The sequence below is a fragment of the Hemitrygon akajei genome, unplaced genomic scaffold (genome assembly GCF_048418815.1).
Source record: "Hemitrygon akajei unplaced genomic scaffold, sHemAka1.3 Scf000069, whole genome shotgun sequence".
Lineage (NCBI taxonomy): Eukaryota > Metazoa > Chordata > Chondrichthyes > Myliobatiformes > Dasyatidae > Hemitrygon > Hemitrygon akajei.
Window position 1 is genome coordinate 4,272,948 of NW_027331955.1, and position 66,506 is coordinate 4,339,453.

At 44.6% G+C, this 66,506-nt stretch overlaps 1 protein-coding gene across 1 annotated transcript; it reads left to right on the forward strand.

Annotated features, from left to right (window-relative positions):
• The first annotated feature begins 37,180 nt into the window (after positions 1 to 37,180).
• LOC140722113 (NACHT, LRR and PYD domains-containing protein 3-like) lies at positions 37,181 to 59,163 on the forward strand. Its single transcript, XM_073036908.1, has 10 exons — positions 37,181 to 37,333; positions 41,542 to 41,631; positions 44,732 to 44,898; positions 49,879 to 50,050; positions 50,149 to 50,214; positions 50,950 to 52,717; positions 53,448 to 53,534; positions 53,690 to 53,860; positions 57,352 to 57,519; positions 57,672 to 59,163. Exons 2-10 carry the CDS (start codon positions 41,622 to 41,624, stop codon positions 57,757 to 57,759), a joined length of 2,697 nt encoding a protein of 898 aa, XP_072893009.1. The 5' UTR covers positions 37,181 to 37,333; positions 41,542 to 41,621; the 3' UTR covers positions 57,760 to 59,163.
• Positions 59,164 to 66,506: the final 7,343 nt, after the last annotated feature.

The following is a 66,506-nucleotide window of genomic DNA, read 5'->3' on the forward strand; positions in this document are numbered from 1 at the left end:
GGAAGATTTAGAATTTTAGAGATTTCCATATGTCGCCATTTAAAATGAGTGGCCCTTTTTGATCCCTGTCCGTTTCTCTCTCACTGATCAACAGAGATATCAAAGAGCCCGTCACTTTCCCTCGTATATCTCCCCCGTCTCGATCCCTGGTTTCTATCCCAGTTTAACTCCCCATCTCTCTTCCCTCCCCATTCGATCCAATCTTTCTCCTCCGTCATTCTCTCCCACGCCTCTTTCTGCCCCCTCACTCGTTCCCCGTTTATTTCTCACCCACGTCCATCCCACTTTCCGCCATCCCTCACTGGTTGTCGCCCCCGTCTCTCCCCTCTTTCTTGCCTCCGCCACTTCCCTCCTATCCCTCGTCAGTCTGCCTCGCTAACACGCCAGCAGCCTCTTGTTGCTCTCTCTAACTCAGTTTGTCTCTCTCAATATCACTACAAAGCCTGTTCTCTCTCTGTCTCTCTCCCACCCCCTCTGTCTCCCACTTCCCTTCTCTCCTTCTCCCTTTTCCTCTATGTTTCTGTCTCTTTCCCTCCTCTGCTTCCTCCAACTCCAAATGCCAGCAAGTTCCGACGTCCAAACTAAACACCAAGGCTACTTATCTTGTCCATGTCACCGTCGCACATTGAAAGGGACGGGATGCTATCCTGGAGTGAACACCGGCTGAGATTCAGTGTCGGGGTGGGGGTGTGGTTTGTAGACAGAAAGGGGAGAAGAGAGGTGAGAGTGAGAGAAAGTTGGGTTGCGCAGAGTAAGAGAGGGAGGCGAGGAAGTGGGAGAGGGTGTATTAGGATAAGAGGGGAGAGGAGGAGAGGAGGAAAGGGAGAGTGAGAAGATGGAGGAAAGAGAAGCAGTGTTTTGAGGAGTGAAGGGTGGGGAGAAAGGGAGTGACAGATCTTGTGAGCGCACTGTGGAGAGAGGAGGGAGCAAGATTTTGAGGGAGCTGCACACACTCAGTGTTGAGGGACTTCCATTCCCTGTGTCCCACTCACAGAAACTCTTCTAAGGATTTAATTTATACTCTATTTTACTTTTTTTAAAATTAAAAACCAGATTCAACACGCTGCGGGCATGTGCTATTTTGAACTGAAATGAAAGCTCAACCCAGAAAGATGAAGAAAATATCGCAATAGAACAGTGATGCCCTCTGGGGGCAGTGACGTGTCCTCAGATGGCTTTAGGAACAACAACACTTGCCGGGGGGTGGGGGGGGGGGTGTGCGTTCAGTATTCTTGGTGGGGCGGTAAGCCTCCTCTAACTTGAGGCACCAGACCTGACCGACCGTTAGTAGAGCAGGCACTTCCAAAGAAGGACGTGGCACTTGGACGCTGGAAGAAGCCAAGGACTGCAGGCCTTGAACATTCGTCATCACAACGCGTCTGACACTCAGCAATCTCACTAACCTAACAGACGTTGTTGGGGATGTATAAATTAGCAACCAGGGTGTTTGACATTTTCACTTGTTTCGCGGCACGAAAAGGGCTAGAATAGGTTGGGAAACACTGCTGTAGAAGGAAGAGTTAACCACTGGATGAGCATAATTGTCCATGGATGAGATCCCCACCACCTGAGCAGACAAGGTGTCAACTAGAAGCGTCTGACGCCAGGCTAAATGTTGGAGATCTATTCCCAGAAACTGAGTTGTTCCTTGTGGCAATATAGGACCAGGTGGCTGAAAAAAAAAGGTAACAGAAATGCTCATTAAAAAAAAACTAACAAATTCAAGACAAAGTGTATTTTCCTGTGTTGTGCCTCTCTCGGGCTGTAAAGCAGAATACAATATGCTGTTTCAAACTATCCATCGCATTGCATGATGCAAGAACGATTTGCTTCAATCTGTTTCCTTACACAGTGGGAAGCATCATTCACCAGAATCTCGCTTGAAGATGCAGATTTTGGAAAGATTCTATAGATTACTATAAATATGCGCGTAATGCCGTTTTAAGGCGGAGTCTGACGATTATATTATGATCGATCCATTATTGGGCAACACAGTACATGATACCCCGTCCGGATGTAATATCACAGGATAAACATGCAAAGACAATTTACTTGATTGGTATAGTGATTCCGACACATACAACACACAAACATCAGTAAGTGAATAACACCTGAAATATCCCGACTTGAAAAGGAAAATGAATGTCTGCGATATTATCCCAATTGTAATATATACGACTGGTATAATCCCAAAGTCAGTACACAAACATTAGACGATTAGAGCTGCAGGACAATAATAAACACCGCTGGAATAGGCCGAAAATCAGTCGCAATTGAGAAATGAGTTTTTTGTCTATGTCCAGACATCACGTTTTACCAGTTTTAACTGAGGAGAAAAAATAAAAATATCGTTAAACATGCGATTGTACTGCGGTGAATACAGAGGAGATTCCACACGTAGGATTGGCGTATTGCTCATGTGGTTCCATTGTTTAAAAAGGGTTCTAGAAGTAAGCCTGGCAATTATAGACCTGTCAGTTTGACATCAGTGGTGGGTAAATTAATGGAAAGTATTCTTAGAGATAGTATTTATAATTATCTGGATAGACAGGATCTGATTAGGAGTAGCCAGCATGGATTTGTGCGTGGAAGGTCATGTTTGACAAACCTTATTGAATTTTTTGAAGTAGTTACGAGGAATGTTGACGAGGGTAAGGCAGTGGATGTAGTCTATATGGACTTCAGCAAGGCCTTTGACAAAGTTCCACATGGAAGGTTAGTTAAGAAGGTTCAGTCGTTAGGTATTAGTGCTGGAGTAATAAAATGGATTCAACAGTGGCTAGATGGGAGATGCCAGAGAGTAGTGGTGGATAATTGTTTATCGGGATGGAGGCCGGTGACTAGCGGGGTGCCTCAGGGATCTGTTTTGGGCCCAATGTTGTTTGTAATATACATAAATGATCTGGATGATGGGGTGGTAAATTGGATTAGTAAGTATGCTGATGATACTAAGGTAGGAGGTGTTGTGGATAATGAGGTGGGTTTTCAAAGCTTGCAGGGAGATTTATGCCGGTTAGAAGAATGGGCTGAACGTTGGCAGATGGAGTTTAATGCTGAGAAGTGTGAGGTTCTACATTTTGGCAGGAATAATCCAAATAGAACATACAGGGTAAATGGTAGGGCATTGAGGAATGCAGTGGAACAGAGAGATCTAGGAATAACAGTGCATAGTTCCCTGAAGGTGGAGTCTCATGTAGATAGGGTGGTGAAGAAGGCTTTTGGAACGCTGGCCTTTATAAATCAGAGCATTGAGTACAGAAGTTGGGATGTAATGTTAAAATTGTACAAGGCATTGGTAAGGCCAAATTTGGAATATTGTGTACAGTTCTGGTCACCGAATTATAGGAAAGATATCAATAAATTAGAGAGAGTGCAGAGACGATTTACTAGGATGTTACCAGGGTTTCAGCACTTAAGTTACAGAGAAAGGTTGAACAAGTTAGGTCTCTATTCATTGGAGCGTAGAAGGTTGAGGGGGGATTTGATCGAGGTATTTAAAATGTTGAGAGGGATAGATAGAGTTGACGTGAATAGGCTGTTTCCATTGAGAGTAGGGGAGATTCAAACGAGAGGACATGATTTGAGAGTTAGGGGGCAAAAGTTTAAGGGAAACACGAGGGGGTATTTCTTTACTCAGAGAGTGATAGCTGTGTGGAATGAGCTTCCTGTAGAAGTAGTAGAGGCCAGATCAGTTGTGTCATTTAAGGTAAAATTGGATAGGTATATGGATAGGAAAGGAGTGGAGGGTTATGGGCTGAGTGCGGGTAGGTGGGACTAGGTGAGATTAAGAGTTCGGCACGGACTAGGAGGGCCGGAATGGCCTGTTTCCGTGCTGTGATTGTTATATGGTTATATGGTTATATGGTTATAGTTCGTACAGATGGAAATTTATGAAAAAGTCAGGAAGCGAGGTGACATTTTTCCTTGAGGCAAAGTAGGCGTTTGGTTACTCCATGGAAATTCGCACAATTATGGGCCAAATCCAGGAGCTCTGTAGTGTTAATCACTTCTCCCTGACAGGTTTATCTTCATATTAGAGGTTTACTGTGAGTTCGTGCAGACTGTTGACTCGATTTCTCATCTCATTCTGATGCAAAAGACTAACGTAACAAATGAGATGCAATTTTGCCGACTAGGACTTCAATGTCCCCGGATCCTCTCCCGCTCTATCATTACCGGAAGGGTTGTGGCCGTGCCAGGAGCCGGAATATGGTGGGGAATAAACATAAAAGGTCGGGTGAGTTCAGACATTGACAGGAGGTGGATGTCGCGTGCTGAAGGTGTGCATGTGTATTTTCCCGTGTTGTGCCTCTCTCGGGCTCTAAATCGGTTTTATTCTCCCCGCTGCCATGTTCTCCGATGTTAGTTCTGCAGTGTTAAAATCACCACAACCCCCTCTGAGAAGAGCTTAGATATTTTGTTTATTAATTAGTTGAATAATTGACGAGAGCGGGTATTTCGCTGCGCTGATGAACTGCTCTCTGAACTTGGACTGAGTCACCCCATAAATAAACGTGTTTGTGCAGCAACTTAATATCACCAGCATGTATCCGGTGTGTTGAAAAATGTATTCCGACTCATTGTAATTATTTTTATCCAATCTGGAAAGGGACTCAGAAATTTTTACTAACCACAGGATGATGAAGCTTCCGGAGATGGTGAGGAGTAAGATCACAGACCTCCTCCTGCTCTCCATCTCCGGGTCACTGCGGTTCTCCGCCTTGTTCTGACCCCTCAGCCCCTTACGGACGCGACTAGTCACCAAAATGTGTCTGACTGTCAGAGCGTTCAGCAGGAGTATTAACACGAACGGGAGTAATGGCGATAGAGCAGTAGTAAAACAGTCATATCCCAACCACCCGGCGTCCGTATAGTAGCTCGGCTTTGGAATGCAGTCCCAGGGTATATTGTCAATCACTTTCACAGGTTGCAATATGAAGAAGTAGGGCACATTATTCAAACACAAAACAACACCGGTTGTTGTCAGAACCGCAGCCGCAGTTTTCCCGGCGCAATATTTTGCTCTCCATTTCTGACAACAGATGGCGACAAACCGATCAAACGTAAACATGACGGTGAACCAGACAGAACAGTCAGTGGCTGACTCTCCCAGGACAGCGATCACACTGCATACGGGGGTGATGTCCAGGAAAGTCCCGGGGAAGTAATAATAACTGACCCGCCACAATATCACTGCAAACACAATGGTCAGTAGATCCGCCGTTGCCATGGCCACCAGGTAGCGAGTGGTGCAGGTGGAGAGACCGCACTTTCCCCAAGACAGAATCACCAACGCCACTAAATTCACTGGGGGGAAGGGGGGTGGGGAGAAGGAAAGCAGAAAGATTGAATGAATTACTCTCGCTGCGTCTTTGTGCCGAGATAAGCTGTAAAGAGAGAACAATCAAACTTTGCGGGCGCTCATTACTGGGGTTTAAAAAGGTGTAAATCGGATTTTGCAGACGCCGCAAGCAGGGTGAAAGGTCACGGCACTCGGTACCGAAAGAGAAGCAGGATTTGGGAAGGAGGCATTGTCAACTAATCGCAAAGGGCACTTTTGGGCCGATATGTAAAGTTTGAATACCTTGGCAACTTTCACGGCCATCGTGATTCCCGCGATCCCATCATCTACCTTTTTGCTGTCTTGGCATATCACCCAGCCCCGCTGCGTCTGACTTTGTCCATTTACAATGTTCAAAGTTCGAAGCAGATTTACTTCCTCTGTTCGCAGGCATTCATCTCCTCCTCCACTTCCCGTTTGTCACCCTTCCGCACGGGCCGAGCCTGGCTCGCTGCTGTTAAATTCCGCAACTACCATTGGCCGCAGTTCCTTCACACTATCTGATAGGATCGGATCTGGAAGTTCCCATTTTCTTTTTTTGTTTTCCTTATTCTTCCTGACCTACTCCAAATTACAGAAGCATTATTCCAAATGGATCGATGTCCATTGTTCCAGAGCGGAGTATCCCATGTACTTTACACCGTCAGGCATCTAACGGACACCTCTGGGTTGGATAACCCCCACTTAACTGATAATAAGGCGTGGAAACAAACCCTTGTAAACTGAAACGCCTCTGACACTTATTTGAATTTTCGAAGCTCACGATGTTCCGAGATCGAAAACACAAGTGAATCTCACCTGGGTTTCGCTTACCGCGTTCCCTTCAAACTCGCAGTATTTTTTTTTCAACCAAATCCCTTACATTTTAAATTAAACCATCTTGAACTATTAATGCTGGAAAAAAAAACAAGTAGTCCTTAAAGGTGCCGAGCGCGCTGGATTATCGGAGTTTACTTCGACAGCGTGTTTCTATTGATAAATCAAAACAGCTTGCCATGGACCCACGATATATATCCATCGCCCCTATCTTCCACTCTACATCTGTTTCAGTCTTTTTTTTGTTGTTTTTTTTTTTTCCGCGCGCATTGAACAGCAAATGTTCGTTTGCGTCTGTTCTTACCAGGGACACCAATAACGGCAACAATCAGGTAATATATCTTCCTCACGCGGTAAATAATTTCAAGCATGTTGTATGAGACTCAGCCTGTCTTCCAGCTGCCCGCGATCTCGCTGAAGAAACTCTGAGCTGATGAATCTCCACGGTCCTTCATTTATACTCGCTCCAGCACACTGAATATTCAATACTACACAAGGATGACGTGTTTTCCAACAGGTGGCGTAAAAATAAGCATGATGTCATTCAAATAAAATCCCAAATGTGATGAGGTATGGAGAGCTTCACAGGAAATTGCCATATCTCACAGATGAAGAAATGGCGATTGGAGAAGTGAGTGAATGTTTTTGTGAGACACTCTCAGGCTCGCCTCTCGGTTTCATGATTGTTATTGTTGATCTTGTCCATTCCCAGAATCCATAGACTTTGTCATCATAGACCAATTCGATACTGACACTGGGTTGCTCTGTTCCACTCTGGAAATTGTCTCCGTTATAGATCTTGCAATAGAAATATACAAAAGAATATGTTGTTTGTGCGTTCCTGTAATATAGTGAACAGCCATAAGTTGATATCGCATCCAGGCTTCCGAGGTGGGGAACGCACGCAAACTGTTAATCACAATAATCACAACACATACAAAAAGCTGGAAGAACTCAACAGATAAGGCAGCATCTATGGAGATGAATAAAGAGTAGCCGTTTTCTTGCCGAGACGCCTTCTTCAAATTAATTAACTCTTCGTCAAGGACCTCAGCTCCAACAACAAAAAGCCGAATTTCCCAGTGGCCAGCCATTTCAATTCTAATGCTCATTCCCAGTCCGAAATGTCGGCCCATGCCACACGAGTCCAGCTCTTTGCTTTTTCCCATCATCAGCCCAAGCCACATTTCGCTCCCTGCCCAACGCATCTGGCTTCACCTATTAGCTTCTAGCGTGTTTTCTTTCCAGCTACTCCCAACGTTCTTATTTTGGCATCTTCCCACTTTTTACTCCATCCCGAAACTGGGTCGCAGCCCGAAAAGTCAACTGTTTATTCATTTTGATGCATGCTGCCTGACCTGGTGAATTCCTCCAATATTTTGTGTCAGCATAACATTGATTGCAGACCATCACGTGGTAAACCAGGTACACGCAATGTTTGTACCGATATGAAGCAAATAATTCAATCGCCCTCAAGTTGGTGTGACTGCTTAAACTGACAGAGTATCTGCATTCATTACATTTGTATCAACAATGACAATTGTTTTGCAGATGCACTGAATTGGTAGCGCTGTTAACAGTGAGGTAGAAAGTCGTAAGACCACAAGATTATAAGAGCAGTAGTAGGCCATTAAACTTCGAGTCTGCTCCACCTTTCAATCATCGGCTGATCCAATTTTTCCTGTCATCGTCACTCCCCTGCCTTCTCCCCATACCCACTGATGCTCTGCCTAATCGAAAACCTATCATCTCTGCCCTAAATACATCCAATGACTGGGACTCCACAGCCACTCGTGGCAACAAATTCCACAGCTTTATCACCCGATGACTAAAGTGATTTTTCCGCATCTCTGTTCTAAATGGGCGCCCTTCCATCCTGAAGTTGTTCCCACTTCTCCTAGACTCCCCTACCATGGGAAATAACTTCTGTTCAGACCTTATTAAGATTTGGAATGTTTCTATGAGATCCCCCTCATTCTCCTGAAATCCAGGGAATAAAGCGGGAGAGACTTCATATGCCAGACTTCCCTCATATATTGCATTCGCCTTCTTCACAACCGACTCAACCTGGAGGTTATCCTTTAGTGTATCTTGCACAAGTACTTCCAAGTCCCTTTGCATCTCTACATTTTGAATTATTTCTCAATCTAAATAATAGTCTGCCCGTGTATATCTTCCACCAAAGTGCTTTACCACGCATTTTCCAACATTGTATTTCATTTGTCACTTCTTTGCCCATTCCCCTAAACTATTTAAGTCTCTATGCAGTCTCTCTGTTTCCTCAACTCTGCACGCACCTCCACCTATCTTTGTATCATCCACAAATTTAGCCACAAATCCATTAATCCCATGGTCCAAATCATTGACATACATAGTAAAAAGTAACGGTCCCAACACCGACCCCTGTGGAACTCCACTGGTAACCGGCAGCCAGCCAGAATAGAACCCCTTTATTTTCACTCTCTGTTTTCTGCCAACCAGCCAATGCTCCACCCATGCTAGTAACTTCCCTGCAGTTCCATGAGCTCTTAACTTGCTAAGCAGCCTCATGTGTGGCACCTTGTCAAAGGTATTCTGAAAATCCAAGTACACCATATCTACTGCATGCCCTTTGTCTACCCTGCTTGTAATTTCCTCAAAAAATTGCAGTAGGTTAGTCCGGTAGGATTTTCCATTCAGGAAACCATGCTTCTTTGGCCTGTCTTGACACGTGCCCACAGGTATTCTGTAATCTGATCCCTAACAATCGATTCTAACAACTTCCCAAACACGGACGTCAGGCTAACAGGTCTATAGTTTCCTTTCTGCTGCCTCCCACCCTTCGTAAATAGCGGAGTAACATTTGCAATTTTCCAGAAATCCGATTGTTGAAAGATGATTGTTAATGCGTCCACAATCTCTCCAGTTATTTCCTTCAGAACCCGACGGTGAATTCCATCAGGTCCAGGTGATTTGTCCAGCGTCAGGCCATTATGCTCCCTGAGCACCTTCTCTGTCGTAATTTCCACTGCACATACTTCACTTCCCTGATACTGTTCAATGTCCGGTGTACTGCATACGTCTTCCATTGTGAAGACTGATACAAAATTCGCATTCAGTTCCTTTGCCATCTCTCCGTCTCTCGTCACAATACCTCCAGCGTCATGTTCTATTAGTCCTCTATCTACCCTCAATTCACTTTTCCTCTTTATATATTTAAAAAGGTTTTCGTCTCTTCTTTGATATTAGTCACCAGCTTCCTTTCATAATTCAGCTTCTCCTTCCTAATGACATTTTTGGTTTCCTTCTACAAGTTTTAAAGTTTCCCAATTGACTATCTTCCATTGGATTTGGCTTCCTTGTATGCCTCTCTTTTGCTTTTGTTTTATCTCTGAATTTACTTGTCAGCCACGGTAGTGTCCTTCTTCCATTCGAAAATTTCTTCTTTTTTCGAATATATCTGACTTACACTTTCCTCATTTTTCGCAGAATCTCCAGCCATTGCTACACTGCTGTCCTTCCTGCTAGTGTCCCTTTCCAGTCAATCTAGGCCAGTTTCCCTCTCATGCCACTGAAATGTTATTTATTCCTCTGAAGTACCGACACATTGGCATTTAGTTTCTGCTTCCCAAATTTCAAAGTGAACTCGATCATACTGTGATCACTGTTCCCTAATGGTTCCTTAACCTTAAGCTCTTTTATCACCTCCCCATCATCGCACAACACCCAATCCAGTACAGCCGGCCCCGTTTTGGGTCCAACAACAAGCTGTTCTAAAGAGCCATCTCTTAGACATTCTTTAGTTTCTCTCTCCGGAGGTCCAGAGATGGCCTGGTTTTTCCAAATCACTTTCATGTTAAAATCCCCAACGTTTATCATGACATTGCCCTTCTGACTCGCCCTTTCTATCTCCTGCTGTAAGTTGTATTCCACATCCCGGCTGCTGTTTGGAGGCCTGTATGGAACTGCCAATAGGGTACTTTAACCATTGTCATTTCTGAACTCAACCCATAGAGATTCTAAACCTTCTTACCATGTGTCATTCCTTTCGTATACACAGAGCCACACCACCCATTCTGCCCACTAACCTATCTTTTCGATACCGTATATCCTGGGACTTTCATCTCCCAATGGCAGCCACCTTTTTTCCAAGTTTCAGAGATGGCCACAACGACGTACTTGTCAATATGTAGTTGAATTTAAATATCAACCGTTTTATTTCTTATGCTGCGTGTATTCAACTGCAACACTTTCAGTCTATTATTTGTTGCTTTCTGTTTCAACTGCACCACGACTCCATTGCCCTGTAACTCAACCCACTGGCTGTGATTATGCCTCATGTGCTGTCTTTCCTTTCTATCATTTCTGTTGCACGCTATCTGTAATTTATTTCTGTTTTCCCCTTCCTAATGCATATCACTCCTGTTACCATCTACCTGCCAATTAGTTTAAACCCTCCCTTACGTCTCTATTAAGTGTGCCCTCTAGGCTATTGGACCCGTTTGGGTTCAGGTGTAATTCGTTCTTTTCGTACAGGGTGTACCTCCCCTGGAAGATGTCCTAATGATCCAGGAACTCGAAGACCTGCCTCCTACACCAGTCTCAGCTACTCATTAATATGCCCGATCGTGCTATTTTTGCGCTCGTTAGCACGAGGAACCGGCAGCAGTCTCGAGGTTACTACCCTGCAGGTCCCGCTTTTCAACTTCCTACCCAATTCTTTGAATTCTTTCGTCAGGACCTCCTCCCTATTTCTACCTAGAGTATGTCATTAGTACCAGCGTGTACCAAGAATTCTGGCTGTTCACTCTCTCCCTTCAGAATACTGTGCACCCGATCCGAGACATCCCGTACCCTGGCACTTGGGAGGCAACACACCATGCGGGTCTCTCTAATCAGGCTGACAGAACCTCCTATCTGTTCCTCTCACTACAGATCCGCTATGAATGCCGCATTCCTCATTTTCCTCTTTCCCTTCTGCTCCACGGAACCAGACTCAGTGCCAGAGACCGGATCGCCGTCCTTTGTCAGGTCATCCCCCTCAACTGCATCCAAAACGAGATAACGATTACTGAGGGGGATGGCCACAAGGGAGCTCTCGACCATGTGAGCTCTTTCCCTCGGTCCTCTAACCAACACCCACTTATCTAACTCCTGCAGCCTCGGGGTGACTAATTCCCTGTAGCTATTCTCTATCTCCTGTTCACTCTTTTAAGTAAACTGTAGTCATCATCCCCAACACGGTCTCTCAGGAGCTGCATCTCGGTGCACCTGGCGCAGATGTGGCCATCGGGGCCACTGGAAGATTCCCAGGATTCCCACATCCGACACCTGGAGCAAAAGTACTACCCTACCAGCATGCTCGCTATCCCTCAAAACGATCATGTCTGGGTATGTCTGTACCCTCTTCACGCTCCAACTCTGATACTCCTTCTATGACGTCTGTTCCACGCACATCACGCGGTTCTCCACACTCAGCATTCCCAGAGTCCTCTGCTCTCGCCAGTTTCACTGGATCAGTATTACGGACACGTCTACCACCCTCCCATCGGATTCCGAGATGGATATTAAACCCATGAAACTATCTCATTTTAAAAATATATATTCCTGTTTTTGCACTTTTTTATCTATTCAATACCCATATACTGTAAGTGATTTACTTATTTATTGAATTTTATTTCACTTTTTATTCTATATTATCTATTGCATTGAACTGCTGCTGCTAAGTTAACAAATTTCACGACACATGCCGGTGATAATAAACCTAATTCTGATATTTAATGGAATTTATGTTCGGCGGTGTTTGTATTTGACGTACCACAGACCACTTTTCCGGTACCACTTACGAAATTGCCTAATCATCAGTGATTTTAATCAGAGTTATTCCCTGCTAACTAATTCGCAGATGAAAGCCGGACACAAGCTGTTGTCCCGGGTATCGCTGTGACTATATTAAGGATTCCAGAAGCAGCTTGCAATCTCAGTACGAACGGGTTGCAAATTCGATGTTCGTGTTGTGGATCTGAGAATGCCAATCCAGAATATAGGTTGCAGTTCCTTTAGGAATTTTTTTCTCTCAACTTGTCCTGAAGGGAACTCCAAGGGCAGGATGTCTTGGGATTTGCATGTGACGGAGTGTCTCACACGGAACGGCTATTTGAAGGCCCTACAGATGGTTAAGGGAAGAGGTGTTTTCACAGTTGTTTCACCTTTGTCTGTCTTTTCCGGCTATAGTTCCCCCGGCCTCAACCCCGTGCCTTGTATATGCTGAATTTCAAGTGTGGACGTTATCAGGTTTTATCCAATGCGGAGTCGGTTAATAACAGCCGAATCTTGTTCGTTATTGGTTAAAACAAGATAAATAAATAACAATAATAAAGTGTAGCATTAACAGAGTAGGTAATGTGTATGTAAACAAATAGGTGCAAGTCCATAAGGAGGGAGATTGTGTGGCGAAGATTTAATCCGATTGGACTATGGAACAACTTAGTTAACTTATCAGAAAAGACAGAATTTTTTACTGAACCTGGTGCCGGGGTTTTCAGGGTTTTGTATCATCGGCCCGATGGATGGTGGCGGTCAGGGTGGTGGGAGAAAGAGAATTAGCGGCGTCGGTCGGTCTTTGATTATGGTTCCAGAGCTCCCCAGTTTTCTGTGGTCTGATGCAGGGCCATAATGTGCCCCTGTAGGTGTGGAAGTGAGTCTCTCTGGGTGTCCCTGTTATGGAACTTTCCATTCAGGATCATGCTCGTGAGACGCTGGGGATCTTTCTCCCGATCGTGCGTTGTCGAAAGCTGCGACTAGAGCTTCAATCGAAGCTGAAACGAGCCAACTACATTTGTAATAACATATCTCTGTTCTTGTACGCTGTTCCTCATGAAATTAAACGAGGTTTCCTGATGTGTAACCACTAAGTTTTTTAATGCTCTTCGCAATGACCTCGTGACGATTTTAATCTCGCGGTGATTTAATTGTGGCTCCATTTGAGCATAAGACCATAAGATATAGGAGCAGAAGAAGGCTATTCGGCCTATTGCGTCTGTCCCGCCATTCAAACATGGGCTGATCCATTTCATACGGTATCCCCACTCATCTGCCTTCTCCCCATACCCCTTGATGACCTGGCTAATCAAGAAAATATCTATCTCTTCCTTAAATACTTCCAACGACTTGGCAATAAATTCCACAGATTTACCGCACTCTGACTACAGTAACGTCTCCGCATCTCTGTTCTAAATGGTCGTCCTTCGAACCTGAAGTCGTGCCCTCTTGTCCTAGACTCCCCTACCATGGGAAATGGGAAATAACTTTGCCATATCTAATCTTTTCAAGCCTTTTAACATTCGGAAAGTTTCTATGAGATCTCCCTGACGAGCCCCGACAGAGTCTCACAGTCACATCATTGCTCTTGTATTCTATACCACTAGAAACGAACGCCAACGTTGCATTCGCCTACTTCACCACCGACCCAACCTTGGAGATTAAACTTTAGAGTATCCTGCACAACCCCAAGTCCCCTTTGCAGCTCTACATTTGGAATTCTTTCCGGAGTTGTCACTCGCTAACTGGTTGTATTGGAAGCGGCGGATCTGCTGATCGTTGTCCCGGACCAGATATTGAGCAGGATTCCGAATACTTACATGCCGATCGGAATTTTCTTCAGGTCTGAGTGTTCACCGGTGTTATTTTTTCGGTCTGGTACATAGTCTCCTTCACTTTTGATCAATCTGTGGATATTTGTTGCCAAAAACATACTAAAACCAAATATTGCATCACGAAAATCACGGCAATGCTTCTGTGGATGGTGACAGTGGTCTGCTGGTTAAGAAACATTTACTGGTATTTTCTTTTCTCAAAGTATTGTACAATGATGTTTACTCCATTTCTTTGTTTGCCTTCTGTATGTTATTTGTCCCTATCTTTCGCGATTCCAATGAATTTATTTAATTGCATCCTCACCTCTGTAAATCCCATTCCTGCTGATTCTCCTGACGAATGGATTAACCGCCGGACACGTTTTAGTCACCAGCAGAGGGCGGAGGAGACTCCGGTGTGCTGACAAGGGGCAGGGTGTCAGAGGCTCGAAGATGGAGAACCCCTCGTGCAACGAGATGCATAATCACCGTAAGAAATGCAAGATTACACTTACGACAGAAAGCAGAAGAGTCAAAAGAAGGCACGATGTTGCCTTAGCAGATAAGGTGAAGAAGATTCCTCGGGGTGATGCTGATATGTTAAGAGCTAAGGGATTGCAAGAGACTGACTTGGTCCTCTGGGAGATCAGAATGGTAAACCGTGTGTGCAGCCGGAGAGATGTATTTAATGTGCATCTGTATTTACTTGGGAAACGGAGAGAGAGTCTACAGAGTTAAGGCAAAACGGCATCAAGTCCATAGACTATGCAAATTACAGAGGAGTTGTCTGCTGCCTTGATTACGGGGATAAACTAGGGACCGTCCTCTGTTGTTTTCATCGATAGTAGCGGTCTGAATGATAAAGTGGTTAAATGCATCAGGACATTTTCGGATGACGCCAAACGTAGAAGTGCGTTCGGCAGCAAGGAATACGACAGCGGCTTGCAGCGGAACGTGGGCCAGCTGGCAAAATGACGTCACAGATCAGTGGGGTGGTGAAGCAAGCTGCCGGCACACAGGTCAAAGTACCGAGTACACGGGACGAGATGGTCAGCTGAAGTTGTACAGGACAGTGTCGGTGTCTAATCTGAAGGGTTGAGCGCAGCTTTGGCCAGCTCCCCACAGGGAAAACGTGAGTCAGGTGGAAAGAGGGCAGAGGAAGTTTACAAGGATTTAGCCGGGTCTGGAAAACGTGAGTTATAAGGAAAGATTGAATAGATTAAAATTGGTTCTTTGGAACATAGAAGATTGAGAGCAGATTTCATAGTGGTATACAACGTTATGAAAGATATAGATAAGGTAAATGCAAGCAGGCTTCTCCTCTAATGTTGATAGGACCACAACCGGAGCTGATGGGTGAAGGGTGAGGAAATTAAGAGGGACACGAGGTAAAACTTCTTCACTCAGTGGGTCGTCAGAGCGTGGAACGAGCTACCAGAACCAATGTCGCAGGTGAACTGGATATCAACGTTTAGGAGATAGTTTAGAAGGTAGTGCTATGGTAGATACTGCCCCTGTGCAGGTTGGTGGGCGACGGCAGTTTAAATAGACATGTTTCTGTGCTGTACTTCTCCCTGACACTTTAATTCTGTGATTCTGTGACTCCTTGGTGGCTGATTTACAACAGTCCACGGGTTGATCACACAAAGTAAATATCAGGAGTTGTATTATTCACTCCTAAATTCCCCAAGTATGCTCTTGGATATGTTTTGAAGTCATTGAAACTGCCCCGCCCACTACACCAAACGCTCCCTCTCGACAGTCGGGGAAGAGGCCGGATTACTGATTGATTCGGAAGGTTTGGGTTGTTGTTCTGAGAGACTCGGGACTCAGGTCTGTGTGACAGCAGCGGCCTGTCCGCCCACATTCCTCAGGACAGGGAGAGGCCTTTCTGCTGAAATCAGATCCTACCGGTTCGACTGTTCACTCTCGTTCAGGTGTGAACAACGCCACTTTAATATTGTATTTAACCATTTCTGCTGCAGGGAAGAGTGATGGGATCTTTAATGAAAGAAAACTACCTGGGGTCTCGAACATCAGTCATAGTTGCTGCCCAGTTTGCAGCGAGTTTCCAGAATTTTATTTTTACTCCAGACTCGCGTCATCTGCAGTTTCTAAAATACATTTAAAATATAAAAACAAATTTTAGAAAAAATTGAGATGTAAGGAATTATTGAATATGTTCGAACGTTATTCCTTTGAACGAAGAGGATCGAGAGGAGATGTAACAGAGGTAGACAGAATTATGAGGGGTACAGATAGGGTAAATGCCAGCAGTTGTTTTCCACTGAGGTTGGGTGGAGCTACAACCAGAGGTCATGAGTTAAGGGTTGAAGATGAAAAGTTTAAGCAGAACATGAGGGGAAACATCTTTACTCTGAGGGTCGTGATAGTGCTGAACGAGCTGCACATGTTACAAGCGAGTTCAATTTCAACCACTGAGAGATAGTTTGGATGGGAGGGTGTGGAGGGCTTTGGCCCCGGTTCAGCTCGAAGGGATTAGGCTGTTTAAGTGGCTCAGCCGAATGGGCTGTTCTTGTGTTGTACTTTTCTATGTCACCTTGACATCTGATTTTTAACAGAGACGACTGGTTGATTAAACAAAGATCAGAAATAATTTTCATAAGTTTGATTTTTCAAAGCTTAATTCCCCAAGAATATTCTGACAAGGAGGATATGTTCTGAAGACTTTTCAAGCTGCTCTTCTCTCGGCCCCACGCGCTGATCTTTCGGGAACCATGGTAACACACATAATGCTGGAGGAACTCAGCAGGACAGGCAGTATCTATGGAACGGAGAAATAAGACAAGCTTTCGGGCAAAGACCCTTCAGTGGAACTGGAAAGGAAAGGTAAAGAGGACAGATCATGTATTGATTTGGAGGATGCGGGTGGTTGTTCTGTGAAACTCGCTCAGGGTCTGTGTAGAAGCATCTACTAGAAGCACATTCCTCAGAACAAGTATTTTCAAGATTCCTTCAAATAATCAGTCCGTGGTATTCCTAACCGCAACATTAACTTGGCTGTGTTCCCAGTTACCGCTGCCAGTAATTTTTAAATATCCTCTGAAAGATCAGAACAGTAAACCATACATGGAGCCAAAGTTGATGAGCGAGGTGACGAGATGGACGAGATGGATATTCTGCATCTGAATTTACTCGGGAGACGGATTCAGAGTCTGTATACGTACTGAGGTCCTGGATCCTCTGTGGATTAGACAGGAGGTGTTTGCTGCCTTCAAGCAAATTGGGAAGGATAAATCCCCGGGACTGACAATGTCCTTCTTCAGACTGTGGGAGGCAAGTACAGAAATTGGAGGGGGGGGGGGCTGGAACAGATATTTAATCATCCTGAACAACGGGTAGTTCAGCGTTGGAAAATAGCTAATGCTGTTCCTCTGTTTCAGAAAGGGTCTAAAACTCTGTGAGAATGTTATAAGCAGGTGAGTCTGATATCACTAGTGGGAAAGACATTGGGAGCTATTCCATGGGATAGGATATATGAATTATTTGATAGACATAAACTGATAATGGACAGTCAGCATAGCGTCGTACGTGGTTAGTCTTGTCAGAAATCTTATAGATATTTTTGAGGGTGTTACCACGAAAGTTGATGAAGACAATGCAGTGGATATAGTCTTCATAGAGTTCAGAAGAGAATTGCCAAGGTCTCGCATGGGAGGATAGTCACGACAGTCCAGTCACTCTGCATTCAATACACAGGATAAGATATCGTCCTAGTGGGAGAAACCAGAAAGTAGCTGTAGATGGTTACCTCTCTGACTGGAGGCCTGTGACTATTGAAATACTGCAGAAATCAGCGCTGGCTCGGTTGCTCTTTGTCATCGAAAGCAACAATCTACATGATAATGTCGTTAATTGGATCAGCAAATTTGCAGAGAACGCCAAGATTAGGGGTGTAGTGGATAGCGAGGAAGGTTATCATGACTTGCAGCGGGAAATGGACCAGCTGCAAAAATGGGCTAAAAACGCCAAAGGTAATTGAACGCGGACAAGGGCGAGGTGTTACACTCCGGTAGGAACAGCCGGGGTAGGACTGAAGCAGTGAAAGATAGGGTACTGTGGAATGCGGAAGAACGAAGAGATCTGGGGTTACTGTTCCATAATTCATTGAATGTAGCGTGACAGATATATAGGGTCGTAAAGAAAACATTTTCAAACATTTGCCTTCATAAATCTATGTATTGTGTACAGGAGATGGGATGTTATGTTGAATTTGTATAAGACTTTGGTGTACATTGTGAAGAATTGGTCACCGACCTGCAGTAAAGATGTGAATAAGGTTGTAAGAGTACAGAAACATTTTACAAGGATGTTGCCGGGTCTGGATGACCCGAGTTATAAGGACAGATTTAATAGGTTGGAAGATTGAGAGGAGATTTGATCGGGGTATCCAAAATTATGAGGTATATAGGTAGGGTAAGTACAAGCAAGCGTTTTCCACCGAGGATGAGCGGGATTGCAACCAGAGGTCATTTGTGATGGGTGAAAGGTGAAGAGTTTAAGAGGAACATGAGCGGAAACTGCTTCGCTCAGAGGGTCTGGAATGAGCGGCCAGTAAGAGTTGTGCATGCGGACACGGTGTCACTGTTTAAACGATCGTTTGGATGGTAGGGGTATAATGGACTGTGGCCCCAGCGTAGGCTGGTAAGATTAGGCTGTTTACATTCCTCGGCCGAAGGGTCTATTTCTGTGCTGTACTTATCTACGACTCTATTACTCCTTGATCTCCGATCCATAATACAGACAAGGGGCTGATTAAATGATGGTCCGAAATAAATATCAGAAGTTGAATTATTCACACCTATTTCCCTAAAAGTATTCCAACAGCATGTATGTGATTTGAAGTCGTTTCACACTGCCCTGCTGAATGTCCCACAAGCTCCCTCTCGCCGATCTTTTGTAACCATGGCAACACATGAAATACTGGATGAAATCAACAGGTCCGGCAGCATCTATGGAACGGAATAATAAATGGACGTTTCAGGCCGAGACACCTCAGTGGTTTTCGAAAGGAATGAGGAAGAGGCCAGATCATTGATTTGGAAGATGCGGGTTGTTGTTCTGTGAGACTCTGAGCTCAGGGTCTGCGTGCAAGCATCTGCTGATCCGAGCACATACCTTAGAACAGGGAGAGGCCTATCTGCTGAAATCAGATCTAATCGCTTTGACAATTCACTCTCATTCGGGTGTGAGCAAAATGTATTTAATATTGCATTTAACCATTTCAGCTGCAGGGTAGAGTGACCGATTCTTTAACATGATTAAAAGAAAATTTCCTAGTATCTCGAACTTGCAACGTTACCAGTTACAGTTGCTGCCCTGTTTGCTGCGAGTTTCTAGAACCTTGTGTTTATTCCAGACCTGTATCCTCTGCAGTTGGGTTGAGAATAATTTGCAAAGATCTGTTAAATAAATCAGTCCATGGCATTCTCAAATACAACATTCCTTAATGACCTAGGGACTGAAACCTGCAGATTTCGCAGTTACAGTTTCCACGAATCATTTAAGTGTTATTGAGGTAAGGTGAGGATGAGGGGCAGGAGCAGAGTGAGGCGTGAACAGGATCAACAGGAAACTGAAGATGAAGGTGACTGTAAGGGGAGGAAGTGGGTAGAGACAAATACAGAGAAAGAGTGTTAAAGAGAAAAGGGGAGAGAGAGATAGAGAGAGGCAGAGAGATGAACAGAGAGGGAGAGAAAGGGAGTGGGACTTTTCGTGCTTGGGTGAGTGAGAATGGTAGAGAGGTTTGGAGATTGGAAGAAATGAAAGGAGGTATAGAAGAGAGGTATTAAGGGGATGTGAGAATAAGTAAGAGTGTGAGGATAGGGATAGAGTTGGAGTGACTGCGTGTGAGTTAAGGAGAATGACAGGGAGACGGGATGAGGATTGAGGGAGTTGAGGGAAGAGTGATGAGCCCGTCTGGGCATGGAGGGTTGGGTGACCGAGGGCAGCAGCGAGTAAGAAAGGCTGAGTGATAGGGGAGGCAAGGAGAGTGGAATAAGAGAGATGGGTGGCAAGGGGGAGGGGTGGGCTATACATTGAGGTGACTGAGTTGGGTGGCGAGGAAAGACGGGTGAGTGAGAATGGCGTCAATGAGAGAGAGTTGATGGAGACGGGTTAGATACCGGAATGAAGGAGTGTGGTGCAGAGAGTGGTGTGACTCCGAGGGGGTGGTGAGAAAGGAGGGATGAGGGTGATGAGTGGCGAGGAGAGTGGGGCGAGCTGGAGGGGAATGTGAGAGCAATAGAGAAGAGAGCAGAGTGAAGGAGCCATGGAAGAGTGAGAGAGGCGCTGAGTCTGGCCAGAATTATGAGACTAGCTATTTATTCAACCACAGTGGCAAGGATGGTGGTTATGTCTGTTCAAAAGTCACTGAACAAATCCACGGTGAGATTGCGGTTCGCCGTCCCACCATCGCACACGGGGAGTTTTGCCACACACTTTTCCCGGTCTGCAACCTCCGTAACCCAGATGGGGAGTATTTCCAGACACAATTCTCAGTCTCCATATCTCATCGCGCACCATTACTAATTATGATACCCAACACCGGGTGTTGTACCTTGCATGATTCCCAATCACCATACCCCACACCATGTGTTTTACTGTGCACGGCTCCCGGTCTCTGTGTAGAACTGTTGATCTGCCAAGTCCCACTAACCGGTCCTCCATACACTCCCATCCATCTAGTTTCCCATCTGGTGTCGCTAAGACCTCAGACAAAGTCAGGAATCGCAGGTTAATCATGCTGTGACTCATGTACTGAGCCGCGTATATTTCAAAGCAGGAAGTATTGGGGGAAAAGCATATGTGCTGACATGGAAGCATGGTATTGTGCGTGGTAGGTTGTGTCTCAGTAATCTTATAGAAGGCATGACAGTGGATGTTGCCTACATGGACTTTAGCAAGTCACTCGCCAAGGTTCCACATGGGAACTTAGTCAAGACGTTTCAGTTTTCGGCATTGAAAATAATACACATTGGTTTGGTGGGAGAAGCTAGAACATGGTAGCAGATGGTCACGTCTCTGACTGGAGACCTGTGAACAGTGGAGTGCTGCAGGGATCAGTGATGGATCGGTTGTTCTTTGTCATCGAAAGCAACAATCTGGATGATAATGTGGTTAACTGGATCAGCAAAGCTGCAGATAACGGCAAGATTGAGGGTGCAGGGATCAGCATCTATGGAACTGAATAATGTCGATGCTTCAAGCAGAGACCCATCAGTGGAATTGGAAATTAAACGGGAGGGGGTCAGATTATGTATTCATTTGAAAGGTATCAGACTCCTCAATACCCAGAGCATGGACTGACGCCAAACTACCCCATTGTCCTGTTTATTATTTATTGTAATGCCTGCACTGTTTTGTACACTTTGTGCAGTCCTGGGTAGGTCTGTAGTCTAGTGTAGTTTTCTTTGTGTTGTTGTTTTTTTTTTTACGTAGTTCAGTCTAGTTTTTGTACTGTGTCATGTAACACCATGGTCCTGGAAAACGTTGTTTCACTTTTACTATGGACTGTACCAGCAGTTATGGTCGAAATGGCAATGAAAGTGACTTGAATTGACTTGAGGAGCGGGTTACTGTTCAGTGAGATTCGGAGCTCAGGTTCTGCGTGTATTTAGTCATTCTGCTGCAGGGAAGAGTGAGAGAATCTCTAAGATGATTTAAAGAAAATTACCCAGGGTCTCGAACCCGTAACTTTACCAGTTAGTTACTGGCCTGTTTGCTGCGCATTTCCAGCATCTTGTGTTTGTCTCAGACTCGTATCATTTGCAGTTGGGTTAAAATAATGTTCAAGGATTTTTAAATAAATTGTTCACTGACATTGCCAACTGTGAATTCCTTAACATAAAGAACGTCAATTCTAGGTTCTGGAACCTGCAACATTCCCACTTACAGTTTCCACAAACCTCTTTAATGTTGTTGATGTGAGGGTGATAGTGGGGGCAGGAGGAGAGTGAGGGATGAACAGGGTAAGGGGCAAGCTGATGTTGAAGGTGTGTAAGAGTAGAGGTAGAGGGGGAGAGGGAGAAGAGGGGAGAGAGGAGGATAGAAAGACTGTGGCAGAGAAAACCTAAAAAGAGCGGGAAAGACTGAGAGAATAGGTATGGAAGAGATGGTTAATGGGTAAGTGAGGGGGAAGAGAGTGGGGAGAGAAAGGAGAGTGGCGGGGTAGAGTGGAGAGGATAAAAGGGGATGTGAAGAGGTGAAGGAGAGTGTGGGATAACAGCAGAGATGGAGTGAGAGGATTTGTGTGACAGGGAAAGTGGTACAGAGATATGGCGAGGATTGTGGGGTGAGAGATGAGAGTGAAGAAGGAAATGTGTGCAAGAGGTGGCGAGATAGGATGGGTGAGCGAAAGGTCGGCAAGCAAGAAGGTCTGAGTGACTGGATATGCGAGGAGAGAGTGACGAGTGAGATGGGCGTTAGTGAGAGGGGTGAGGGAGAAGGATTTAAGGTAGAAGTATTGAAGATTTGGGGAGCAGAGTGTGGGGTAAGCACGAATGGGTGGTGAGAAAGGAGGGTTGAGGGTGATGGAGGGTTGAGAGTGATGGTTGTTGAGGAGAGAGGGGCCATTTGGGAGGGTGAGGGACAGGGATGTAGAAGAAAGCAGGTTGAAGGAGAACAGTGGTGAGGAGAGGTGGATGAGTGAGAGACTGTCTGCTCAGAATTATTAGACTAAATATTTATTTATCCACAGTGACGAGGCTACTTACCTTACTGAAAAACACAAAAACAGGGTGAGATTAATGTTCCCAGTCTCCAATCCCACAACGCATGTTTCCCGGTCCCTGTATCCTATACGGGAACTTTTACTGCGCCCAATTCACAGTCTCCTTATCCCGCTGTGCACGATTCCAAGTCTCCAAATCCCACACCAAGATATGATTCCCAATCACCATATCCTTCACCAGGAATTTTACTGTGCATGGCTCCCTGTCTCTGTGTCGAATTGTTAATCTGCCGAGTCCCATTGACCTGCCCTACATCCCCTCCCATCCATTTTCTTTTCCAAGTTTCTCAAACAGATATTGTTAAGACCGCAGACTAAGTCAGGAATCAAAAAGGTGAAGCTTGCTGTGACTGATGTTCTAAGTTGCAGACATCTTAATGCAGGAAATACAGAAAGAAAGGCAGATGAGCTCAGGGCATTGATCAACACATGGAGTTATGATATTGTACTATTAGTGATACCAGGACTAGCTGCCCAATATTCCATAGTTTTAGATGTGACAGAATGGGAGGGGGTTAAAGGTGCAGGGGTGACGTTACTAGTCAGGGAATATTTCACGGCAGTGCTCAGTAAGGACAGACCGAATAATTTATCTGGTGAAGTTTTATTGTTGGAACTGAGAAATGAAGATGGGTATGAACAGCTACCCTTACGGACCATCAAACAGTCCGCGGGATCTAGAGGAACAAATCTGCAGGAAGACCGCAGACTGTTGCAAGAAACGTATGGACTTGGACTTCCAGACAGTCGAGTGTACTCAGAAAAGTTTCTGCGATATGTTAATCTGTCGAGTCCATTGACCTTCATCTCCGTCCCATCCACTGAAGTCCCAACAAGAGAGTGTGTGGTACTTGATCCCCTGTTGGGGAATGGGACAGGACACTCCATTGTGCCAGGGATAGGGATACCTCGGATCAGGTCCATGGCATTCGCAAGGGCGCGAGTTAGCAGCCAGAAGGCTTGGCGCATAGTAGCACCAATGACATAGGTAGACAAGGTGAGGAGGTCCTGAAGAGAGAGGTTTGGGAGTTCGATAGGAAGCTGGAAATCAAGACCTCAATGTTAGTAACCTTTGGACTACTATCTGCCACGTGCCAGTGAGGGTAGGAATAGGATGATTTGGCAGGTGAATATCTGACTGATGCAGGGAACAGGTGTTCAGATTTATGGATCATCGGGATCACTTCGCGGGAAGGCGCGGACTGTGCAAAAGTGATATGTTACACCTGAACTAAAGGGGGGAGTTTCCAATACCCATGCAGGCAGGTTTACTGGAGTTGTTCGAGAAGGTTTAAAATAATTTGGTAGGGCGATCGGAACTGTAGTGAAAGTGCTGTGGATGAGGTCGTGGGTTTATAAACAAAGGCAACGTTTAGTGACATTGCTAGAAAAGAGAGACTGATCATCAGGAAAAAAATTCAGTCAACAGGGTGTTGCAAAATGGAAGGTTGACAAGATCGGAAAAGATTGAAGGTGTTAAATATAAATGCATGTACTATACAGAATAAGGTAGATTAATTTGTAGCACAGTTAGAAATTGGCAAGTTTGATGTTGTAGAAATCACTGATTCATGGCCGAAAGAAGATTGCAGCTGGAGGCTTAACGTCAAAGGATACACGTAGTATCAAAAGGACAGAAAGGTAGGCAGAGGTGCTGGTGTGGTTCTGTTGGCAATAAAATATAATCAAATTTTTAGAAAGAAGGGCATAGGATCCGGAATTATTGAATCGTTGTGGATAGAACAAAGGAACCACAAGGGTAAAATGCCTCTGATGGGAGTTGTATACAGACCCCCGAGAGGGTAGCAAGAATATGATCTACAAGTTATAATGGGAGATAGAAAATGCATGCCAAAAGGAAAATGTTACAATAGTCATGCGGTGTTTCAATATACAGGTAGATTGGGAAAATTAGGTTGGTGCTGGATCCCAAGGGGGGGGGGGGGGGGTTTCTAGAAAGTTTACGAGATAGATTTATAGAAAAAGCTTGAGATTGAGCCCACTACGGGACCAGCTATTCTAGGATTGGTGTTGTGCAAAGAATCGAAATTGAATTGAGAGTTTAAGATAAAAAGAACCCTCAGGGGCAACTGATCATAATATGATCAAATTCAGCCAAAGGGTTCGAGAGGAGAAGCTAAATCAGATGTATCAATATAACGGTGGAGTACGGGAAATTGCAGAGGCATGAGGGAGGAATTAATTGGGAAAAAAACACTGGCAGGGATGACGGCAGAACAGCAATGGCTGGATTTTCTGGAAGGAATTCGGAAGGCACATCACAAAGAGGAAAATTCTGAAGACAAGATGAAACAACCGTGGCTAACGAGAAGTCGAAACCAACAAAAAAAGCCAAAGATATGGATTATAATAGATCAAATATTAGTGGGCAGTTGAAAGATGGGGAATCATTTAAAAACCAACAAAAAACAAATAATAAAGTCGTTAAAAGGAAAAGTTGGAATACGAATGTATGCTAGCCTATCATATTTCAGAGGATACCAAAAGTTTCTTCAGATACATGAAGTGTAAAACAAAGAGGCGACTGGGTATCGAACCGCTGGAAAACTATAGACAATAGACAATAGGTACAGAAGTAGACCATTTGGCCCTTCGAGCCTGCACCGCCATTTTGAGATCATGGCTGATCAACTACTATCAATACCCGGTTCCTGCCTTGTCTCCATATCCCTTGATTCCCCTATCCATAAGATACCTATCTAGCTCCTTCTTGAAAGTATCCAGAGAATTGGCCTCCACTACCTTCCGAGGCAGTGCATTCCAGACCCCCACAACTCTCTGGGAGAAGAAGATTTTCCTTAACTCTGTCCTAAATGACCTACCCCTTATTCTCAAACCATGCCCTCTGGTACTGGACTCTCCCAGCATCTGGAACATATTTCTTGCCTCTATCTTGTCCAATCCCTTAATAATCTTATATGTTTCAATCAGATCCCCTTTCAATCCCCTTAATTCCAGCGTGTACAAGCCCAGTCTCTCTAACCTCTCTGCGTAAGACAGTCCAGACATCCCAGGAATTAACCTCGTGAATCTCCGCTGCACTTCCTCTACAGCCAGGATGTCCTTCCTTAACCCTGGAGACCAAAACTGTACACAATACTCCAGGTGTGGTCTCACCAGGGCTCTGTACAAATGCAAGAGGATTTCCTTGCTCTTGTACTCAATTCCCTTTGTAATAAAGGCCAACATTCCATTAGCCTTCTTCACTGCCTGCTGCACTTGCTCATTCATCTTCAGTGACTGATGAACAAGGACTCCTAGATCTCTTTGTATTTCTCCCTTACCTAACTCTACACTGTTCAGATAATAATCTGCCTTCCTGTTCTTACTCCCAAAGTGGATAACCTCACACTTATTCACATTAAACGTCATCTGCCAAGTATCTGCCCACTCACCCAGCCTATCCAAGTCACCCTGAATTCTCCTAACATCCTCATCATGTGTACAGTGCCACCCAGCTTAGTATCATGAGCAAATTTGCTGATGTTATTCTCAATGCCTTCATCGAAATTGTTGACGTAAATTGTAAATAGCTATTGTCCCAATACCGAACCCTGTGGCACCCCACTAGTCACAACCTGCCATTCCGAGAAACACCTATTCACCGCTACCCTTTGCTTTCTATCTCCCAACCAGTTTTCTATCCATGTCAATATCTTCGCCCCAATGCCCTGAACTTTGATTTTACCCACCAATCTCCTATGTGAGACCTTATCAAATGCCTTCTGAAAATCGAGGTACACTACATCCATGCTGGAGAGGTAGTCATGGGAGACAAGGTAACGCAGAAAACTGAATAAGTATTTTGCAACAGTCTTCACTGGGGGCATGGAATGTGTGACATTACCATTGATAGGAAGAACGTCGCTGGGAAACTGAAAGACGGAAGGTAGATTAATCACATGCACCAGATGGCGTACGCACGAGGGGTTTGAAAGAGTTTCATGAAGCGATTGTGGAAGCATTAGTAATGAACTTTCAGGAATCAGTACGTTTTGGAATGATTCCAGAAGACTGGAAAATTGCAAATGTCACTCCACCCTTCAAGCAGGTAGAGAGGCTGAATAATGGGAATTACAGGCCATTTAGTCTGACTTCAGTGACTGTGCAGATGTTGGAATCGATTATCAAGAAAATGAATTTGTGGTACTGGAAGGCACATCGTCAGTCCAGTTTCCTCAAAAAAAAATTGCCTAAAAGGTGTGTTGATTTTTTTTTTTGAGAGATAACACGCAGGACAGATAAAGGAGTAACAGTTGATGTTGTGTAATTGGATATTCAAGAGGCCTTTGACAAGGTGCCGCAAATGAGACTGCTTAACATGTTAAGCCCTTAGGACCAGAATTAGGCCTCTCTGCATCTTTGATGTTCGCCCCGTTTAGAAAATAGTCTGCACCATTGTTCCTTTTATCCAAATACATTATCATACATTTCCCGAAACTTTATTCCATTTGCCACTTTACTGTCAATTCTTCCAATTTAAGAGCGTAAGATATAGAAGCAGAAGTGGACCATTGGGTCCATTGTGTCTGTTCCGCCATTCAATCATGGGCTGATGCAATTCTTCCAGTCATCTCCACTCCCCTGCCTTCACCCCATGCCCTTTGATGCTCTGGCTAATCAAGAACCTACCTATCTCTGCCTTACAGACACCAAATGACTTGGTCTCCACAGCTGCTGTCTAAGTTCTGCTGCAATCGCATTGCTTCCTCAGCACTACCTACCCCTCCACCTACCTTCGTATCATCCACAAACTTTGCCATAAAGCCATCAATTTCATTACCTAAATCACTGACAATCAATGTGAAAAGCAGCGGTCCCAATACTGACTCCTCAGGAACACCACAAGTCACGGGCAACCAACCAGAAAAGCTCCATTATTCACACTCGCTGCCTCCTGTCTGTCAACCTTTCCACTATCCATGCAAGTATCTTTCCTGTAAAACCATAAGATTTTATCTTGTTAAGCAACCTCATGTGTGGCACCTTTTTAAACGCCTTCTGAAAAACCAAGTAAATGACGTCCACTTCCTCTTTTTCTGTCCACCCTGTTTGTTACCTCTTTGTCAAGGCAAGGTTTCCATTTGCAGAAAACATGCGGACTTTGACTTAATTTATCATTTGTCTCCAAGTACCTCGAAACCTCATCCTTAATAATAGACACTAACACTTTGCCACTGAGGCTAGGCTAACTGGCCTATAATTTCTTTTATGTTGCCTTCATCAGTTCTTAAAGAGCAGAGTGATATTTGCAATCTTTCAGTCTCCTTGGGCCATGCCAGATTCAATTGATTATTGAAATATCATGACTAATGTATCCGGTATCTCTTCAGCAACATCTCTCAGGACTCTAAGATGTAGTCCATCTGGCCCAGCTGACTTGTCTACCTTATGTCCTTGGAGTTTGGCTAGCAATTTTTCCTTTGTAATACAAATGACGCTCTCTCCTGCTCTCTGACACTTATGTACCAGTGGCACACTGCTAGTGTCTTCCACAGTGAAGACAAATGCAAAGCACCAATTAAGTTTATCTGCCATTTTTTGTCCCTTATTACTACCTCACAAGCATTATTGTTAGTGCCGTGGTCCAATATCAACAGTCACCTCCCTCTTACTCTTTATATAACCGAAAAGAATTCTGGTATCCTGCTTTATATTATTGACTAAAGTGCTCATGGGTTTACAAGAACGACACTAGCATGGATAAGGAAGTGGCTGATTGAAGGAAGGAAGGAGTGGGAATAAAGGAAGCGTTGTCGGACTGGCTGCCAATAACTAGTGGTGCCCCACAGGAGTCTAGCTTGTGAGTACTTCCTCTTACATTAAATGTTAAGGACTTGGACGACGAATTGGTGGCTTTGCTGTAAAGTTTGAAGACGATCGGAAGATAAGTGGAAGGGTAAGTAGTTTTTAAGAAGTCGACAGGCTATTAAAAAACAGACAGATTAGGTGAATGGGCAAAGAAATGGAAGATGGAATACGGTGTTGGGAGGTGTATGATCATGCACTTTGGAAGAAGAAATAAAACTATTTTCTAAATGGAGTGAAAATTCAAAATATGTGGCTCTAGTAAAGAAATACACTGAGGAGCATAGCAGGAAGAGATGGGTGGGAACAAATGAAGTACTTATGGTGTTGATGAAATGCAAGAGAACACTTAAGAAAGAAACCAGGATGGTTCTAAGAAAGCATCAGGTTACCCTAGCAGACAAGGTGATGGAGAGTCTACGAAATAACACAGATATTTTAAGAGAATCAGAATCAGGTTTATTATCACCGACGTATGATGTGAAATTTGTTACCTTAGCAGCAGCAGTTCAATGCAAAACATAATCCAGCAAAAAAAACAATTAAAATAATAATAATACTAATGAAGTATTACAATTACAGTATACTATATTGAAAATATTTCATTAAAAACGTGTAAAAACAGAAATACTGTAAATGGTGAGGTCGTATCCAAAGATTCAATGTCCATTTAGGAATTGGATGGCAGAGGGAATGAAGCTGTTCCTGAATCGCTGAGTGTGTGCCTTCAGGCTTCTGTACCTCCTACCTGACGGTAGAATTGGGAAAAGAGCATGCCCTGGGTGCTGGAGGTCCTTACTAATGGACGCTGCCTTGCTGAGACACCGCTCCCTGAAGATGTCCTGGATACTTTGTAGGCTAATACCGAGGATAGAACTGACTAGATTTACAACTTTCTGCAGCTTCTTTCCATCTGTGCAGGAGCCTCTCCATACCAGACAGTGATACAGCCTGTCAGAATGCTCTCCACGGTACAACTACAGAAGTTTTTGAGTGTATTGCTTGATGATACACTGAAAGTAAAAGGACTGCAAGGGACAGAATTGACTATCTGCATTATCAGAATGGTAATTTATGCCTGGAGACAAAAAACGATGGTGGAGATCTTTTTTTTTTTTGCATCTGTGTTTCCGGGCACAGAATGTATTGAAGTGAGCCAAAGCAGAAGTAAGGTCATGGAGCCTATACAGATTACAGAGGAGGAGGTGTTTGCTGACTTGAGGGGAATTAGGGTAGATAAATCTCCAGTGCCGGACAGGTCGTTCCCTCGGACCGAGAGGGAGGCAATTGTGGAAATTGCCGGGGTCATAGCAGGTATATTTAAATAATGCTTAGCGTTAGGTCAAGTACCAGAGAATTACAGGACAGCTAGTTTTCTTCCACTGATTAAGAAAGACTCCAAAAATAAACCAGGAAATCAGGTGTGTATAATGACACTAGTGGGAAAGTTATTGGAAATCTGGATTTCAAAGTATTTGAACAGACAGGACTGATTAGGATTGTTCAGCATGACTGTGCGTTCTGGGCAATCTTACAGTTTTTGGATGAGGTTACGAGGAATGTTGATGAATTTAAGGCGGTAGATGCTGTCTACATGGAGCTCAGCAAGGCACTTGCCAAGGTCCCGCGTCCGAGGTTGATCAAAGAAGTTCAATTTCTTGATATTTAAATTGAGGTACAAAATTGTACTAGACATTGTCGCTGTGGGAGAAAGCAGGGCATGGTAGTACATGGTTTCCTCTATGGCTGGAGGCCTGTGACCGGTGGAGAGCCACAGAGATCGGTGCTGGTTCCATTGCTGTTTGTCATCTATATCAATGATCTGAATGGTAATGCGGTTAACTGGATTAGCAAATTTGACGATGACACCAAGATTGGGGTATAGTTGACAGTGAGAAAAACTTACAGTGGAATTTGGACCAGCCGGAAAAATGGGCTTAAGATGCCAGATGGAATTTAATGCAGGCAGACATGATAATTTGCCGTTAGGTGGGACAAAACAGGATAGGTCTTACAGAGTGAACAGTGCGGCACTGAGGAGTGCGGTAGAACAAAGGGTCCGAGGAATGCAGCTCCACTATTTATTGAATCAAGCATCACAGGTTGATAGGGCAGTAAGGAAAGCTTTTGACACATTGGCTTTCATAAATGACTGCACTGAGTGCAGGAGATGGAATGTAACTCTGAAGTTGCATAAGACATTGGATAGGCCGCGTTTGGTGGATTGTGTCTATTTCTGGTCACCTACCTGCAAAACAGATGTAAATAGGGTTGAATGAAGTCAGAAAAAATTACAAGGATGTTGCTGGGTCTGGGGAGCCTGAGTTATGAGGAGAGATTGAATTCCTCGGAAAGCAGATAATTGAGATGAGATTTGATCCAGGTATACAACATTATGAGGGGTATAGGGAAGATAAATGCAAGCAGAGTTTATGGGTTAAGGGTTAATTGTGAAAGGTGAAAAGTTTAAGGGATACGTGAGGGAAATGTTCTTTATTCAGTGGGTCATGAGAGTGGGGAACGAGCTGGCAGTTGCAAGTGTTACATGCGAGTTTGATTTCAACATTCAAGAGAAGTTTGGATGGTAGGTGTATGGTGGGCCATGACCCCGGTGCAGCTCGATGGGAGTAGGCTGTTTAAGTGGCTCGGCCGTAAGCCCTGTTTCTGTGAATGGACTGCTGAAGGGTCTCGGCCCAAAACGTCGACTGCACTTTTTATAGATGCTGCGTCGCCTGTTGAGTTCCTGCAATTGTGTGCTACGGTTTCTATGACTCTATGACGTATTCGTCACTGATTCATAACAGCGACAATGGACTGATTAAATAAAGATCCAAAGTAGATATCAGGAGTTGAAATATTCAACACCTTAATTCTCCAAGAATATTGCAAAAGTGTAGATATGTTTGAAGTCGTTTCACACTGCCATGCCCAATGCCCCACAATCTCCCTCTCGCAGATCTTTCGTAACCATAGTAACACACAAGTAGCTGGAGTACTTCAGCAGTTTCAGCAGCATCTGTGGAACTAAATCGAAGTTTCGGGCCGAGACACCTCAGTAGAATTGGAAAGGAAGGAGGAAGAGGCCAGATCATTGATTTGGAAGATGCGGGTTGTTGTTCTGTTTGACTCTGAGCTCAGGGTCTGTGTGTAAGCAGCAGCCTGTCCAGGCGCATTCCTCAGACAGGGAGCGGCCTTTCTGCTGAAATCAAATCGGACCAGTTTGACAGTTCACCCTCATGCGGGTGTGAAGCAAAGTCACTGCAGTATTGCGTTTACCCATTTCTGCTGCAGGAGCGGTGGGGGGGGGGGGCATAGGGCAGGGTGTGGCTATGGAAGTTGGAGAAGGGAAAGCTGAAGGTGTGTTTCACTGTTTGGGGCATGGAGATGGAGAACCGGGGGGGGGGGGGGGTGTGGAGGACGAGAGAGAGCAGAGTGTGAGAGATGAGGAGAGGGTGAGAGAGGAGGAGATTGTGAGAGAAAGAGATTGAAGGATGGTGAGACGGTGAGTGAGAGAGTTAGAGAGCGTGAGAGTGGCATAGGAGAGAGAGAGAGGTGGAGTAAAAGGGGGAGAGGGCAGCAAGGAGTGGGGAGAGAGTAAGGAATCAAAAGGTTAAGTATGATATGATAATGTCCTGATGGTGATATGACTAATATTTCAGTCCAATAATTATGGAAGGACAGGCAGATGAACTACTATAGCCATCAGATTTACATGCAGGACGGCAGGATCAGCAGCTCGGTACCGTTGTTTTAGACGGAATAGAGTGGGAAGGATTCATTTCATTTTTCAATCTTTTTATTCATTTCCAGTAAGAAAAATATAAAAATCAGAGGAGAATTTCAGCAAACTTCAACACAATGCAAAGGACATATAAACAGCAATAAAGAAAAGCTTATATTGCCAAAATCAAATAGGTATAATGTTACGCTGTCATATATACAGTATAATAATAAAAAAAGCCACAACTCCTCTTAACAGATCGTAAAAAAACAAGATTGGAAAATGCTATTTATATGAGGGGAAAAAACCCGCTAAACTAAATAAGAACCAAAAAAAAGAGGAAATAAAAGAAAAGAAAGGAACGATTGGGCAGTCCATTTGAGGAAAAAAAATAAAAAAGGAAAAAGAAAGAACATCCTTCCAATCACCTCTGAACCTTCACGGATAAGGATTTTTCCCAAAGAAAATAAAGAAAAATAAATAAATAAAATAAATTAAATCATATGAAAAGATTGAATAAAGGGTGAGTGGGAAGGAGTGAAATAGGGCTTGTGGTATTACTAGTCAGGGAAAATACCACGTCATTGCTCCGTCAGGACAGACTGGAGAACTCTTCCACATAGAACATAGAACACAGAGTATCACAGGAACAGACCATGTGTCCCACAATGTAGTGCCAAAGCACCTCAGAGTCAAATCAAAGCACACAAACACTAATCCCTCCTACCGACACCACGTCCATATCCCCAGTCTTCCTTACATCAATGTGCCTATCCAAACGTCTCTTAAAAACCTCTAATGACTCTGCCTCTCCCTCCATACCAGGCAGAATTTTCTCTGAACACGACTCTTAATAAAGAAGCTTACCCCTCACATCCCCCTTGAAGCTACCCCCTCCTGCCTTCAACGCATGCACTCTGGTATTAGACTTTGCAACCCTGGGAAACAGGTAACCCCTGTCTGCTCCATTTAGGCCTCGCATAATATTTTAAACCTCTATCAGACCTCTGCTCAACTCTGGTGCTCCAGTGAACAACCTATTTATCCAGCTTCTCATGATAGCTCATACCCTCTATACAGCATCGACATCCTTCCTATATTGGAGTGACCAGAAATTCTACCTGTACTTCAGATGTGGCCTCATTAGAGTTTTATAAAGTTGCAATATAATCTCCTACCTCGACTAATATAGACAAACATTCCATCAGCCTCCTTAACCACCTTATCGACCTGTGCAGCCACTTTCATTGAGCAATGAATTTGGATCACAGATCTCTCTGCTCAGCAACACTATAAAGGATATTGTTCCTGACAGTGTAATGTCTCCTTGCATTTTGTCCTACCGACATGCAACACCTCATATTTATCTGGGTTAAACTCCGTCTGCTATTTCTCAACCACATCTGTGACTGTTTTACATCACGCTGTATTTATTGCCAGTCTTCTACACGATCGACAATTCCACCCGTCCTGGTATGATCGACAAATGTACTAACCGACATGCAGATAATTTTATTCAGATCATTTATATGCAGCACAAACAACAGAGGTCCCGATGCAGATGCCTGCGAAGCTCCACTAATTCCAGACCACCAGCTCGAATTAGTCTCTTCAGCCGCTACCACCTGTCGTCCATGCACAAACCAGTTCTGAATTCAAACAGCGAATTCGCTGCGGATCCCGTGCATCCTCCTCTTCTAGATTAGCCTCCCATGAGACACTGTCAAATGGCTTACTAAAGTCAAACTATACAACATCCAGTGCCCCACCCTCATCAATCTCTCTCATCGTCTTGTCAAAACGCTCAATTCGGTAAGACTTGACCTAACAAACAAATAGCCAAGCTGGCTCTCCGCAATTAGGCCATGGTTTCCCAATGCTCAAAATTCCTATCCCGAATAATTTCCTTCAGCAACTTCACTCCACCTGACGTGAGACCCACTGATCTACAGTTCCCAGGATTTTTCCTTACCCCTTTCATAAAGAGAGTTGCAAAATTATCGGCTTGCCTGTTCTCCGGGACCTCGCCGATGGCTAGAGAGGACAGAAAGATACTGGGCAACGGCGCAGCAATCTCGTCTCTTGCATCCTTCAATGAAATGGAGTAAACCCCTTAAAGCTCCACCTATCAAATGTTATGGGGAAAAGTCCAGCGAGCAGGACTGAGGGGTAAAAAAAGGATCATACGTGATTAAATGGCGGAGCGGACTTGATGGGGCCAAATGGCCTAATTCTACTCCTACATCTTATGGTCTTATAGTCTTAATACTCATTAGGAGGCCCAACATCCCCTCGTGTGTTTTGTTTGATCCTAACTTCTGAAACTTAAAATACGTTTCCTTTTCCTTCTTGGCTAAATTTATCACGTCACTGGACATCTGACCTTCTCTTGTCTTTCCATCCCCGTCCTTTCTTTTTAACAGCAACATACCTTTCCTGTTCTCATCAATTAACCTTTAAACACCCTGTACATATCTGATGTTTGCTTTCCAGACAATATGTTCCAAATTAACGCTTCATACTTCCTGTCTAATACACTCGAAGTTTGTCCTACACTCCCACTGGAACTATGCCTCTCCTTAACCATCACTACCCTGAAAATTATGGATTTATTTTCAATGTTCCCTGACTGTTCACCCACTGAAAGGTGAAACTCGTTATCCAACACCAGATCCAGTATGGCCCATCCTCTCGTTGGACCGTCCACATATTATTTTAAGAAACCTTCCTGTATGCATTTAAGAAATTCTGCCCCATCTAAACCACGACACTAAAAAGGGCCCTGTTTCTATTAGGGACGTTGAAATCCACCATGACAACAACCCTTTTTTTTTACACATTTCCTTAATCCGAATGCATATCGGTGCCTCAATGTTCCGGTGGCTATAAGAGGGTCTGCAGTACATCAGCGTGATTACATCCTCCCTCTTCCTGAGATCCACCGAAATGGAGGCAGTGTCAGACCCTCCATTATATCTCCCCTGAGTGCAGCTGCTTTACGCCCCCTCCCACAACAATGTTTTCATAAACTTCGGAAACCTGGTAGATTTATCATCCGTTCCAGCCCCTCTCTCAGCCAAGTTTCAGTCATGGCTACAACATCATAGTTTCATGTTCTGATCCATGCTCTGAGTTAATCACCTTTCCCCATAATGCTCCTAATATTAAAATATACACACTCAACCTATCCAAGCAATCATTCCTGTTACATCCATAATGCGAGGCAGTCAATGTTGTCTACTTTGCATTTGACATATTCCCACGTGAGTGGCTGACCAAGAAAAGTCATTTGCCTGACATTCAGAATGAGGTAATAAATTAGAGTAGATATTGGCATTGTGGGAGAAGGCAGAGAGCGGTAATAGATGTTTGCCTCTCCTGTGTAGACCTGTGACTAGAGGAATCCCGAAGATATCGCTGCTGGTCCGGTGCTGTTTGTCATGTATGTCAATGATGTGGATGACAATGTGGTTAATTGAGTCATCACGTTTGCGGATTACACCAAGATTGGGGGTGTAGTTAACAGCGAGGAAGACTATCAGTTTGCATTGGGAACTGTACCAGCTGGAAAGCTGAGCTGAAAATGGCAGATAGAATTTAATGCAGACAAGTCTGAGTTGTTTCGCTTGTGTAGAATCAACCAGGGTAGGTCATACACAGTGAACGGTAGGGCTCTGAGGAGTGCGGTAGGGCAATACAGGTCCATGATCCATTGAAATTGGCGGCACACCTTGATACGGTAGTAAAGAAATCTTTTGGCACATTGGCCTTCATAAATTATTCAGTACAGGAGATTGCATGTTATGTTAAATTTGCATTAGAGGTTTATGAGGCCCTATTTGGAGTGCTGAGTGCAGTTTGCGTCATGTACCAACAGGACAGTTTTAAATAAGGTTGACAGAGCAGAGTGAAAATTTACAAGGATGTGCTGCGATTAGAGGACCTGAGTTACAGGGGTAGGTTTAATAGTTTACGATTTGTTCATTGTGTACAGTTCTAGTTACCGAATTATAGGAAAGATATCAACAAAATAGAGAGAGTACAGAGAATATTTACTAGAATGTTATCTGGGTTTCAGCACCTTTTTACAGGGAAATGCTGAACAAGTTAGTTCTTTATTCTTTGGAGCGTAGAAGGTTGAGGGGGGACTTGATAGAGGTATTTAGAATTATGAGAGGATAGAATTGGAAAGGTATATGGACAGGAAAGGAATGGAGTGTTACGGGCTGAGTGCGGGCCACTGGGACTAGGTGAGTGTAAGCGTCGGCACGGACTACAAAGGCCGAGATGGCCTATTTCCGTGCTGTAATTATTATATGGTTATATGGTTAAACGCAGAAGATTTTGGGAGAGAATTGACGGAAGTCTACAAAATCATGAGGGATGGTAGATGGGGTAGAGGGATGGAGAGAGTGAGGAGTAGATCAAGGTATTGTGGGGAGTGAGGGTCCCATTTTACACCGCACTCTATTCTCTCTCTGGCGCTGATTTTCAATTAGTACGTCACTCCCTCCCAGGCGGTCATTCTGACAACTGTTACTAAGTTTTTTTGCATCACTCCCTCAGTAACGCCCACTTTCAATCAGTTCATCCCTCCCCACCCCTCTCGGCAAATCTTCTGGCCTTTTAGAACATACGACTTTTAAGAGAAACGAGTTCCACAAGTATTTCCGGCGGGGTGTGGATCAACAACCACTGCTTGTGAAATGATCCCCCCGTTAACTGTGGGCGAGGGGGATTCTTGTGACAATAGTAATCCGGGCGGAAATGCAATAATTTCTCAATGATAGCGTTAATTAATGATTTTTGGTAAATTACCCTGAATCGAGAAGAGCTGAGAAATCTTTGACCAGATTTATTCCAGTTGAATGAGAATACATATATATAGCCGAACTCTTTGGTTTAATTTCAGCAGAAAGGCGGCTCCCTGTACCCAAACAGGTGAGGGACGTTTGAGCTGAAACTGTGCCGACGCAGGGCAGTCCCGTTTACAAAGAGGGCGGAGCTCAGACCCTCCCAGAACCCGGACTGGATCAAATTCGCAGCCTGGGACTCGCTGAGTTAAACAGAGAAACTCCGCCCCACTGCTTGCGGTGAAAGAGAAATGAGAGATCTACACGGAAATCTGGACAGAAAGGTTAATGCAGCAGCTCAGAGTCAACTCTCCGTACAGGGTGAGCACACTGGTGCAGGAACATTGTCGATCACCCGGGCAGTCAGACTCGGACCACACTGAACGCCGTCCGGTTACAACATCAGAGGTAAGTGTTGTCTATGATTCTGCACAACTATTCAGCGTTTACAGCGAGGCTCGGGTTTGGTCGGGATCGCGAGTGAATTTTGTGGGAGAGGGGAGTCTTGATATGTTCTTGGTAACGAGTCAATTACTATCCAAATCGATTAAGAGAAACGACGACTTTGCCGTCAACCAGAAATACTCTGCAGGGTGGTTTCTACTGAGTGCGAGCAGAAGGCATCTTTCACCCGGTAGTGACTTATGAAGATGCCACGGGGCAGTGACCCATCACAGATCTCTCTCAAACAAAAGAAAACAGTAGATGCGGGAAATCGGAGCAACACACACAAAATGCTGGAGGAAATCTGCAGGCCAGGCAGCATCTATGGAACAAGATACTGTTACCTTGGAGGCTATAGGTCATGTTCTTTACGTCGCGCCATGTAGCTGAAAGGGTTAAATACAATATTAAACTTCCTTCACATTTGAACAACAATGTCTTGTCGAACCGGTTTGGATTTGATTTCAGCGGAACGGCCGCTCCCTGTTCTGAGGAATGTGACCGGACAGGCAGCTGCTTGCACGCAGACCCTGAGCACCGAGTCTCACAAAACAACAAGCCGCACCTTCCAAATCAGTCAATCATCTGCCCTCCTCCCCTTTCCAGTCCAGTCCTGATGAAGGAACTCGGTCCGCAACGTCGACTGTTTATACAAACCAATAGAACTTCCTGACCTGCTGAGTTCCTCCATCATTGTGTGTGTTGCCATGGTTACAAGACATCTGTGTGGGGCAGTGGGCGGGGTTATTTGTAAGTAACGATACACAGTATCCATCTGTCAGAATATCGTTGGGGAATTGAGGTGAGAATAATTCATCTTACGATATTTATTTCCGATCTTTATTTCCAAAGAACCAGTTGTCTGTGCATTGCATCAGCGATCGAGAAGATATTTGGGTTTTTTTAAGCCACTTCTGGCGGTAGTGATTTGTGTATTCCTACTGTTGCCTGTTTGCCTGATTGACATTTTCCACAGGTTAGGTAAAGATTAAGAACAACGGCCACCCGATTCAAAGCAAGGGTCTGATAGATGTACAGCGAACACCTGTTCCTTTTCCAGAATTTCCAATTTCAGACGAGTGCATCTACTGGTCCTGTGTCGATTGTGGGTGTTTTGATCTCCTCTGCTCAATGGCCAGTGGAAGCAAAGACTGTGATTCTGTTGAAGGTCGATATTTTTGATAAACAGCGGGATTGAAGTGTTACAGGGATGGACATGGGGGAATATGTAATCAAATTTTAGATCAGTTCGGTCGTGATCTCATTATCTGCACAGCAGTTTCGAGGGGCCGGGTGGTCCAGTTCTGTGTTTTGTTGTGTTGACTGGCAAAACTCCGACAATTTAATTGATGTAAGCTCACTGGTATGTGAAGGGAGATATGATTTTACTTATAATAGTTGAGCTGAACACAAGCCGTTTGCTTGATTTAATGATTTGCGTTCAGCTTTGTGCGTTAAATGTGTGCCCCAGCTGCATTAGGGGGGTATATCTTTTGACTCATTCAGTGAGCTGGCCAGCACGGTATGGGACCGAAGGCCGCGTTACCCGTTCCTTGTCCATGACTCTACAGTTTCCACATCTACTGAACGCTCCAGCTCACCGCCCCGCCCACTGCCCACGCGCGCCCTCTCGCGGAGCATCGTCACCCGCGCGCTCCGGGGCTGACGTTGAGACGATTTATTCACGCTGGGCGGGCCTAGCATTTATCAGATAACTGCCGTGAAGTGATGGGATTTATCTTATCTCCTATTAGTGGCAGCAAATGCCACTTTAGCACTGCAGCCAATGGGCTTCGCCATTAAGGAGTCCCGTCCCGTAGACCCCACCACATGTTTAGTACCCTGACTCCTGGGAAAAATCCAATAAGCTCTTTACTTTTAAATGTCACTCTTCCTCGACAAGGAGTTTGCGGAGCTGTAAAGGCGACGGATTGAAGTGGGAAAACAGGGGGTAACAGGAACCGGCGAGGACGAAAAAGGCTTCAGTATATTGTAACGGACACTGGTAAAGTGTTGACCTGCAAGTGCGGTGCTGGGGTGATTTTGAGGGCAAGGAATGATCTTACTGTATGACACAATGGGATAGAGGGACCCTGTGGCTGGTCTTTGCTTGAGGTGTCTGGGTTTAAAGAACAAAGTAAACAGAGGCACATTGGGCCAGCAGACTCTGCTACTAGATGCTGTGGGTCAGATACTTGTAGCCTAGTTGTTTCCTGTTTGCATTATCAACTTATCTGAAGAACAAATTGCAACAATTAGAAGTCTGTTATTGACTGAAAACATTTATATGAATTCTGTATTTTGTTTATGATACAATCATTGTCCAACATGTTCAAATTCAATAGTCATTCAAACATAAATGAAAACCCATGAATCCAGCCAAATAAAACAGTGTTTCTGCACACCAAGCCTTCTTGTAAGAAACTGTCGCCCTGAGATCCCCCAAGGTCAAACCCATTTTCCGAGTAATATTATCTATCCATCGTAGACACTGTCATCCTCACCTTCTTTTGCTTTCTGCTTTACCTTGGATTCTTCTCCAAGGAATTCTGTCTTCTCATGATGTGGCCAAAACATTTGAGCTTTTCAAGCTTCCTAGTGAGCGGTCTGGCTGTATTTCATCAATTATTGACTTGTTGGATCTTCTTGCTGTTCAACGAACGCTTAACACTTTCTTCCAGTATTAAAGTTCAAAGGCGTTGATTCTTTTGTATTTATAGTATAGTCCAGCTGTCAGAGCCATACATCAAAACTGGAAATACCATAGACTTGACTCTACGGTCCTTCGTAGACAATGTTACGTCTCTGCACTTCAGTATTTTACCTAAATTTCCTATTGCTGCCCTCCCTAGAAATAAGAGCTATTTAATTTCGTGGCTACATTTGCCACCTATAGAAGACGTTGAACCGACAAAATCTGTTCTTATTTCCACTTCCTTTACATTTATTACCACGGAGTTGATAGGACTAGCCGGTATTCTTAATATTGATCCAGAGGGCAGCTTTCCACTTTCCTCTTTCACTTTCATCAGAAGCTTCCTCAGATCCTCCTCGCTTTCAGCCATTACAGTAGTATCTGAGGTTGTTAATTTTTCATCTGGCAACTTTGAGTCCGCGAGACCAACATTCCCCATGATGTGTTCAGCATATAGATTACATAAGTATGGTGACAATAAGCAGCCTTGTCGCACTCCTTTCCCAATGTTGAATCAGTTTGTTGTTCCATGTTCAGTTCTGACTGTTGCTTCTTGATCTTCGTACAAGTTTCTCACAGGGCAGATTAGATGTCCACTTCTTTAAGGATTTGCCATAGTTTATTATGGTCCACACTATCGAAGGCTTTAGAGCAGACAATAAAACATAGACAAATACCTTATTGGAATTCCCTCGATTTTTCCATTATCCGGCATAGGTTAGCAAACTGGTCTCTGGTGCCTCTGCCTCTTCTAAGACCAACTTGTACCTCTGGCAGTTCTCGATCCATATATTGCTGGAGTCTTGCTTGAATTATCTTTGGCATTAACTTGCTATCATGTGAAATTGTTCGGTAATTACAACATTCCTTTACATTTCCCTTCTTGGGTATCGGGATAAAAACGGATCTATATCCAGCCTAAAAGTCATTGTTGTTGTTCTTTTTTTTTTCAGTAGAACATCACCTATTAGAGTTTTAAACAATTCAACTGGAATCTTGTCACACCCTGCATCCTTATTATTGGGTGTTTTCTATCGCCCATTCGACTTCGCTTTCCAGAATGTCCGGTTCTAGATCGATGAAGGAGTCATTGCAGGTGTCTTCGCTGTTGTGTTCTTCTGTGTGTTCCTGGCAAAAAGTTTTGATCTGCTCTGCTTCAGTAAGGTCCTTCCCTTCTTTGTCTTTTCCTACGCTCATTTTATATGAAATATTCCTTTGATTTCTCTAATCTTCTGCAACAGATCTCTTGTTTTGCTGTCCAAACCTGTTGGCTTCTTCAGCTTCAATGCATCACTCCTTTAAAAACGTTTCCTTATATTTCCTCGTTATCTTCTTGAAATTTGTGTTCAGTTGGAGGTCTTTGCTCCAATCTCCATTTACTCCATGGAATGTCGGAGAGTGAGCAGTGACCTTACAAAAGTGGTTAAAATCATCAAGTGCAGAGTAACTGACTCACTCTTTTATTTGTGTAATTCAGGTCATTGCCAGTAGGTGGTGCTTTCTTCCAGCCGGACAGCAGTCAAGAAGACGACAATCAACCAACGTCAGTCAGTCAGAATGGACACAGGTATGCTCACTGGACTCTTTCTCATTAAAGCTTTATCATCATGATACACGTGTAGTCAACTGATCAATAGTTCAGAGGAATAAACTTGGCCGATAAAGGGGCAGAGAGAAAGTACCATTAAACGGGGTCATTGATCCTACTGGTAAAGCGACCTTGAGCACTGGAACAATTCACCTGCTCCAGCGCAGGGAACTAACAAGGGGAATGGTCGAATCGCTCCGCACACCAGGCAAATCTTCACCTGAGTGAAAGGAGAAGGAGCTTCTGAATAAGTGGGTGAAACTCAGACAGGAATACAGCAGCGGGCAATGCAACAGTCCAGGGAACAGACAGAATATTTGGTACACTCTGATGTGGAAAATGCCTCCAACAGCCAGTGAGAGAAACAGATGTTGTTTCCAGTTTGAAATGGCATTGTTGAATTCTCCCCGGATTTTCGAGTTGCTGCACAACGGAGGTGAGCGGAGTTTCCCGGTGTCTGTTTTTCGTGGACGAGTTAAAGAACGTTATATTGTGGAACAACGGCTGGGTGCGGGAGACAGTGAACAGGAGAAATTTTAAACAGGGAATCTGGGGGGAGTGGGGCTACCGAAGTAGTGAAATGTCCTTGGCGAATAGGATTAAAATAAAACAAAATGATAAGTAGAGAAGGCAACGCACAAAATGCTGGAGGAATTCAGCAGGTCAGCTAGCATCTGTAGAGAGAAATTAAGTATCAACGTTTCAGGTTAAGGAATCTTAATTAGAGAATTTGTACATTGATTTGAAAGTTGTCTTGGGCATATAAAATAGAATAGGACTCTGTCTATGTACAATGTCCAATGCGGACCTTGGTGACTATGGCTTTCCAAACAGATCTATCCCTCGTTCATTTACTTGATGTGCAGCCACCTGGCTAGGCCTTTGATGTACAGAAGCCGAGATCTTCCTCTCGGTTTCCTACCCTCGATCTTTCCAGAGAGTCTGAGCTTCTCTAGTTCATATTTCCGCATGATGTTCCCAAGAATCTGAGTTGTCTTTCTCTTATTGTTGGTATGAGTGATCTAACTGCTTGGGCTCTTCTGAGAACATCTTCAGTTGACGTGTGTGTAGTCCACGATATTTTAAACATTCTCCTGTAGAGCCATAATTCACCTGCTTCTAGTCTCTTTTCCACTGCTGGGCAAATGGTCCAGCATTCACTTCCATAAATCAGGATAGAATAAATGTAGCACTGCAGTATTCTGTTTTTAGTGTACATGCTCATCTTTCTGTCTGTTAATATGGTCTTCATTTTCTGGAAAGCCTATTTCACCATCGCTAATCTGTATTTGATACCTGTGTCGCACCTGCCATCACTTGCTATTTGGCTGCCAAGACATCTGAATTTGTTGACTTGTTTGATGTTTGTATTTCCGATCTTGATCACACATTGTTGGATGTTTGTCTTTCTGGAGATGACCATGTTTGCTGTCCTCTTAGTGTTGATTGAGAGGCCTCTGCGACTATTTTATGCTCCCACTATAGTGAATAGTTCTTGAAGTTTTGTTTCTGAGCTTGCTATTAGTACGATAACACCAGCATATCGGATGTTATTTATATTCTGGCCTCCAATTGTGAGTCCTTTGATGTATTCGATACTTCTCAAGATATTTTTACTATACAGGTTGAATACGTCGGGTATTGCCTTGCCTCTCATGATATTCACATACTCACTCACTTCTTCTATTCTGATGGATGCTGTCTGGTCCGAGTATAGCCGAACATAAAGAAGAATCTTGAAGGACTTAACATTCCAAAATCAGAGATTCGAGCAGCCATAAATACAACAAAACATGGCAGAGCATCTCGTCGCTGTTGAAATGATACTGGCCTTAGAAGATTTTGGAATAGAGAAAATAACAGAAATAGCAGATGAAATCTATGATCATGGGGAGATACCTGATGATTAAAGTAAATCAGTGTTCATCACATTTCCAAAGAAAGAAGGAGCAACAGAATGTGAGTTACATCGTACAATAAGCCTGATGAACCAAGTGGGAAAAATTATTCTCAGAGTAATCACGATGAGAGCAAGACGCTTATAAAACCAGAAAACACTAAAGTACAATGCAGCTTTGTGGAAAACACAGGAAACAGAAAGGCAATTTTCATGCTATGGATGACCTGTGAACGAGCCATCCAGGTGCAAAAAGCCATCTACCTATGTTTAATCGACTATACAAAAGCTTTTGACACTGTCAGACACCACGATCTCCTGGAAATGCTTCCAGAATCAGGACAGGAGGAGCGTTATTCTGGCTGGAGATCTGTGAACAGTAGTGTCCTCAAAGATCACTGTTTCGCCATGCGTTGTGTGTGATTTAAATAAATTAATAGTGAACTAAGAATTACTCAAAATGATATACTTTGTAAAACTACGTGGGTGCACTGATTCGTCGAATTACGCAGTTGGCGGAGTTGAGTAAATTTGGGACTGTTGTCAAAATGCTCAGCATCCAACTAAAAAATATGAACAGAGAGTCACCAGGCACAGTTAATTCGGGCAAATGTGAGAAGTTGCACTTTGGGAGGTTAAGTTCGCAAGCGATGTGCGTAGTGAATGCTGGGACCGTTAATAAGATTGATGTACGGACTGGTCTTGAGATAGATATGCATAGCTCTGTGAAAGAGGCAACACAGTTGGTCGCGTGCTAACGATGAGTTGAGGCATTTTTTAAAAGTTGGGCTATAACTGGATGAACTTCGGTTAAGAGGCAATTTCAGTATTGTGCAAAAATCTGGTAACCACTTCACGAGAATGATGTGAAGGGTCTGGAGAGGGTGCAGATGAGTTTCACCACAAATACCAGAGGGAATAGGTGTAAGGTTAGAGGGTAAAGTTTAAAGGGGATTTAGGATGCATGTTTTCCACAGAGAGTGATCAATGACTGGAATGTGCTGCCGAGGGAGGGACTGGAAACAGATACTCAGCAGCATCTGAGAGGCGTTTGAACTCATGAGTAGCCCGGGAACTGAGGGATATTGATCATGTTCCTGAAGGTGGGACTGGTTTATATTGGCATCATGTCCACATACGAATGGTACACTCTACTATTTTATGTTCTATGACCAACTACAGATCTGAACTCCGCCATCTCCACCTTCCTGTCAAATTGTGATGATCACAAACTGTTCCAGTTGACAAGATTCTACAAGGAGCGACTGGAGCAGGCGATTGAGCAGGGTGTGGAGGGAGTCGGTTTCATGTTAACACATGATCATCATTTCAATGAGCGAGAGTATCATGTAAGTGGAAGGAACTTAGACTGAGTGTAGATTCTACTGAATCAATCACAGACCAACAGAGCCGGCGCAGCGGTACCACTGGGCTATGAAAATCCTGCAATGCATGTGGTGAACATCAAAAAAAGTGCTTTCATCTGCGGAAATCCTGAACCTTTATTCACCAATACAATCCCCTTTCCAGTTAACTGACCACTTTCATTTTTATCCAGGTTAGGATACAGAAAATGATTGACAGGTGACTTTAGTAATATGACACTTGACGGACATTGCAAGAGGACAGAGAACCACTTTACACCACTTTGTCTGACATCACATCATGTTCCCAATGTTCAACCTTAAAGGGCATTCTCTAATCTGTGTTCTCCTGATGACCCCCGGGTTTCCCACATATCAAATATATAATGACTTATTTCTCAACTCATTTCTTGAGTCTAACTTCAAACCCATTTTCAACTGACCAGGCAGCACTGACTATCGTCTCTCATTTGAACTGCTGACCCTTTCTTTTAAATCAATATCACAACATGCCTCATGGTTCTGTTACCTTTTGTTCCTTGTGACTGTTCCAATTTGAGTTTGTAGTTACCACGGCATATACTGTTAACACTTGGAAGTTCAACATTAGTATCACTGAAAATATTCGAATAATCTACAGCTAACACAGAATTACAAAGAAACAGCTTTCCAATGGTCCTCGTGCTACTGGAGTGCATTCACCTATTACCAACCAGACTGAATTTCAGTGAAGAGCCACACACCATACCAAACACTACATTCCACGTGAGGCAGCTGACAATTTTAGTCCAAATTTCTTACTCAACATTACCAACAGTTGACTTTGGTCTGTCACACATGCACAATATTCCTAAATTTGCTCCCTGTCCCTCACTGCCAATTCCCAGCTGCAGGCTGACACTGGACTCCCCATGGAGCCTGGCAGTGAAGTGTGAACCTGCTGTGGTTCACCGGGGATTACCCGAGGGAAAATCAACAGTGAGCCTGCCATAGGTTGACCTAGCAATAGTCATCAAACTCTACAGTACAGCAACAGGCTCTTCTGCCCATTTAGTCCACACCGACCTATTATCTGCTTAGTCCCTTTGATCCGAACTCGGACAGGAGACGTCCATCACACTCCCATTGAATGAACATCCAAACTGATTTTAAATACCCAACTCAAATGTACATCGACTAATTCCAGTGGCAGCACGGCAGCTATTCCACGCTTTCAGCCTCTGAGTGAAGAAGTTCCCGCTCACCTTGCCTTTCACCTGTCCTCCTTACGCCATGACCTCTAATTCCTGTCCCACCCAACCTCAGTAGTAAATCCATTTTCGCGCTAACTCTCTCTATACCTGTTATAAACGTGTATTCCTCTATCACACCTCTCCTGGTCCTCCTACATTCTATGGAGTAATGTCCGAGCCTATTCACACTTTCCCATTATCTCAGGTCCTCAAGTCCTGGCAACAATCTGTAATATTTTTCTACACTTGTTCAATCTTATTGATATCCTTCCGATAGGTAGGTGCACACATTGTTTCAAATTAGCCACTGCAAAATCAATTTCGACATAATATCCCGATTTCTGTGTTCAATATTCTGATTTATGAAAGCCCATGGATCTGTATTCCCTGATATCTTAGTTTTACTGCACTGTTCAATGTCCTACCACTCAATGTCTTAGTGTTATCATGGTTTGTCTTCAAAAAATGTAACATCTCACACGTCTTCATTAAATTCTATCTCTGAATCTCCATTCTGCCTTTTTCTACTTGTTCCATGTCCCGCTGCAAGCTCTGATAACCTTCCTCGCTGTCACTACCTTGGTGTCATCCACAGATTTGCTGACCCAGTTTACCAGATTGTCATGCGGAGCATTGATATATATGACAGACAGCATCAGACCCAGTACAGATCCCTGCTGCACACCACTAGTCATAGACCCTCAGTCAGAGAAGCAAAACTCTAATACCACTCTTAGCTTCTCTCGCAAATCCAATATCTAAACTAACTTACTGCCATGTCACGAATGGCAAGCAACTTAATCTTATTGATCAAGCTTTCATGACGGATCTTCTCAATGGCCTTGCTGAAGTTCATGTGGATATCATCCACTGACTGGTTTTCATTATTTGCTTGGTGAGATCCTCGAGAAGCTATAAGATTGGTTAGACGGGATCAACAGGGCACAAATCAGTATTGACTATCCCTAATCAATCCTTGTCCATACAAATATTAATATTCAGTCCCTTAGAATAATTGTAAATATCATTACCACCACTGGTGTCAGGCTCACCAGCCTATAAATCCCTGGCTTATTCTTGCAGCCTTTTTAAAAAGCAGAACAAAATTAATTACCCTCCAATACTTCCACATCTGACGTTTTAAATACCTTTGTCAGAGCACCTGCAATCTCTGAACTAGCCTCAAAAGAGGTACGAAGGAAAGAACTAGGGATTTATCCAGGCTAATCTGCTTCAAGACAACAAATACCGCCTCCTCTATAATCTGTATAGTGTCCATGATTTCACTGCTTTTTTGCCTCACTCCAAAGACTCTGCATATCTCCAGAGTCTTTATAGTGAGGCAAAACAGCAGTGTAATATACAACAGTAAATATAAATGCAAAAAATTCCATTTAAATCTCCCCACCATTTTCAGCTTCATGCATAAAGGCCCATTCTGAACTTGAAGAGGACCAATTTTGTCCATTGGTATAATTCTGTTCGAAATACATTTGATGACGAATTTGGAATTCTATTTTCCTTTGTCTGCTCGAGCAATCTCATGCCATTCTTTAGCTCTCCAGATTTTTGCATTTCTTGTACTCATCGAGTACCTCATTTGATCCTTCGAACCTGTACTTGTTATGTGCTTAGGATCTGAATATCTCTCAAAACCTAAGGTTCCCTAAATGTCTTACTCTTGCTTTTTATTCCGTCAGTCAAACTCTGTACTTGTGGTCATTTATGCACTCGAACTCTGTACTCTCAAAATTTCAGTTTTGGAAGCCTCACACTTACTAAGCACATCTGTACTAGAAAACAACCGGTCCCAATCCACTGTCCTCAAATCCCTTCTGCTTCCATTAAAATTGTCCTTTCTCCAATTTAGATTCTTAACCCGAAGACCAGACGTACCCTGTTCCGTAATGATCTTTAAGCTAATGGCACCAGATCCAAAGTGTTTACCTGCACACAAGTCTGTCACCTACCATCATAACCTTGTGTTTATTGCGACTGTCCGTGATCTCCCTACAAATTTGATCCTCTAAAACTCATTGACTATTGGGTGCTCGAAAATACAATCCCATCCCTTTCTTATTGTTCAGTTTCACCCATGCAGTCTCAGTAGACGAGCCCTCCAATTTGTCCTGTCTGGACAATGCAGGGACATTTCTTTCTGACTAGTTATGCCACCTCTCCATCTGTAATCCCTCCCGCTCTATCGAATCATGTCAAACACAACGGAATCCTGTAATGCTGAACAGCCAGTCCTGAACCTCTCCCTACCAAATCACATCAATGGTTACAATGCTGCAATTCAGTGTGCTGATCCATGCGCTAGCCTCATCTGCCTTTCCTACAATACTCATTGCAAAGAAATAATACGCAACTCGGAACATTAGTTTCACCTTGTTTAGTGTCCTGACTCTGTAAATCGCTTGACAACATATTTCCCACACAGCCGTTCCATTATCCTCTCTGGTTCTTCATCCCCCTGCAACTCAAGTTTAAAACCTCCCCCATCCCAATGCAGCGCTAACAACCCTTTCCGCAAGGTTATCTGTCCCCCTCCAGTTCAGGAGCAAAACGATCACCTCTCTCCATGTCGCATCTTCCTTGGAAGAGGGCCCAATCATCCAAACATCTGAAGCCCTCCATAATGCAACATCTCGTCAACCACACGTTAGACTGTATTATCGTCCTATTTCAGGCCTCATTCGCACGCGGTACGGATAGCAATCACCAGAACACAGTCCTAGGGTTCCTGCACTTTAGCTTAGCATCTAATTCCATGAAATCATTTTGCAGGACGTCATCACACTTCCTACTCTTGTCATTGGTAACAACATGGACCACGACCTCTGACATTCATAATGTGTCAGACTCGACGGGAGATATCCCTGGCGTTGGCAAGACACCATCCAGAAGTCATATTCTCGTAAATAGAATCTCCAGTCTGTTATCCTGACCATTGAATTCCCCCTGTCAGTGCAGCTCAGCACTTCTCATCCCTTCCGAGTCACAACGCCAAACTCAGAACCAGAGATATAATCACCGTGGCTTTCCTCTGCTCGGCCATACCACGAAATTGAAAACCGTATATCTTTTATAGAGGAGTTCCCCGCAGTGGCTGCCTATCCCCACTCCGCCCCGCTGCCGGTGACCCAGTTGCCTGTGTCTCGCGCCTTGTGTATAGCTCCCTCCCTGTATAGACTGTCAGTCATACTTTCAGCCTCCCGAGTAATCCCGGGTTCATCCAGCTCCAGCTCCAATTCCTCAGCACAGTCTGTAAGAAGCTGCACTTCCTGACGGTGTAATTATCGGGGACACTGGAGGTCTCCCTGTATTGCTGCACTCTGTAGGAAAAGCATTCCACTATTCTGTCTAGCATTCCCAATGTTCTGATAATGAAAAAGAGGTAAAATATTATCCAAAAACTACCTAAAGCCTCCACCGCTCCTCATTGAACCCTCTCTGACACAAAGCCTCAGCTGCGCACTCTATTTCTGGCTCACTCACGCTATGTGTGCTACGCTTAAAACTCGTCAAGTGGATAATTCCCCGCCATCTGTGACGTGCAGAGACTCCTGACTGACCCCACTCGATTCCTTTAAAATCTTTCTCCCGCTATGAACACTTCAATGGCTGTTAGTGATCTGTGGGGAGCAGAATGTGCTAGGTCAGTCCATGTTTAGGGTAGATTTGTACCCATCCCTCCGCTCCTCAATATATTCCCCATTGTTCATTACAGAGCGTGACTGAGCTCGCGGAGAAGGGAAACCGTTCGGGCGCTTCCAAACTCCTCCTGGATCTGGTGATGGAGAAGGGCTCCGGGGCCCGGAGGCTGATGTGGGAATCCTTTGTGAAACTACGTCACAATTTACCGAAGCTGAGCAGAATATTGAATGAAATACGGGAACGTGGTACGGTGAACAATACACTGTGTGTTACAGATGTAAATGCTGATGAATTTACAGTATTACACAGAACAGACTTCATGCAGGTTAATCTGTTTGAACAGGTGACGGCCAGTTCGCCTACATGGACACTGAGCGGGGTTTATCTGAAGTGCCCAAACATCTGAAAGGTAAAGCGATGGAACGGAAATCTCAAAGTCTTTATTTCACTCTGAGAATGCATATATCTTTTTAGCTCCCGTTAGAAGCTGGGCGGCAGGTTTACATTGTTGGCTTTGGAGGACTGGAAGCCATTTGGTTTTGTCATGGCCCTCAGACAGCTATCCAAATTTCGATGTGGACTCCCGAAATTTGTCATCTCCTACAACAGGTGAAGGCAGAGGGATCCTCTTGCAATCACCAATCCCACCTCAGGAAGTCTAACATCACAGTATCGAACAGCAGAACGCAGATTTCCGTCTGGGTAGGGTCCAACGTGATGGTATGAAAATCGTTTTCCAAAAGCTCCAGAAATGGCTCCCATTACCCATCCCTTTTCCCTCTGTCAAGTTATCTCACTGGCTACACATCCCCTCCCTCTCCTCCACCGTTTTTCCCCTTCAATGGTCTTCTTTCCTTTTCTTTCAGACTTTCCCTTTTCCAGACTTGCCGAAGCATCACGGTCCGAGCCATCGACTCTACTCCATCGTGGAGTTGCTTAGCAGAAGATGATCTGTGAAGGGAGTGTGCATCACTCCCTCAGTATAACCACAACTGTGATTTGTCCAGTACTGTGGGTTAACTCCGTCTTCAGTAGAGCATTGAATTAATTCATGTAATCTCAAACACTGATATTTGAATTTATTATTTTTTTTGGTCTGTTGAGCCATTTAACATTTTGACAATGTTTTCTGTTTCCATGGAAGATGTTCAACAGAAACACAAGGAGACTCTGCGGGCACAAACTGAAACACTGAGAGTGAACACGATCCTGATGAGGGAGAAGGTGAAGGTTTTCCAGCTGGTTGATCGATACGCTGAGCTCACGGTCATATCTACAATTCGAGATCGGAGACTGGTGGAACATGAGCTGCTGGCAAGAGGCAGAGACCATGAGGAGTGGAGGAAAAAACAACTTCGGATGGAGCTGGAGAAAATCCGCTTTGATGATCTCTTTCAGAACAATTACTCATATAGTTTTTGGGACCAAATGAAGAGATTCTTCGCAGGACCAAATGCAGGTAGTTCAGCAGCAGTGGCCGGAGCCCCTGGGATCGGGAAAACAACAATGGTACAAAAGATTGTTTATGACTGGGCCACGGGGAAAATATACCAACAATTCCAATTTGTATTTCGTTTCAAATTTCGGGATTTAAATTCCTTTAATTATCAAATAAACCTGAAGGAACTGATTCTGGATCACTATCCTTACTTTGAAAATATCCTGACAGAGGTCTGGAAGTACCCAGAGGGATTGTTGTTTATATTTGATGGCTTGGATGAATTCAAGCACAAAATCGATTTTGCCGACAGTCGGAGAGATACAGAACCCAAGCACCAGTGCCCAGATCCCGAGTGGTGGTGTGAAGTGTCGGACATTGTGTACAGTTTAATCCAGGGCAAGCTGCTCCCAGGGTGTTCAGTGCTGGTGACCACCCGCCCCACTGCGTTACATTTATTGGAAAAGGCAGCGATCAGTGTTTGGGCTGAAATCCTGGGATTTGTTGGTGAAGAACGGAGGGAATTTTTCATCAGGTATTTTGAAGATCAGACGGTAGCGGAAGCTGTTTTCAGATACGTGGAGGCTAACGAGATGCTGTACACCATGAGCTACAACCCCTCCTACTGCTGGATCCTCGCTCTGGCACTGGGCCCCTTCTTCACACAAACAGTCCGGGACCCGCAGCGAATTCCCAAGACCATCACACAACTGTACTCCTACTATATTTACAACATCCTGAAAAACCACGGCCGTGAGATTGAGAACCCCCGTGATGTGTTACTCAGGGTTGGTCAGATGGCCTTCAGAGGAGTGTCCGAGACGAAGATTGTATTTACTAATGGAGATTTAATCAACTACAACCTGCAGCCTTCCCAGTTCCTGTCCGGGTTCCTGATGGAGCTTTTGCAGAGAGAGGATTCTGCCCGGAGCGTGGTGTACACATTCCCACACCTCACCATCCAAGAGTTTGTAGCTGCAGTCGCACAATTCCTGAATCCACATCCCGGGGATATCCTGAAATTCCTCACTGGAGCCCACAACACAACAGATGGGCGATTTGAGGTATTTCTCCGTTTTGTTGCTGGTCTCTCCAACCCAATGACAGCTCGGGGCCTGGAGGAGTTTCTGGGTCAATTTCCCAATAAAACAACCTGCCGAGTGATTGACTGGGTGAAGGAGGAGGTTGAACGCCAGATTGAAAACACGGGTAGAAAAGCTGGTAAAAGGAGCCTCCTGAACACATTGCACTACCTGTTTGAGTCTCAGAATCGTGGACTGGCTCAGGCCGCACTGGGGTCTATGGAAACACTTCCATTCAGTGGAATGACACTGACCCCGATTGATTGCGCGGTCCTGTCTCATGTCATCGGACTCTGTGATACAATAAAACACCTCGACCTGCAGGACTGCTACTTTCAGGGTGAAGGAATCCAGCGGCTGGGACCCGGGCTGCCCAAGTGCCAGGAGTTGAGGTAACGATTTATCTCTCACTCTGAACTGTGAAACAGTTCCATTGTGTTGCCTCAATATAATGGAACTTGGGTAAAACTACATAACATCAGATTGTGAAGATTTATGGCAAATGTCCAGGGGATCGAATGTTGAACTGGTCTAATGGTAGTTGAGTTAAGAACATCATCCCTACGGGGACACAGAGCGCCAATTCAGAGCGTTAGTGTACTCTGTCCTGGTCCACACTGGCAAGTTATCTGTGAGATTTCTCTGCATCACAACTTTTTACTTGCGGGATCGCTGTTCCTCATATGGGGATCCCCCTTCCTTCTGTGGTAATCTCTCTTTCCCACCCCGTTCCAGCTGTGTGGATCTCTCACCCAAATCCTACTCTGCATCTACAAACTCCTACATCTTCTCACCCATTTTCTCTGGAGAGCGTCTCTTGCATAATTCCGCATGGAGAGTTTCCAGTTTCATAACTCCTCCTCCCATCATTCAACTCTGTCCCTTCCGATCTTCTCACGTCAGGATCATTTTTCTAAAGGCCAGGGAATGATACAGAATATGTGGAGTTCACAGACTAAATTGCTGATATTCGGTGAATACCATGGAACTGGGCAGTGATGGGAATTCCGATCAGTGATTTACTGAAGGATTTAATGTTTCCTGAAATGTCCGAGTGAGAGAAATTCCCTCAGACCAACGGTTTGAATCACTTTGTTCATCATTTTGTCTGTTTGTGTTTAGTCTTGGGTGGAATAAACTGGGAGATTCAGGAGTGAAACTGGTGTCTGCGGCTCTGGGGAACCCAGAGTGTAAAATACAGAAACTGCGGTAAGTACCAGACTGTGGGAGATCGTGTTTACAGTCACTGGGTATCTGACACTGAACATTAATGTGATCAGTATTTGTATTACTGATAAACACCGGGGATTTGTACTGTCTCCTGTCTCTCTGTGTCTTTCCCCCTCATTCTCTCTCACCTCCAGCCTGGACAATGTCGGTCTCACAGATTCTGGTGCCGAGAATCTCGTCTCCGATCTCAGTAAAAACCAATCACTGACGGATCTCTACCTGAGTCGAAATAAACTGGGAGATTCAGGAGTGAAAGTGTTGTCTGCGGCGCTGAGGAACCCGGAGTGCAAAATACGGAAACTGGAGTAAGTTCCAGACGGTGGGAGATAGTGTTTACAGTCAGTGGGTGTCTGACACCCAACATTAAAGTGATGAGTAATGATGTTTCGGAGCAAGAAGGCTACGAGTGAACGGCTGATTTTCGGAGCCAAGGCAGTTTTTACCAATCGAGGTAAAAGAGAGGCACGCGACAGTAGAGCGCGAAAGTTTTAAAAAGGTCATATCCAACTGGTAGCGTTCGGTGCGGGCAGAGGAGTCAGAGGCAGCAGAGTGATAGGGCTTTGGCGGTAGCGGGACGAGGCGAGGTAGGTTAACCGGTGTTATTTGCGGAAAAGAGGAAGTATATGACTGAGGCCAGTTTTCTGTGTTCGGTGTCAAATGTGGGAGGTCCTGGAGTCTGCACCATATCTGCACCGGGGGTGTTGAGCTGCAGCTCCTAAGGGACCGAGTTAGAGAACTTTAGAAGCAGCTCGATGACCTTCGCCTGGTCAGGTAGAACGAGGGGTGATAGAAAAGAGTTATGGGCAGGTGGTCACACCGGGGCCACGGGAGACAAACAAGTGGGTCACAGTCAGGAGAGGGACGTGAAAGACTCAGGTCCTAGACAATATCCCTGTCGCTGTACCCCTTGACAATAACTACTCATGTTTGAGTATTGTTGGGGGAGGGAACAACCTACCTGGGGGAAGCGTTAGTGGCAGTGCCTCTGGCACAAAGTCTAGCCCTGTGGCTGAGAAGGTTAGGGAAAGGAAGCGGAAGGCAATAGTGATAGGGGACTGTATAGTTAAGGGGTCAGACAGGCGATTTTGTGGACGCAGGAAAGAAACTCGGATGGTTGTTTGCCTCCCAGGTGCCAGAGTCAAGAATGTGTCAGATCGCGTCCAAGATATCCTGCAGTGGGAGGGAGAACTGCCAGAGGTCGTGGTTCATATTGGTAACAATGACATATATAGGAAAAGGGATGAGGCCCTGAAAAAAGAGTACAGGGAGTTACGAAGGAAGTTGAGAAGCAGGACCGCAAAGGTAGTAGTCTCGGGATTACTGACTGTGCCACGCGACAGTGAAAATAAGAATAGAATTAGGTTGAGGATAAATGCGTGGATGAGGGATTGGAGCAGGGGGCAGGGATTCAGATTGCTGCATCATTGGGACCCCTTTTGTGCCAGGATTGACCTGTACAAAAAGGATGGGTTGCACTTGAATCCCACGGGGACCAATATCCTGGCGGGGAGCTTTGCTGAGGCTACAGGGATGAGTTTAAACTAGAATTGTTAAGGGGTGAGACCGAACTGAAGAGACTGGGGAAGAAGAGGTTCGCTCACAAATGGAGAAAGCTTGTAGACAATGTGAGAGGGCGGATAGGCAGGTGATAGAGAAGGGACGCGTGTCAGACCGAAGGATTGTGATGCGTCTATTTTAATGCAAGGAGAGTTGTGAACAAAGCGGATGAGCTTAGAGCGTGGATCAGTACATGGAGATATGATGTGGTGGCCATTACAGAGACTTGGATGGCTCAGGAACAGGATAGGTTACTTCAAGATCCGGGATTTAGATGTTTCAGAAAGGACAGGGAGGGAGGCAAAAGAGATGGGGGCGTGGCTCTGTTGATCAGAGATAGTGTCACGGCTGCAGAAAAGAAGGAAGTCATGGAGGGGTTGTCTATGGAGTCTCTGTGGGTGGAGTTTAGGAACAGGAAGGGGTCAATAACCTTACTGGGTGTTTTTATAGGCCGCCCAGTTGTAACAGGGATATGGAGAAACAGATTGGGAAACAGATCTTAATAATAAAGGTGTAATAATAACAGAGGAGTCTTGATGGGAGATTTTAATTTCCCAAATATCTTTTGGCATCTCCCTAGAGCAAGGACTTTAGATGGGGTGGAGTGTGAAAACCCCAAGGCATTCTGCAAGTATGTGAAGAGCAAGAGGATAAGACGTGAAAGAATAGGACCTATCAAGTGTGACAGTGGGAAAGTATGTATGGAACGGGAGGAAATAGCAGAGGTACTGAATGAATACTTTCCTTCAGTATTCACTATGGAAAAGGATCTTGATGATTGTAGGGATGGCTTGCAGCAGACTGAAAAGCTTGAGCATGTAGATATTAAGGAAGAGGATGTGCTGGAGCTTTTAGAAAGCATCAAGTTGGATAAGTCGACGGGACCGGATGGGATGTATACCAGGCTACTGTGGGAGGAGAGGGAGATCGCTGAGCCACTGACGATGATGTTTCAATCATCAGTGGGGACGGGAGCGGTTCCGGAGGATTGGAGGCTTGCGGATGTTGTTCCTTTATTCAAGAAAGGGAGTACAGGTAGTCCAGGAAATTATAGACCAGTGAGGAGATCATTGAGAAGATCATTGACCATTGAGAAGATCCTGAGAGGTACGATTAAAGAACATTTGGAGAGGTAGAAATATGATTAGGAATAGTCAGCATGACTTTGTGAAGGGCAGGTCGTGCCTGACGAGCCTGATTTAATTTTTTGAGGATGTGACTAAACACATTGTTGAAGGTAGAGCAGTAGATGTAGTGTATATGGATTTCAGCAAGGCATTTAATAAGGTACCCCATGCAACGATTATTGAGTAAGTAAGGAGACATGTGGAGTGACACAGGGATCTGTTCTGGGACCCTTACCCTTCGTGATTTATTTTTATAAATGACCTGAATGAGGAAGTGGAGGGATGGGTTAATAAGTTTGCTGATGACGCAATACTTGGAGGTGTTGTGGATAGTGTGGAGGGCTGTCAGAGGTTTCAGCGGGACATTGATAGGATGCAAATCTGGGCTGAGAATTGGAAGATTGAATTCAACCCAGATAAGTGTGAAGTGGTTCATTTGGTAGGTCAAATATGATGGTAGAATATTTTATTAATGGCCAGTCTCTCGGCAGTGTGGAGGATCAGAGGGATCCTGGGTTCCGAGTCGACGCTCAAAGCAGCTGAGCAGGTTGACTCTGTGGTTAAGCAGGCGTACGGTGTATTGGCCTTCATCAATCGTGGAACTGAATCTAGGAGCCGAGAGGTAATGTTGCAGCTATATAGGACTCTGGTCAGAACCCACTTAGATTACTGTGCTCAGTTCTTGTCGCCTGAATACAGAAAGGATGAGGAAGCCATAGAAAGGGTGCAGAGGAGATTTACAAGGATGTTACCTGGATGGGGAGCATGCCTTATGAGAATAGGTTGAGAGAACTCGGCCTTTTCTCCTTGGAGCAACGGAGGCTGTTTTTACACAGAGAGTTGTGATTGCGTGGATTGGGCTGCCGGCAACGGTGGTGGAGCCGGTTACGATAGGGTCTTTTGAGATACTTTTTGATAGGTACATGGAGCTTAAAAATATATAGGACTATCTGTAAGCCTAGTAATTTCTAAGGTATGGACATGTTCGGCACTATTTGTGGGCCGGAGGGTCTGTACTGTGTTGTATGTTTACTGTGTTTCTATAAACACAGGGCATTTGTACCATCTCCTGTCTCTCTGTGTCTTTCACCCACAATCTTTCTCATCTCCAGCCTGGGGGATGTTGGTCTCACAGATTTTGGTGCCGAGGACCTCGTTTCCGCTCTCAGCAAAAACGGATCACTTATAGAGCTAATTGTGGGAACAAACTCGCTCACAGACCGATCTGTCCCCGCTCTACGCCGTCTCATACTGGCCGTCCCGAGTCTGGAGTGGATGGAGTGAGTGTTTGTGTTATATTCACTTTGATAAAATATTAGCGGACCGACCGTTATTTGTCTGTGAGCGTTGTTGAAACATTAACCTCTGCCCCCTTTTACTAATACCGTCCTGTAATTCGTCTATTTCCTCTTCATTCTTCCATCTTTTTCAGTCTGTGGAGCAATCAGTTCAGTGAGACAGGGAAGAAAGAACTGAGATCTCTGCAGAAACGCAGACCCGGACTGACAGTAATCCTGTGAACATCCGAATGATTGAACTTCCCGCCCGCGGAATGGAGACATTTTTGGCGATTACCCGCCCTGCACTTTAATGTCTGTGCTGCAGGTATAATTTCCAACAGTTCCAATGCAACGCGACTCACGACGATCACTCAGTGACGTCAGAGGAGGTCCCACAAAGCTGTATTCCGCCTCCTGTCCAGCTGCGCACTTCTGCCGGCAGTCATGGTTCGAGAACTTTCCCAAGTGGGACCCCATGGAATTACACAGACAGAAGGAGCTTGGTGGTGTGGGACTCAGTCTGGGGCACAAGTTTCCCGAGGCCAGACTTAGAGTACTGTGTCCAGTTCTGGCCGCCTCATTATAGGAAGGACGTAGAAGCACTGGAAAGGGTACAGAGGAGATTTACCAGGATGCTGCCTGGTTTAGAGAGTATGGATTATGATCAGAGATTTATGAAGCGAGGGCTTTACTCTTTGGAGAGAAGGAGGATGAGAGGAGACATGATATAGGTGTACAAGATACTAAGAGGAATAGACAGAGTGGACAGCCAGCGCTCTTCCCCAGGGCACCACTGCTCAGTACAAGAGGACATGGTTTTAAGGTAAGGGGAGGGAACTTCAAGGGGGATATTAGAGGAAGGTTTTTCACTCAGAGAGTGGTTGGTGCGTGGAATGCACTGCCTGAGTTGGTGGTGGAGGCAGATACACTAGTGAAATTTAAGGGATTACTAGACAGGTATATGGAGGAATTTAAGGTGGGAGGCTATATGGGAGGCAGGGTTTGAGGGTCGGCACAACATTGTGGGCCGAAGGGCCTGTACTGTGCTGTACTATTCTATGCTCTGTGTTCTGTGGTCTGGCCGATATACATTTGGCAGTCTGGCCGATAGAATGATGTTAAATAAACAAATACCTCGGTCGTGATCATGAATCTGCAGGATCCCGGACACGGCCCTGAATTGTTCCCCGATGCAGAGTGACGGTGAGAAACGGGTCTGATTATTCAAACTGTCATTCGTTGTTGCCGGTCAGTTAATTGCGTGTGACTGTGAGAGAGGTTACAGTCCTGTTTGAGTATCTGACGGAGCTGTTGCTCAGGTTCTGGCTGTCCAACGCTCCTGATATACGGGCACCCAGTACAGACCTCCTGGTGGCCATGATGGTCTCTCACGGGTCCAGACGGCGGAGGGCGCTGCTCAGTCTGACTACTCTTCTGAGGATACGTTTGTTGCCGGCTGTCCTTGGAGAGGGAACAGGCGGCCGCAATGAGTTCGGTGGAGGATTTCTGAGAGTGGTAGAATTAACTGAATAGACGATAGTAACCATTTTTTAAAATCTGAGTGTACTCACTGTCCTGTAAATACTGAATATCTGTACCTTGTCTATCTGTTACACAAATAAACTTTTGTAGTTCTGTGAAAATTCGAGAGCAGCTCATATATTCTCGGAGGTCACGCATTGTTTAATTTGCATTTGTCATGATGAAATCAATAAACCTCTGGAAATTTCTGTCTTGGTGTTGGGCTTGACTCACATTCGAGGAGAAACAGTGAACTAAGGGTACTGCTGCTCCGGGTACCAGAAACAGTGATCCAGAGTGTCTCACCTCCAGGCTGAGGGATGTCAGTCTGGTGGAGTCTGATGTCTCGTGGTCATATGTTAAGGGTATAAGGTGAAATGTTTAAGCGGAACATGAAGGGTTCGTTTGTCCACGATGTGCTGCAAAATGGGATCGCATTAATTTTAATCACATCACCTCGTGAGATCCCTTGACCACCACCTGTTCTTGGAAATTTCATATTGAATAACTCTCTAAATTTCTACTGAACTTGAAAGACCACCGTGACTCCACCAGTGAAATGCCTGGACTGTGAATCCCGGTATTTTACGAACTGGAGCTCACTTTCCGACTAATCGGGCAATATTTCACCGTCCAATAACAGGCACAAGGCGCTTAAGTTTAATGCACTTCACTTATGAAGTTTCCTCCTTCAGACCGACCCACCGCTTAAACACAAATAGAAACGTCACTACTGAAACAGGTGTATCACTGACGGATACCAGTATTATCGCTGTTTATTCAGACCTGGCATCGACCACATACAGAGTGACACTGGTTGTCCAGCTCGCTCAAAGACGGCAATGATATTATAAGGATTGCTTTTAAAGTTATTATTTCTGGACCAGGAATATCCACACAGAATATGTCATTGCTTATTCCAAACTTCCTCTGACTAAACTAAAATTTTCGTTGAATTTCCAGTCAGATATTGGACACAACAGTAACGATCGTATTTAAATTCGTAATATAGGACAACCGTACTGTCAATAATGAGACAGAAGCATCACTGTCCACACATTGTTACTTAATATCAGAGCACAATCATCACGCTGGTCATACATTTCATTCTAATTAACCCGCTTCCAAGCCGGCATGTTAAATAGCTCATATTCTAGTAAACTACAAAGTGTACAATCAAAACCAAACCCTTGTACTAACACAGTACTAAATCCATAGCTGTGCCAAAATGAAAATAAGACATTTTTAAAGGATCTTGAAAATATAAATCCGTATATTCTTCGAATGACAGCATTCTTTCGAAATTACAGAAGTACAAATAAGCCTACTATCATTTGTCCCCATATCCACACCTGAGATTATTTTGTCTTGCTGGCATTTACAGGAAGGCGGGAGAAAGTAAAAGAAACGAAATTACTCAAACAAAGTATTCGCATAGAAAGGGGGTGTTCACAGTTATTCACAGAAAGGAGATATTCACAAAGATATTCACGGAGCAAGGAGATATTCACAGAGAAAGGAGATATTCACAAAGATATTCATAGAGGAAGGAGATATTCACAAAGATGTTCACAGGGAAAGGAGGTATTAAAAAGATATTCAGAAAGATAGTCACAGAAAAAAAGATATTCACAGAGATATTCAAAGTGAAAGGGGATATTCTCAAAGATATACACAGCGAAAGGAGACCTGCAGAAGGTTATAAAACTGTGTTTTTATTTGGATGTAATGGAGTGTATAGAGTGAGTAAGGAAAGGGTAACACCTCTGATTAAGGAGCTCATCATTCATTTTCGCTTCCCTTCAGGCACGCAACTCTTACCTGCGGCTCTACGCTGTTTGTAGGAGGCAGTGGCCATAGCACGTTAAATCACTTCCACAGTCCAGCTAAACCAGGTGAGAGTAGGAACATGCCTACCCTCGCATGCGAACTCAGCTCCGGAGATGAGACCTGCAGCAAGAACTAACGGCCAGGAAGGTGGTAAGGCAATTTTCCGTGGAGAGCTAATGGCATGACAAGGCACAGAATACGTCATGGTCATCTAGTGCAACAAAGGGAAACACCAGTTTGTGACGCTTGTTCCTAAGACGGAACCCGGATGGACAAACACCATGTTACTAGGGTGATATGAAAACTCCTCATTAATCATCTGCAAACCAGCAGAACGACCGACTGTAAATAAATAAATAATACCCCTCCCTCTCTCCCTTTCTCTTTGTCAGTGGGTTTCTCTTTTTTCCTTTTCCTGTCTCCCTTTCCTTTTCTCCCCCTCCATCTGTCTGTCTATCTGCCATCTTGCCATCCTCATCCTTCCTTCTGACTGGAACATCCCTATCATATACTCTGCGTAGTTCGATTACAAACACCCTCCACATGCCGGATGTAGACTTGCCCAAAATCAGCTGCTCCCAGCTAGCAATCCCTGCTTCCCGTCCAATGTTCTCATAATTTGCCCTGCTCTAGTTTAATACCACCCCCCCCACAAGTTCAATGCTTATCCCCCTCCGTAATTTTCATTCCCCTTCCCATATTTTCCTCCAATCAAAATAAAATTTTGTCCTGTCATAACCGCCATTTCTACCCTGGAGAAAAGTCTCCAGCTGTCCACTCGAACTATTGTATGCCTCTGAGCACACGTAACAAACTCCAGCCCATGTAACCCCTTGCTCTAATGGAATTCCAATCAATATTAGGAATGTTAAAATCACACATCACAACAACTATATTATTATTGCACTGTTTCAGAATCTGCCTCCCTATCTGCTCCTCGATGTCTCTGTTACTATTGGGGCCTATAAAAAGTAGAGTTATTGTCTCCTTTCTATTTCTGCCTTCCACCCACAATAACTGAGTAGATAATCCCTCCATGACTTCTTACTTTCTTGCACTTTCCTGACACAATCTCTAATTAGCAATGCCACGCCCTCACCACTTCTGCCTCTCTCCCTGTCCCTGTTGAAACATCTGAAGCCGGGCACACTCAGCAGCCATTCCTGCTCCCGAGACATCCAAATCTCTGTTATGGTCACAACGTCATAGTTACATGTATTAATCCACGTTCTAAGTTCATCCGCCTTGTTCATGATACTCCTTGCATTAAAATAGACACATCTCAAACGATCAATCTGTGTGCTTTATGATCTGCCTATCCTTCCTCAGAAACTTCTTAAAAACTGCCTCTTCCCTTCGTTTCACACCGCCGTGAACATCTAGTTTCAAACCTTCTCAAATAGCATTAGCCAACCACCCCGTCAGGATATTAGTCCACTTCTGATTTCAGAGCAACGCGCCCATTTTGTACAGGTTACACCTGCCCCAAAAGAGGTCCCAAAGGAACAAATCTCCATCTGTAAATACAGTCTTCTTATCGGACACTCTGAAGGCCATCTGACCAATCACGGGGGTTCTCAATCTCACGGCCGTGGTTTTTCAGGATGTTGTAAATATAGTAGGAGTACAGTTGGGTGATGGTCTTGGGAACTCGCTGCGGGTCCATGATTCTTTGTGTGAAGAAGGGGCGCAGTGACAGAGCGAGGATCCAGCAGTAGGAGGGGTTGTAGCTCATGTTGTACAGGATCTCGTTCTCCTGCACGTGTTTGAAAACAGCTGCTGCCACCGTCTGATCTTCAAAATACCTGATGAAATATTCCTTCCGTTCCTCACCAACAAATCCCAGGATTTCAGCCCAGACACCGATCTCAGCCTTTTCCAATAAATGTAACGCAGTGGGGCGGGTGGTCACCAGCACTGAACACCCTGGGAGCAGCTTGCCCTGGATTAAACTGTACACAATATCAGACACATTACACCGGAATTCAGGGTCTGTGCATGTGTACTATGGTTCTGTGTCTCTCCGACTGTTAGCAAAATCGATTCTGTGCTTGAATTCATCCAAACCATCGAATATAAACAGCAATCCCTCTGGGTTCTTCCAGACCTATCTCAGGATATTCCCAAAGTAAGGATACTGATCCAGAATCAGTTCTCTCAGGTTTATTCTGCAGATAATGGAGTTTAAACCCCGGAATTTGAAACTAAAGACAAACTGGAATTGTTGGCATTTTTTTCCCTGTGACTCAGTCATAAACAATCTTTTGTACCATTGTTGTTTTCCCGATCCCCGGGACTCCGGCCACTGCTGCCGAACGTCCTGAACCTGGAGCCCTTCGATGTGGCCCGAAAACTTTGTGAGTAACTTGTCAGAAACAGATGATCAATGAGGATTTTCTCCAGCTCTCCGCAGAGTTGATTCTCTCTCCACGCTTCGTGGTCTCCGCCTCTTGCCAGCAGCTCATGTTCCACCAGTCCCCGATCTCGAACAGTAGAAATGACCGTGAGCTCAGCGTATCGATCTGCCAGCTGGAAAACCTTCACCTTCTCCCTCATCAGGATCGTGTTCACTCTCAGTGTTTCAGTTTGTGCCCGCAGAGTCTCCTTGTGTTTCCTTTGAAAGTCTTAGGACATAAAAAAAAAACAGTCTGTAAGTGTCTATTCTAATGATCCTGTGTTTTCCAACACATTTACTCTCGGAAAGCTTTGCAGAAGTTCAGATAAAATTCTGATATATCGTGCTAAAAATGAATCCTTGAGCAAAATAATTTCCCCACCCCATTGGTTTGACATTTTTCCTGAAGTTTACATTTGCACCGCTCCCCCCTCACGCAGTCAACGCGCACAGTCCTGGATAGTTCCCTGTTGTGGTTGTACTTGGAGTGTGATACACAATCTGTTCACTGGTTATTTTCTGAAAAATAGGGAATATTGCACAGACGTTATGAAGCAGATCCACAATCACTCGACTCCTTCAATATTTACTTCATCCATGTTTCTCAGAGTCACTTAAATGCCGCTAATGTATCAGCCTTAGCCACCACCCCCAGCAGTGCTTTCCTGACACCACTCTCCGTGTAAAAAATAAACAAAACTACTTTTGACATCTCCCATCAATGCCCCTAATATACAGTAAATGCCAGGTTCCCGCTGAACTGTTATTAAACAGAGGAACGTGGGAGTGTCAGTGCATAGTTCGCTGAAAGCGGCATTTCAGGTAGTTGGGATGGTGAAGAAGGCATTCGGCACACTGGCCTACATCAGTTAGCGCACTGAGTACACGTTGCAGATAGAAGATGTTGTTGGGACTCACGTTTTCAGATTTGATCACGTTGTAATAGTAAAGAGAATTTATTCCTTATCTAGTCTGAGACAGGAGTGGTATTAAAGCCTTTATAACCTCTCCACAGCCACTTCTCCTCTGAGAACCCGACGCACGGAAGTTGTGCCGGGTCATGTCACTGCTGAAGATTCCTAGGAAATCTGCGTTCTGCCATTGGATGCAGTGATGTTAGACTTCCTAAGTTGGGATTCATGGTTCCAAATGGATCCCTCTGCCTTCACTTGCTTTAGGAAGTGTCAGCTGTCAGGACTCGTCGTCGGCGCTGCCGAACGCGAAATTCGCTAGCTTCCAGCGTTCCCTGCGGCCGGTCAATGGACGTGCCTTGAACGGTTCTGCTCGAAAGCTCCAAACTTCGCTTGGTGCCTGAGGGCGATGGCAAATCCAAATGAGTTTCAGTCCTCCAGACCCACCAACAGAAACCTGATTCCGACAAGAGCTAAACAGGCGTACATATTCTCAGCATGAAATATAGACTTTGAGATTTCCGTTCCATCGCTTACCTTTCAGATGTGCGGCACTTCAGATAAACCCCGCTCAGTGTCCATGTAGGCGAACCTGTTCTAACAGATTAACCTGCATGAAGTCTGTTCTGTGTAATACTGTAAATTGATCAGCATTTACATCTGTAACACGCAGTGTATTGTCCACCCTACCATGTTCACGTATTTCCTCCAATATTCTGCTCAGCTTCGGTAAATGCTGATGTAGTTTCACAAAGGATTCCCACATCACCCTCCGTGCCCCGGAGCCCTTCTCCATCACCAGATGCAGGAGGAGTTTGGAAGCGTCAGCTCGGTTTCCCTTCTCCGCGAACTCAGTCACGCTCTGTAATGAACAATGGGGAATATATTGAGGAGCGGATGGAGGCGGGTCGGCTGCAGGACAGAAGCCCCAAGGACACTGAGCACAGAGTGCAGATACTGGGTAGGTACTGGTCCATCCTGAACATGGAACTGACACAACACCAGGTCGTACAAAAGTAGCCACAGTCGGGTATCCCCGGGGTAACTGGTGATGGACTGCAACAGGCTCACGCTTCACTGTCGGTCTCCATCGTGGCCCAGTCTCAGCCTACAGCTGAGATGGCCAAATCATTAGATATATTTAAAATAGACTTTGACAGTTCCTTGATTAGTAAGGACGTCAACGATTATGGGGAGAGGCAAGAAAGGAGTGTGGGGTTGATAGCGATGTTAAATCAGTCATGATAGCCTGGCGGAGCAGACTCGATGGGCCATATGGCATAATTCCTAATAATTCTTATGATCCTATCACTATTTGTGGCAGGAATTACAAAATGAAAACCTAACATTCACAAGGGGAAGAAGGCAACTGGACTATGAAGCAGAATGGAATAAGTGATCATGTAGAAGAGGTTCAGCAGTTCAAATGAGAGCCGATAGTCAGTGCCGCCTCGTCAACTGGTGATGGGGTGAAGGTAGACTCGAGGTATGAGCTGAAAAACAAGTCACTATATATTTGATTTGAAGAAGACCAGGCGGTCATCAAGAGGACACGGACTTGTTAATGGTCATTAAGGTCGAGCACTGGGAACCTGATGGGAAGTCAGACAGAGTGATGTAAAGTGGTTCTCTGTCCACTTGCAATGTCCGTTGAGTGTCACATCACTAAAGTCACCTGTTAATCATTGTCGGTATCCTAACCTGTTTAAAAAATGAATATGTTAAGAATATTGGAGAGAGGCTTGTATTGGCTGAATAAAGGTGTGTATCTTCGTACGGTTACTCTTTTGTTACTATTGACCACAAGCATCACGGCGTTTCATTGCCCAGCTGTTCCTGTACACTGGTTCCGCTGGTCTGTGATAGTTTCAGAAGAATCTACACTCAGCCTGTGACCCTTCCACTTTGATACTCCCGTCCCATAAAGTGATCCTCGCCTCATAACGTGAGGCTGTGCCCCTCCACGCTCTCCTCAATCGCCTGCTCCAGTCGGTCCCGATAGAATCTCGTCAACTGCGACAGTTGGTGATCGAGAGAATTTGACAGGAAGGCGGAGAATGCAGAGTTCCCATCTGTAAACAGCCATAGAAGATCACACTATCATTGTGCCGACCACGTTGCGAATTTAAACCAATCCTGTTGACAGGCCAGGCACATGGTCAATATTCAACCATCCATTCTGGCTCATCCATGAGCTCTAATGACTACAGATACCACTAGGCATCTTTCTCCCATTTTAAGCCAGCACACTATTCCCTCTCTGGCGCTGATTTTCAATTAGTACGTCACTCCCTCCCAGAGGATGGAGCTCAGACCCTCCCAGAACCCGG

Excerpts from the sequence above, each read along its gene's own strand:
- LOC140722113 (XM_073036908.1), top strand. Across the intron at positions 53,861-57,351 it reads TGCAAAATACGGAAACTGGA|CCTGGGGGATGTTGGTCTCA; the intron begins GTAAGTTCCAGA and ends TCTCATCTCCAG. Across the intron at positions 57,520-57,671 it reads CCGAGTCTGGAGTGGATGGA|TCTGTGGAGCAATCAGTTCA; the intron begins GTGAGTGTTTGT and ends CATCTTTTTCAG.